The 69617-nt window shown below is 37.6% G+C and overlaps 10 protein-coding genes, 1 long non-coding RNA gene and 2 pseudogenes across 13 annotated transcripts; 8 read left to right on the plus strand and 5 right to left on the minus strand.

Moving 5' to 3' along the window:
* Nucleotides 1–5481: 5481 nt before the first annotated feature.
* On the plus strand, nt 5482–7891 carry LOC125216448 (annotated as a pseudogene).
* A 2427-nt stretch (nt 7892–10318) lies between these two features.
* On the plus strand, nt 10319–14350 carry LOC125213985 (aspartic proteinase 36-like). The gene is made up of 10 exons (XM_048114814.1): nt 10319–10854; nt 11574–11703; nt 11885–12132; nt 12292–12516; nt 12681–12843; nt 12985–13058; nt 13353–13443; nt 13527–13602; nt 13695–13766; nt 13875–14350. The coding sequence occupies exons 1-10, from the start codon at nt 10631–10633 to the stop codon at nt 14021–14023; spliced, it is 1452 nt and encodes a 483-aa protein (XP_047970771.1). The 5' UTR covers nt 10319–10630; the 3' UTR covers nt 14024–14350.
* On the minus strand, nt 14304–15692 carry LOC125213986. The gene is made up of 5 exons (XM_048114815.1): nt 15441–15692; nt 15150–15361; nt 15000–15080; nt 14574–14924; nt 14304–14474 (listed from the first exon to the last, which is right to left on the minus strand). Exons 1-5 carry the CDS (start codon nt 15577–15579, stop codon nt 14373–14375), a joined length of 885 nt encoding a protein of 294 aa, XP_047970772.1. The 5' UTR covers nt 15580–15692; the 3' UTR covers nt 14304–14372.
* Nucleotides 15693–16028: 336 nt separating this feature from the next.
* LOC125212448 lies at nt 16029–17406 on the plus strand. Of its 2 annotated transcripts, none has more exons than XR_007174672.1 (3): nt 16029–16493; nt 16570–16712; nt 17012–17406. It is a non-coding gene; the product is annotated as an uncharacterized LOC125212448 (long non-coding RNA). The 2 variants fall into 2 exon arrangements; XR_007174673.1 differs by having other exon boundaries at nt 16032–16391.
* Nucleotides 17407–17493: 87 nt separating this feature from the next.
* LOC125212447 (dirigent protein 24-like) lies at nt 17494–18703 on the plus strand. Its single transcript, XM_048112619.1, has one exon. It carries the CDS (start codon nt 17538–17540, stop codon nt 18570–18572), a length of 1035 nt encoding a protein of 344 aa, XP_047968576.1. The 5' UTR covers nt 17494–17537; the 3' UTR covers nt 18573–18703.
* A 16873-nt stretch (nt 18704–35576) lies between these two features.
* On the plus strand, nt 35577–38148 carry LOC125212217 (riboflavin biosynthesis protein PYRR, chloroplastic). Its single transcript, XM_048112319.1, has 8 exons — nt 35577–35717; nt 35861–35960; nt 36058–36183; nt 36259–36572; nt 36886–37005; nt 37086–37331; nt 37405–37530; nt 37692–38148. Exons 1-8 carry the CDS (start codon nt 35577–35579, stop codon nt 37956–37958), a joined length of 1440 nt encoding a protein of 479 aa, XP_047968276.1. The 3' UTR covers nt 37959–38148.
* A 1513-nt stretch (nt 38149–39661) lies between these two features.
* Nucleotides 39662–43504, plus strand: LOC125215352 (probable protein phosphatase 2C 33). 2 transcript variants are annotated; one of them, XM_048116747.1, is made up of 6 exons: nt 39705–39721; nt 40250–40773; nt 41126–41512; nt 41586–41703; nt 42423–42646; nt 42726–43504. In XM_048116747.1, exons 2-6 carry the CDS (start codon nt 40534–40536, stop codon nt 43176–43178), a joined length of 1422 nt encoding a protein of 473 aa, XP_047972704.1. In that variant the 5' UTR covers nt 39705–39721; nt 40250–40533; the 3' UTR covers nt 43179–43504. The 2 variants fall into 2 exon arrangements, with proteins under 2 accessions (XP_047972703.1, XP_047972704.1); XM_048116746.1 differs by having other exon boundaries at nt 39662–40773.
* A 317-nt stretch (nt 43505–43821) lies between these two features.
* LOC125215353 (eIF5-mimic protein 1-like) lies at nt 43822–47251 on the minus strand. Its single transcript, XM_048116748.1, has 8 exons — nt 47115–47251; nt 46709–46732; nt 46319–46424; nt 46100–46168; nt 45057–45550; nt 44600–44861; nt 44189–44397; nt 43822–44077 (listed from the first exon to the last, which is right to left on the minus strand). The coding sequence occupies exons 1-8, from the start codon at nt 47117–47119 to the stop codon at nt 44011–44013; spliced, it is 1236 nt and encodes a 411-aa protein (XP_047972705.1). The 5' UTR covers nt 47120–47251; the 3' UTR covers nt 43822–44010.
* A 2132-nt stretch (nt 47252–49383) lies between these two features.
* On the minus strand, nt 49384–50759 carry LOC125216083 (peroxidase 5-like). The gene is made up of 2 exons (XM_048117703.1): nt 50521–50759; nt 49384–50284 (listed from the first exon to the last, which is right to left on the minus strand). Exons 1-2 carry the CDS (start codon nt 50737–50739, stop codon nt 49544–49546), a joined length of 960 nt encoding a protein of 319 aa, XP_047973660.1. The 5' UTR covers nt 50740–50759; the 3' UTR covers nt 49384–49543.
* Nucleotides 50760–51870: 1111 nt separating this feature from the next.
* On the minus strand, nt 51871–56372 carry LOC125212633 (coatomer subunit beta-1-like). The gene is made up of 5 exons (XM_048112846.1): nt 54315–56372; nt 53574–54083; nt 53057–53142; nt 52309–52515; nt 51871–52066 (listed from the first exon to the last, which is right to left on the minus strand). Exons 1-4 carry the CDS (start codon nt 56361–56363, stop codon nt 52311–52313), a joined length of 2850 nt encoding a protein of 949 aa, XP_047968803.1. The 5' UTR covers nt 56364–56372; the 3' UTR covers nt 51871–52066; nt 52309–52310.
* A 274-nt stretch (nt 56373–56646) lies between these two features.
* Nucleotides 56647–57515, plus strand: LOC125210283 (annotated as a pseudogene).
* Nucleotides 57516–61480: 3965 nt separating this feature from the next.
* Nucleotides 61481–62632, plus strand: LOC125213639 (seipin-1). The gene is made up of 2 exons (XM_048114291.1): nt 61481–62254; nt 62327–62632. The coding sequence occupies exons 1-2, from the start codon at nt 61509–61511 to the stop codon at nt 62514–62516; spliced, it is 936 nt and encodes a 311-aa protein (XP_047970248.1). The 5' UTR covers nt 61481–61508; the 3' UTR covers nt 62517–62632.
* Nucleotides 62633–64289: 1657 nt separating this feature from the next.
* Nucleotides 64290–64896, minus strand: LOC125213640 (protein METHYLENE BLUE SENSITIVITY 1-like). The gene has a single exon (XM_048114292.1). The coding sequence runs from the start codon at nt 64833–64835 to the stop codon at nt 64518–64520; it is 318 nt and encodes a 105-aa protein (XP_047970249.1). The 5' UTR covers nt 64836–64896; the 3' UTR covers nt 64290–64517.
* Between the last annotated feature and the right edge of the window lie 4721 nt (nt 64897–69617).

The raw sequence follows: 69617 nt of genomic DNA on the forward strand, positions 1-69617 counted from the left end.
GGATATCTCTTTCTGCACCCAAGTTCGAGTCTCCTAAGTGCATTTCATAATTTTATGTTCTCATCTCTGATTTATTCACTTTTTTTACCTTTTATTATTCCTAATGCATTAAAATATTAACTGCCTTTAATTTTTCTTATGTAAAATTTTTATTTTTCTACTAATATATTTAATTTCCTTATCTTTTCATTATTCTCAAGCTTAATTCCTTTTAATTTTTTGTATTTTTAAATATATATTTTTGTAATACATTTAGTTTTTATTAAATGTATTTACCGTCCATTTTAATATATTTGAATTATTTTAATCATTTTTCAAATATTTTGTAAAGTATTTTAATCTTCTTGTAATAAATTTTATATTTTATTTTTTGTATTTCTATAAATATCTTTTTATTTTTTTATAATTATTGAAAATTTGCTTAAATAAGCTAAAAGATGTTTTGTCATTAAAAATAAATCGCACTTTTCAAAAGCTTAAATAAATTATCCCTAATATATAAATATAAGAATATTCACTTTTGACAATGGAAGTCATCCAAATAAAAGATAATTAACCGATTCTGAATTTCGAAGATGTAATTATTTATCGTACCCCCAAACCAAAAATCCTGGATACACCACTGTTTACAAATATGGACCACCAAGTATATGTCCCATCTATCAAATAGTAGCCCCTACTGTACTGCATGCCGTTGGCCACGCAGCTAATTTCCGGACCCTCACCCTGGCACTAGTTATTGAATAGAGGCGATGACTGCAGAACGTTGATGTCGTTGTTCCTCCCTACAACACCGAAATACGCATGCCAGATCTACAACCAGTAGCCAGCAATGGCTTCCAGGATCATAGACGGTGTTTGCTTTTGAACCCAGTTATATTTTTCAAAAAAATGCGTCACTTAGAGTAGAACGCAGGGAGTTCTAATAAGTTTCGCAAATCAATAGTACTCCTTTCGTCCCACTCTAAGTGGAGCATTTCTATTCCGGCACGCGATTTTATGCAGTGTTGTTTTGTGAGTTAAGTAGAGAGAATAAAGTAAGAGAGAGGAAAAAAGTAGAGTAATGTTTCTATTTTTAAAAATGTGTCATTTAGAGTGGAACGTCCTAAAAAGGAAAATGGTTCACTTAGAGTGAGACGGAGGAAGTAATAAGTTGAATTTTTTAAAGTTGGAACTAATATAGTTTATGAAATTTTGGGAAAATTAAAGAGATTGTGATTATTTGATTTAAATTACTTCCTTTGCCCCTGTACGTAGGGTGATATTATTTATTTTTAGGATGTCTTTAACTTTTTTCTCTTTTTTTGGCAATGACTAACTCACTTATTTGTTTTATTTTATTATGTCTTTCTTAAAATATAAAAAACACAAAAAAAATAATAATTATAATGTTCGGGTTGGGTCGGGTACTCGCAACATCGGGTGTGGGTTACCCGACTCGGGTATCGGGATTACCCGATATGTAGCGGGATGGGTATCGGGACTGGGTTTATGGGCTAAATCGGGTGTGGGTACCCGACGAGTCTGACTCATGCTAAATTTGCAATAAATGTGTCACCCACAAGTGTATGGGGTATGTAGCACGTGACAAGTGGAAATTATCGATCATCGAAGACTAAATGCCGGCTTGAGTACTACGATGCAACTTTGAACACTATCTAGACTAATAGAAGAGGTTTTTGGTTTTTCTTAACTAAGATCAAAGAACAAGTAAGCAAATAAGAGCAAATTAGGAAACTAAAGCAAATAAGGGTAGTTTTCACTCAAATTGGGAAGATAGGGATATGGATCCGTTGGTATGGATCACGGGTGTTCACCTAGGGATCATGCTCATCTATTGGATCTCATGTGTGGCTAGGAAGGTCGGGTTAATTGGTTAGACCCCCTCTCGGGTGCATCTAACGCGTTGATCGGCCTCTAATGTCGGAGTCTCCTCCCTACACTTCAAGACCGACTCCTAAAACCTACGGACTCAAGCCCTCTCTCTAGCTATGCATCTCTCGATAACATAAAACGCACGGAGTTGTTGATTATTTGACAATCTAACCAAGCATCTCTCAATGACAATGATTAGAAAAAGACATCCAATTGTTAGCTAAGCAATTAGACAATGAAAAAGCACAATAACCAACAAAACCACCACAAAAGGGATAGATAAGCATAAATCAAGGTTTAACCCATGGGTTCCATACAAACTTCTCCAATATCCCTAATAAAGACTTAGCTACTCATAATGGAAGCTAAAACAAAAGTAAATACAAGAACATCAAAAGAAAACATGGTAGAAATAGAAAATAGAACTCCCTAAGGTGGACTTGATGTTGGGGAGAATCTTTCTTCTTCAATCTCTTGAAGATGGAAGCCTCCTTGCCTTCAATCCTCTTGAATCTCTCGATTTCTCTCTCTATTTTGCAGTGGGGGAAGTTAGGGTTCGAAAATGAGTAAGAACCCTTTTATACTCGGAGTGAAAATCAGGATTAAGTGAGCACGCATACAAAACACCCGGTCGGGTGATTTGTAAGTGGCGAAACACCCGACCGGGTTTTCTTCCCGAAGCCCGACTTCTGCAAAACACCCGACCGGGTTTTCCGAGAAATGGAAAACACCCGGTCGGGTTTTCCTTCTGGAGTCCGCATAGCTTCTGCAAAACACCCGACCGGGTTTTCCGAGAAATGGGAAACACCCGGTCGGGTATTTCTTCTGGGAACTCCTCAAAATTCAGCTTCGGCTCGTTTCAACCTGTTTTCATCACAAAACTACGACAAACCCATTAACTCACCTAATTAGTGTATGTGTGGTGAAAAACCTGTATTTAACATCTTAAACTATCAAAAGCACTCTTTAATCACCCATAAAACAAGCCTAAACTATGAGTTTGTCAGAGTCGGGTGCAGATACCCACGAGTACTCGTTTCGACACCACTACTAGTGTGTGATCTACTTTGTGCCACATGAGAAATATTTATGTGACTCGTTCTAGCAAAGTATGAACTATGTTAGGGTGTTGTAATTGGAACTTGTATAAACCATAACTATGAAAGCACATCCGTAGAATTCCCTAATCTCATCTGTTTTATCTGCAATTGTTTATTTACTTTCTTTAATTTTCAAGTTTTATAGTTCTTAAAATCAAAAACTAATTGTATCTCCAAATAGTGGAAGAAGCTTAGTAAGAAATAGCCAGTTTGTGATCGTTTTTCCGGTGTTTGATATCCGGTACTAACCATTAGTTATACTAAATCTACTCTGTATACTTGCATATTTATTTAGTGTTAATAAAAAGTGCATCAATTAACTCTCCAATTGCCAAAGCATCAAATACACCTCCACCAAACACATGTTTTGAACCTTCCTCCAAAGATGCATCCGGGTTGAGCTTGATAGTGTCCATCAAAGGCGGTCTCCAACTCCCTTCCCCATAGTAGACAAGTGATTGGCTCTCATTCCCACACCATCCATAAATCGAGTCTCTCCTACCCCTTTTACCAAGGTAATGAATTAAGCTCTAACCCCTTCTAGACTCACCCTAACACCTTTAAAGATAAATCCATATCAGTCAAACTCAATGAACTATCAAGAAATCATCATCCCCTCATACTGCAACATGCCTTCCCAGGTTTGCATAGCATCAGGATAATTTTACAACATGTGCAAACTACTATCTGAACCACCACCATACATGTTGCAAATGCTCCTTCATGGCACTGCTCTTTGTTAACTTTTGCTCATTCCAATATCAATATAAGTTGATCTAAAATAAAAGGTGTCTGATGATGAGAGTCCCTAGTAAATCTACCTAATTATGAGTTACCTAATCTGAAAATCGTCTCTTTACCAATCACGATATTATGGCGCATGCACATAGCTAATCAGAGGTCTTCAAATTTGTTTTAAAACGCGATTTGCAATAGTATAAACACTATGGGACTAAGGGCACAACAATTAAGGATAAAAAAAAATTAGCCTATTTTTTACAACTTATTTTTCCTCCATCATATCAGTATTTTTAATTTGAACCAGAAGATCTGCAATAAAGCCATCCTCATTTCAAACCTAACTTATTTCACAATTTTTATTGTTTTCCACATTGTTTTCAATTATTTTTTGAATTAAAACAAATAAAGTTGTCAAATAAAAAAAATTACATAGATTGAAAACACTGAAAAACTACATAGATTAAAAAATAGATAAAAGTACATTGATCAAAGTAACTACTACTCGAAAAGAACACGTTCAAAATTCCAAATTTGTGCGAAGTAGTTGGTTCAAGTCGTGATGCATTTTGGCGTTATTCCACAGTTCTGCCTCTTCCCAAGGTTTCATCGTCTTCATCATCGACACAAAAGGTCATTGCCCTCGCATTGGGATCCACCAATATTCTTATTCATTTTTTAAGATTGTAGAAAAAGAATATTGAATGAGAGTAGAATAAATGGATGGTGGAATGAGGTGAGAAAGTATGGTATTTATAAAGAGATAAAAAAAAATAAAAATAAAAAAGGACAATACACATGCCACCATCATCGACCCTGCAATAGGGTCGCAAAATCAGGTTTTATTGTGCATGCTATAAAGACTTGGTATTGAATGTATCCCGAATGAGTTTTTGCTTTAAGTCAACGTACACGGTGATGTTGTGTCCTCAATTTTTTTAATTCTTTTCTTTCAATCGAGCTACGCAATTAATTTCATACTATTAATATGCAAAATGAGACATTCCTAGTTAAACAATATTAAATCTAAAACATAATGGTAAAGTATAAAAGAGTGAAATTCAAAAGTAGGTCCTTGAAAAATAAGGTATGAATGCATCTAAAATATATGTAGAGGTGCATCGTAAGATCCAATTTCACATGGTAAAGAGTGAAAAAATTGTAACCATGTATGCATTTCTTGTGGAACAAGTTGTTTGCTTCGCACAACGAGCTTGAATACATTTGATATCTCATCTTCTGAAGAATCATCATATTTTGCTCTAAAATTAGTATCTGCCTTGGACACTAAAAACAACAATGAATCACGAAGTATTGATCCATAAAAGTCGATATTATTATTCACTATCGTCAGGTTTCAAGCCAGTCCTACTCAGATTGCAGAGATATAATTTTATCGGACTAAAATTTCTAACCTAAACCTCAAAATTTAGCAAGTTATTCTAAGTAAGTCCACATATTATATAAGCCCCTAACATCCTTAAATTTTAACACATTTAAGAATAAACAAGTTTTCATGTAGTGTCTCATAAAAAAAATGACGACTTCTATACACGCATTCGGCATTTCTAACTAGTCCGAAAGAAAGATCTTCTCCACACCACCATAAGATTAAAAAAACCAGAACTTTACAGACCATCACATAAAAATGAAATCTTTTAAGATATGAAGAGAATGATTTCAACACTTATATAAATAATTGAGAGGTTTTTTATTCCTTAGCCAGCCATCCCGTTTGTCTCGTTTTCTCTTTTTTTATTTTTCTCAAGCCCGCCATTCACATGGAGTATTATTGTTATTCCCACTCCCCAACTCTTGTCTTCTCCCGATATGGCGATTCGTTCATATACGCTGCCTCTCTTAATATGTTTACAGCACCTTCAGTTTTTGAAGTAGGAATTGTTTTCGGTTGCAATGGATTGCGGGAAAATGTGGTTGCTTTTGTTGATTTTGGCAGAGTTGATGTGTTGTGCGATCGGGCATTTTGTGTTTGAAGTTCATCACAAGTTTGACGGCGAGGGAGAGGCGGTGTTGGGAGCTATGAGAGGCCACGATTTGCAGCGCCATGGCAGAAGCCTCGCCGCCATTGATTTTCAGCTAGGCGGCCATTATTCCCCCACTTTACATGCGTATGTCTCACACTCATTTGTTTTTTTTTTTTGAAGGTTGGGATTTGTATTTCGAATTTGAATATGTTGGGAATAACTGACCTAATTGTTAAGACAATTGACTGCACGTTAGTTTGCTATTGTCCACTTTGCGTCAATCCCGCATGAATTTGTTTTTGGATCACTCCCTAATAAGGCTCTAAGGCCACTTGTTAGGACTGTCGATTGCACATTGCTTGATATTGTCCGCTTCTAGTCAAACCGGATTTATTTTTGGGTCACTCCCAAAAGGCCTCAAACTAATTAGGGGTGGATAGCACTTATATACTAATCCGATGTGGGATGGGTCTGCAATCCAACACTAATGCCTGACTCCAAATAAATGATGTTTCTTTTCCTGTGAGAATATTCCTTTAACTGGTTTTGTGCTGTAAGTGATTTTGTTTCTGTTACTAAATCAACTGTTTTCCCCACATTTTTTATGTTGAAATGCCACTCTAGGGTAAAGGAATTCATAGAAGCTCGGATGAGTTTGATTTGTCTTGTTGTGTTGAGAAAATGGTGGATGATTGTGGCTTGGGTATTCAAGCATACACTCCAAGGCAAAAATGTATGACTTGCAGCATCCATTTGTAGTGTTAAATTGATTCTCACATGTTTGATGTTTGGTTGAATTCGTCTCAACCTGTTTACTCCTTGTAGAGTCGCAATCTGCGTTCTTCTGATCAAAGAAAACTACTAGTTTTTTTGTTTGAGTGTAATGACACTTATCGATTGCTTTATATGTAATGACAAGCTTTAGTATCCAAGAATGCGAATTTCAATACTTATTTGGCTCTACCAAATTGCTATCGTGTTAGTTTTGCACCAAAATTGCCATGATTGCAGCACTGTATTTGTAAATCTTGATATCGATTTGTATACAATGATTCAGGCTCTATTTCACCAATATTACTATTGGGACTCCTCCGGTTGACTATCATGTCCAGGTTGATACAGGAAGTAATACTTTATGGGTGAATTGCCACGACTGTGAAAGTTGTCCCAAGAAAAGTAATCCAGGTAGAATTCAAGCAGTATGACTTGGCGGCCTCCTCCACTGGGAAGAATGTCACTTGCGATGAGGACTTTTGTCGTGCTGCATCGAGCAGCTCAAATAAAAATTGTCTAGCTGGATCCGGAAGGCAATGTGAATATTCCGTTGCTTATGCAGATGGCGACAAAACTGAGGGATACTTTGTCAGAGATAATTTTGAATTCAACCAAGTCACTGGAAACCTTCAAACGTCAACAACAAATGGCTCCATAGCATTTGGGTAGTTCTTCATCTTTGATCTTATTATGCCTCTGTCGAGTTCTCATTCCACTGTTTGAACTTTTTTTCGTCATCTTCGTAGGTGCTCAATGTCTGAAGACCCCACTAAGGAAGTTGATGGATTACTTGGTCTTGGACGAGCAAATGAAACCATTCTTGCACAACTTGCTTCCTCTGGAAAGGTGAAAAGGGTCTTTTCACATTGCTTAGACGGAAACCGGGGAGGTGGAATTTTTGCTATTGGAGAAGTAATGGATCCAAAAGTCAATAGAACACCTTTGGTCCCAGATGAGTATGTGATTTGTTTGTTTCTTCGCAATATTTAATCTTGGACAAAACTGGAGTGACATTTGTTTTACTAAATTTTTTGACGTTTTTGGACTATCTTAGGTCACATTACAGTGTGAATTTGAAGTCATTGGAGGTAGGTGGCCAACTCTTAAACCTTTCGACAAACTCCCCTGCAATGAGATCGAGTAGAAGGACTATAATCGATAGTGGCTCATCATTGGCCTATCTTCCATCTGAGGTTTATCAACAGGTTTTAGAAAAGGTATGCTAACATATGCCTTCATCCTCAGTATGAAATTTGAATAGCATTATTTTCTTGATTCTTGCCTCTCTTTCTCCGCGATTCCCTGATTATTTGTCTATATTTATATCTGTAACTAGATGATGGCAAAGCATCCAGGTCTGCAGACATATATAGAGCAAGGGTTCACATGTTTTCCGTACAATGGAATGTAAGTTTCGTGACTGTTGAAGAACCAATTATATTATTTACACGTTATTTGGATATAACCCTTGTGTATATGAACACAAACCAATTTGATGATTTCTAAAAAATTGGCAATTTATCACCTAAATAATTTTAGATATTTATCAAATTGTGTTGACCCTTCAACCAAAAAAGTGTTCAGACCGTTGGGGGCAAAGACTAATGACTTTGTGATTTGACTCCAACTTTGGTCATTATTAATGAGTTTTATTTCAACAATTTATCCTTCCAATATGAAAATCAAAACGGCACCGCGGATTATCATTTATTATTGCCGCGGTTTTAATTTTAGTTCATAAATATTAACATTTCTTGGAGTCATCACATTAGTAAATATTATCCCCATCCACAAAAATAATCTCATATAGTATATATTTTGGTCTATCTACAAAAATTAATGTCATATTTCCTCCGCTTCAATTTAGTTTTCCGTTTAACTTAATTGAGACATTTCTTTTTAATACAAAGAATAAAAATAAAAATAAGAAAAAATAAAAATAATTATAGATGAAGACAAAATTAAATAAGAAAGAATAAAGTAAAAAGATAAAAGAGTAAAATATAAGATAAATAAAATAAGAATAATTAAATATTTTATTTTTTACAAGAAAAATTATTCAGCGAGTTTAGATATCCTGAAAAAGATTATGACTCAACTAAGTTGGGATAGAGAATATCAAAAATGGAAAGTTGCTACTCCGTCCCACTCAAGATGTCCACACTTAGTTACATGGTTTTAGGAAGAGTTGTTAGTTGGAGTAAGTAGAGAGAAAAAATAGTTGAATATTTTAATGAAGAAATAAGTTTATATCCAAATATGGAAAGTGAACATTTTAAGTGAGACAAACCAAAAAGAAAATGTGGACATCTTAAATGAGACGCGGGGATTATAAATTTATTACTCTACTTGTTTACTAAATTCGCATCAAAAATTGAGAGGTCTACTAATATAATTATTTTTGGTATACGGACTATTTTTGTTAAAGAAGAGAGTATATAAGCGTACTCCATTTAATAATTATAGATGTCATTTGATTGCTACGATTCATTGTTATATGATGGCAAAACACATTCTTAGGTCCTTATATTTTAATCAAAATGTTCATTAGGTCCTTGTACAATTTTTTTGTTTTAATAAGTCCTTATACCTTTCTCATAAATTTCATCACATTCTCGTACAATTTTTTCATTTTAGTAGGTCCTTATACTTTGATTATAACTTTTATTAGGTTCGTATACAATATTTTTTTTAAGATATTCTTTTACTTTTATCTTAGATAATAATTTATATTTAATTACATTTAATGAACCTTTTAATTTTATTATTTAACTTATCTTATTATTATAAATATTCAGGGTATCTTTCAATATAAATATAAATAATCAATTGAAAATTCAAATAGTTATTCTAAAAAAAACTTCGATTTTAATCTTCAATCATCACGGTTAATCTTTTTATTATTCTCTACAACTTATTGAGATTATTGGATAACAAGATGATATTATCTTTATCGACTATGCTAAGTTAAATAATGGAATATTAAAAAGTTCATTAAGTTTAATTAAATTTAGATTATTATCCAAGATAAATATAAAAAAGTCTCTAAAATAAAAGATTGTACACAGATCTAATGAAAGTTATGAAAGTATAAGGACCTACTAAAACGAAAAATTGTACGATGACCTGATAAAAATATTGTGAAAAGTATAAGGACCTTTTAAAACAAAAAAATTGTACAAGGACCTAGTGAACATTTTGACTGAAAAATAAGGACCTAAGGATGTATTTTGCCTTATATGATTGAAAGAAGATATGTTGCACGCCATATTGTAAGCTATTGGAGGGCGACAACTAACGTGGTTTTCTTTTTCTTTTAATATTTTCCCCACTTTATCTTCTTTATATTCTGAATCAGCCTAAGTCTGATCTTTCATCGACTACTATACAAATTCGAGTCATGCTTGCATCTCCCTACAAAATCCGTCGTCATATTTTGAACCAGATTCTGAACCTGTCTAGAATTATCATATGATTATCCATCTAGAATTAAGTCACTTGTCTAAAATTATCTATTCATATAGAATTAAGTCGTGAGATTCAATCTCATGAATTAAACATAATACTGTATATTTAATCATATGATATAATCATATTTAATCATGAGAGCCTATAGTTTTAGAAGAAGAAAATAAATTAATACACCCCCTCCCAATTAAGATTATAGAGTACTAATTTGTCCCAAATAAGATAGAATTGTCACATTTCTATATTTTGAAAATAATAAAATAATTTATCGCTGGAATTTTGAAGGCGTGTGGCGTGGTCTGACAAAAGCAAGAATGTGAGTCAGAAATAAAATTCATAAATGCAGATTAAGACACACAAATTCTTGACCTCACTTTCTTCGAAACTTCATTTAGAGAGAGAAACTGAGTTTATATTGTTCAAATTGAACCCAATCCATGTAAGAAGAAAAAATAAAACCTCTCTTTTTTTAATCTCAACATCCGTAGCTTTGAGGTTGAGTCCAACGATTTCAACCGACCTATTTTTGTTGAATTTTACTAAATCAAAGCTCATCAATTTTGTCAACTTTCACATTTCTTTTACCGCCAAATTTCGTCTTCTTCCCAGATTCCGATTCATAATTCATTCACACCATTACAGATCGACTTTGTTTGTTTACAATTTTCAATTCTTTCAAGTAATTTGGCGATGGATTCCGGGAAAAGGTGCTTGCTTTTGTTCTGGGCTTTGCTGATTTTGGCAGAGGTGATTACCGGCAATCTGGTGTTTCAAGTTCACCACAAATACGGCGGCCGCGGCGAGGGGACGGCGGCGCTGGGGGCGCTCAGAGCCCACGACTCGCGGCGCCACGGCAGAATGCTTTCCGCCGTTGATTTTCAGCTCGGCGGCGATGGTTCGCCCACTAGCGCTGCGTACGTTTTCACCCTCATCACTGATTTTGATCTGTGTTTGTTGAAATTCTTGATTTGATGAGTTATATACTCAATTTGAAATTCAATTATTGCTGAACCTTATGAGTGGTGATTGATAAGGCGTTCTTGTTTCTTTATCAGATCATTCCTTTTGCCTTTTTGTTTGGCTGTCGGTTACTGTTTTTTGTCCATTTATTGATTTTGATTTTGATGCATTAACTTGTTTTGTGTTGATATACTGTTGAAAGATGCAATCTTGGAGAATGAAGCCTACTGTTTATCTTCTTTAAGGCAAAAATATGACTTCCATCCATATGCATCTTTAACCTGGAGAAATGGTATTGATATAAACATTTTATAGATGGAAATAGTTTTACACCGTCTTAAGGGGTAATAGAACCAGGGAATGAGATTGAGAGAGTAATCATTTCCATTGATGGGCATATGAAATCAATACTAGACTCCTCAATGCCAGCATCGGTTCTGTGGCGAATATAGGTTACAAACCATGCAGTAAATTGAGCATTAATTGTATATAGCGGTGGGAACACTCTTTTGCTTTTGTTAATCTGTATGTAACGCCACAAGTTGTCGCGGTCATATGAATCCGCAATGTTAATGATTTTTTTTTGTTTCGGGCGCTAAATGCTTTGTTTGCAAACTTGTAGTGGAAAGCTCTGTGTTTGTGAATCTCAATGTTTATTTGATTCACTGAACAGGCTATATTACACCAAAATTACTATCGGGTCTCCTCCAGTTGACTATCATGTCCAAGTAGATACAGGAAGTGATATTTTATGGGTGAATTGTCACAATTGCGACAGGTGTCCCACTAAAAGTGATCTACATGTATGTTTGGCCCTTTCTTCTTTCTTTCTTCTTTTCATTTTTCTTGATGCTTCTCTAATGAAATCGGAAGATTGTGTCGATACTGTTTTGAGTGTTTTCCCTGTCCAACATTCAGCTCTTTTAACTGCAAGTTCCGTCTACTCTAGAAAGGCTGCTATATGTTTGTTTTTCAATCCTCCAGATAGAATTAAAGCAGTATGACTTGGCGGCTTCCTCCAGTGGAAAGGTGGTCACTTGTGATCAAGATTTCTGTGATGCTGCATTCAGTAGCCCAAATGCAAATTGCCAGACTGGTATGAACTGCGAATATTCTGTTACTTATGGAGATGGGAGCAGAACTGAGGGATACTTTGTCAGGGACAATTTTAGATTTGACCAAGTGACTGGAAATCTTCAAACCTCGTCAATGAATGGATCCATTGCATTTGGGTGAGAATTCATGTTTGATCTATGAGTCTATCTCATGTATCTATGGAGAAATTATATTCTTTGCTATCTGCTGAACTTTCAATAAGACTTGCTTGAGCTTTCTTATAATCTTCCCACGTCTTCTGTATCTTATGCTTTCTGATCTTACATCTGAGATAGGTGCTCAGCCAAACAAGCTGGAGAATTAGGTTCATCTTCTGAGGCCGTTGATGGAATAGTTGGTTTTGGACAAGCAAATACATCCATTCTTTCACAACTTGCCTCATCCAAAAAGGTGAGGAAGATCTTTTCGCATTGCTTAGATGGTAGCAAGGGAGGTGGAATCTTTGCTATTGGAGAAGTAGTTCAACCCAATGTCAGCAGAACACCACTTGTTCCAAATGAGTATGTGATGTTAACTTGGTTGTTTGTTTGTTTCTTTTCCCCTGTCTTTTCTTGGTCAAAGTTTGAGTTATTTTGCGATAGAATGCCGTGGTATTTCATTTGCATTTTGAGTAAAATAATGTTACCATAGTTTGTCTGAAACATGTCACATTTTGTAAATGTAGGCCACATTACAATGTGAATCTGAAATCAGTCGAGGTAGGTGGTCAATTCTTGAACCTCCCGACAGACTTGTTTGATACGGGATCAAGTAGGGGGACTATAATTGACAGTGGTACAACATTGGCGTATCTTCCATCTGAGGTTTATCAGCAGCTTTTGGACCGGGTATGCAAAGATGAAATTTGTTATTTAACATTGGTTTCTCGATAGTTTCATCTCAGCCTACATTTTTTACTATTTTGCTTCTTGCCTCGCTTTGTCCTCCCACATCCCTAATTGTCTATCTATCTATTCGTCTCAAGCCAGATGATGGCGCAACATCCAGATCTGCAAATTCACATAGTTGAGCAACAGTTCAAATGTTTTGTCTTCGGTGGGAAGTAAGTTACATGGCTGAGATAATTTTCTATGTTGGTTCATGTGTGTGCACAGACCTATCACTTTCAATAGCACACACAGTTATGTGCAATACTAGGTCTTTGATGCTTTGCTTATAGTATGTTGAGTTAAATCGGTATCATGGTACTTCTCTGATCAAAAGTACTTCAGGTAGTGATGATTTGGTCAGGACTAACTGTTTCATTTTTCCCGTTCATATATGCCTTAACATTTATTCACTGTCTTTATCTAACCAAAAATAAAAAATAATGGATGATTTCATGTATTTGCTGCAGTGTGAATGATGGATTTCCAGTTGTAAACTTCCATTTTGAGAACTCTCTTGTTTTGCCAGTGCATCCCAGCAATTATCTCTTCAAAATTGGTGTGAGTAATTTCGTTTGATCCCAAAATGTTTTTGTTTTCAGTAAGGCTGATAACTCCATGATCTTGCAACTGGAATTTTGCAGGAGACCGAATATTGTATAGGTTGGCAAAATAGCGGGATGCAGACAAAGGATGGAAGGGAAATAACTTTGTTGGGAGGTAGATTTCGCTGCTTTTTTTTAATGCAACTCGTCTCATGAAAGATGTTGATGCAATCTTCTTCTTGTTCTTGTTTTTATTTTTTAATGCAGATATAGTATTATCCGACAAGCTCGTTTTGTACGATCTTGAAAATCAGACCATTGGATGGACACAATATAACTGTGAGTATACTTTATATAACTTGTGCGTTTTGCTATCATTGATTTTTCCGAATTTCCCCTTATAAAAGTTCAATCTTATGAGGTTGTATTCTCTAATGTGAATGACAGGTTCGTCAAGCATCAAAGTAAGAGATGAGGCTACCGGGAATATTTATGTTGTTGGGGCACATGATATCTCTTCTGCTTACAATGTGTCGAAGGCGAATTTTATAGCAATCCTTTTGTTTCTATCTGTGCTGTGTAAACTGATAGAGTAAGTGAGTTATACACAAGCAGCAGCAGCAGCAGCTTCACAGGTAATGCTGCTCTTGTACAATAGTAATTGTTGATGCTGGTGCTGCATTCTTGAACTAATTATAGAAAAAGGTTTGGCTCGATTTCGAGTGTTGAAAGCTCTCTCCATTACTTCCCTTTAGTGCTTCATCTCCTCCTAAAACGATTAGCTTCTTCTTGCAACTGCAATATTGCTGAAGATTCACTGACATTATATCTACACGTACGAGCTTTGTTGTGTCATCGCGTGCACTGTGTAACAGATATTTAAATCATTGGTATTGAAATTATACACACAGATTTGATTTTTAGTTTGTAAATTTCATGAATGCTTTACAATGTTGTCTTTAAGAACTGTACAACTAAATAGAGAACAGCCAGAAACAGAGCAACTTGGATTACATCTCTCTGGAAGCTGTCGTCACGTTGGAAAAACTGAATCAAATGAAATGAAAGTGGATATTTTTTGTGAGAAATGAGAATACTTGAAACAAATCAATGAAATCCATGTAAATAACATTGTATTTATTGTACCTTGGTTGGATCTCCAGTAGGGTCTGGATACATTTCGATGTTCTTGTTCTCCTTAGCAAATCGTTTCGACACGTCCTTAATGGAGTCGGAAACATCTTTTCCGGCTTCAACTGTGGCAAAGAGCCGCCGCGAGGCCCAGAAATAGGCCTGGGTGATGGGGGGCGACTGGGATGGGTCCCACGTCTCTTCGTGCTCTATTACTTGCCCACTGATCTGGTTCATTGTAAACTTGGACTCCACTTTGAGGATCAAGTCTCCTCCGAAGGCGAAAATCGGAGACTTGGGCTTCCCTCTCAGAGTCCACTGGATGTTCAGCAGACTTGTTGATAACATCACCATCTGCTGCACACTCTGCAGAAACATGCCATTTTAAACTAATCATGTTTTAACATAATTAGGAATTCTTGAACTTGTCTGAATCCTTACCACAGTGGGATTCTGTAGTGCTTCAGTCGCCCATATTTGTCTCTTGTACTTGTCTCGGCCACTGAAGCTCCTAACTGGATCCTGCAACCATTTCAACGTTCGTAAATCGATCTTTATCACCTGAAGTAACGATCCATTTATAGAAATTACCTTGTACTTGACAGAGACGGCATAACTTCCAAGTGCGCGATTGCCTTCTCGAAGCTCAAGAATGTCGCGTACGAGCTGTCTGGCTGTGGATTCGACTAAAGGGCTGCTTATGCACTCGAACTCGTCGCAGAGCTCACCAAAGTCCATGCCATCTACAATCTTGTCAGCCTCTGATCTAACATCAGGAGATGCTTCTGTCCTCTCATTTGCAACTGCAACATAAGTTCAAAATTTCTTACACTGATCATGGTAATTAACGAAAAAGCTTCTACATAAACGTAAGTACTATACCTCGGAGGGATACATCGGTGTGGTGAAGACGGCGAAATGAAGCAGCTTGAGGCTTGTTCAGACGATGCTTGGAGATGGTGGAAGAGGAGGAGGAGGAGGATGCGGGATTGGGAGGGAAGGTCGTGACACAAGTACTCATGATTTATCGATGTGTCGAAGATGAATTCTCCCCATACTGCAAGAATTTGGATTATTGATGATGGGGTGTGGTGGTAGATGTTGTTGTCCCCTTTAGTTTTGTTTCTCCCACAAAATCTAGGTGTGTTTGGATAAGATGCTCTGTGGTTTAAATGAATTTGGTAGTTCATCACTATTTGTGGCCACATTATACCCCACTTGGTCTCTTTATCAAGAAACTAATTCGGTTAATGTCATATAATCTCGTTTCTTATTACTCCACCCGTCCCTAAAAAGTATGAACAATTAGAGGCAGTTCAATTATGTCATTTTCATGGTTAAAAAACCTGCCTACTTTCAAATTATATATATTGACTTTAAAAGTTGGAGAGAGAGCGAGAGAGAAAGAAGCTTGTTGAACTGGACTTTGTCTTGATGCATTCATGTGATCTCCTTTTATCAGCATATGCTGACTATTTGCAACAGATGAAAACGAACTTCCCTCAGCCGTAGCAGCAGGTGGCACATCGATTCCTTCTTCTCGAATATTCTTGTCTGGGATATGCAAATGAGTGAAACATTCATTACAAATCAAATCTTATAGAGGTGTCTTTTTCAGATGAAATGCTGTAAGGGGATAATAAAAAATGCTTTTTAAGTTGAGTATCAATGATATAAACTAGTGGGCTCTAGTTAGTGACTGATATCATCTTCATGTTTTCCCCATTTTCATGCTTTTCACAAAACACCTTCTTAGTCTTCTCTCTCTATCTCACACACACACGGTGAGAGGACAAAGCCACCATGGACAGGCACAAATTAGCCCTTTTTCGGGTAAGTATGTTAGTGTGCATTTTTCTGCAGTTGCACCGCAACTCTCTCTTGTAAGGAGTCTTCCCGGATTCAAGGAACCTTCCCTTCAAAACATTACTCAGGGTATTGTTGTTTTGGTATAACTTCTCTGACTAGATCTCACTCATTTGATTTTGACATATAACTTTATTATGTGAAGGTATGTGACACTATAGGGGAGCCCTCCGAAGAACCTCTTCTACTACTTTGTAGTGTCGGAGACAAGTCATGCGCGTGATCCTGTTCTGTGGCTAAATGGAGGACCAGGTTGCTCGAGCTTTGATGGCTTTGTCTACAAACATGGTACGACCTTGTCTAAACTTCACATCCTATAGATTGCTAGAACGAACGATGTTGATTATACTTCTGCTGTACTTTTGACAAACGATTTCTGTTAGTCATGTTGCTACAGAAATCTTTTCATGAACAAAACCTTTCAACTTTGAAGCATCAAAATCAGGAGGCTTGCCTGTTTTGCATCTGAATCCGAATAGCTGGTCTAAGACTGAGATTTTCTGTGAAAAATCGAGTCTTTTCCCCTGAATTTTCGAGTTAGAAAGTAGGCAGGAATACTGACATGGATAACGGTTGTGTGGGCTAAGGTTGCAAGTGTCATCTATTTGGACTCACCGGTTGGTGTTGGATTCTCATATCATGTTAACGGAGAGCTAGGGAGGCCTCATGCTGTGAGAAAGAGGATTTTCGGACGTGCTGGGCCTTTTCGTGAACCAGTTGCAGATGGAGTCATCCCTCTGTGGCCTCAAGTTTACATTGTGTTGTGTGTGAAGTTGCCGATATGTACAAGAGTGTGCTAATAACTTCACTTTCCTCACTCTCATTTCAACATTTTTTCTTGGATCAAAGGCAAATAATTAAATGATTTGTTTAGAAACAAATTCAGTGGTAAACACTGATCAAAGTTGAATATAAAAATGAGCCTCTTCAACTAAACCATTCCTTTCCAACCAAAGAGTTTAGGTTTTTCTAATTGTTCAATCAAAGGGACCAACTCCATCTCATCAGCTCCACTCTCTCATTTCCTACTACTATAATCTAAACTATAAATACCAACAAATCAATCTCGCATTCTCATCAAATACAAAACATCTCAACTCAATTTTCTTCCAAATGGCTAACCATGTTACTCTCACATCCTTCCTTTGCTTGCTCCTACTTGCCACCCTGGCTACCTCATCAAGAATTCTTGACCAAGTAACCCCACCATTCCCCGTCCCATCCGACCCGATACCGCCGCCAGAGACGGTGGCTCCGGCCACAACCGCCCTCCCGAGCGGCCAAATCCCGGCCGCCACCGCCACCAATGAAGTACCACCCGAGGCCGCCCCGGTAGAAGAAGAACCCGTCGCCCCCGCCCCATCCGACATCCCCGAGGCCACCCCAACCGCCCCACTGGGTGGAGCGGCCGACACTAATCCCAATGCTGCCGCGGGGGCCACAACTGCGGCCCCTGCGGGCACATTCTCCTTCTTCATGCACGACATCCTAGGCGGGTCCCACCCGTCCGGGAGGGCGGTGGCCGGCATCGTCGCCAACTCGGACGCCAACAACCTCCCGTTCTCGAAGCCGAGCAACCCCATCTTCCCGATCAACGGGGGCGTCCCGCTGAACACCATCAACGGCGTGATCAACAACAACAACTACCCATTCCTAGTCGGCCTCAACGGCGCCCCCTCGAGCACCCTCGTCCAGAGCAACGGCAACAACGCCGTCGCCACCGGCGGCAGCAGCCAGCAAGCCTTCGTGACGGCGGGGCAGCTGCCGCAGGGGCTGACCCTCAACCAGCTGACGTTCGGGTCGGTCACGGTCGTCGACAACGAGATCACCGAGGGGCACGAGCTCGGGTCCGGGGTGCTCGGGCGGGTGCAGGGGATATACATCACGAGCTCCTCCGACGGCAGCAGCCACACGGTGGCGCTCACGGCCGCGTTCCACGGCCACGAGCACGAAATCGACGACAACATCAGCTTCTTCGGAGTCCACCGGACGGCGACGCCGCTGTCGCACATCGCCATAGTCGGTGGGACCGGCAAATACGAGAATGCGAAAGGGTATGCGACCATTGAAACGATGCCGCATGTTGATCAACACACCACTGATGGGATTGAAACCGTTACGCATTTCACGGTTTACATTACTCCATAGGAATATTGTTTCGATCGATTATGAGTTCTAATCTTCTTCAATTTCTGTTTATTTCTGGATTCTCAGTTTAATCATTGTGTGTTTGTATAATTGTATTTGATTTTATGACTTCTCAAACTCAGTTGGTATCACTTTCAGGCTTTTGTTATAATCATTGAGTACGCGATTAGGAGTTCCAATTGAGTTTGTCATGTTGGACATTATTTTATCATCATATATTCAAGATTAGATAATTGAATATAAATAAAGCAAGATCTCCGAACAACATGTATTTCACGTAAACCATAAACATAATAGGATCGAGACATACCTTGGCGATCCATAGCGGAAGCGATTGAGGAAGGAGGAGACGATTTCCTTGAACCTTTTTCCGGCGTAGTGGCGCAACTCCAAGGATTTGTTTCTCTCTCTTTCCCTCGTTTATGTGTTCTCTTAATGTGTGTGATTTGATGGGATCACCACACTTGTATTTATAGGCAGAGAGAGGACAAACCCTAAGTATCAAACCCTAAAAGCCCTTTCCATCAAAGAGGCCCAAAATAATTAGTAAATACATTTCTTATTGACCAAGAATATAATCTTCAGTCTATTAATATTACTAATTGATCACAATCAATTCTAATCAAATCTTAATAATATATACGCATGATTCTTTACTTGATGGCCAAGGGAATGGATATTCATTCCATAAAAAGATTATATAATCAATCTTTTCCATTCATTGGCAATCAATTGACATATATATATATATATGAATATATATTCTCTTTGGAGCAATATAACATGATTATTTGATTAATTGATATGTGACAATAATTAATTGATAGTCAATTAATTAGGGTAAAATGTGTCTTATACCAAATATATGTATTATACTAAAAATCCAATTCTATTTAGGATTCTATCACATGTCACATATGTGAGACATAAAACTTACATTCTCCCACTTGGCGAACATGTGGGACACAAAGTTTTCGATTCTCCCACTTGTCACACTTGACAGAGCCACAGTAAAATAGACATAATAAACATAAGGCGCGCATAATATTGGACTTTATAAATACTTTCATCATTGGTAAACATAAGTATTATATTAGAGAGACTACTAATGCGGGTCATGGCGGGCGTATATCATTCAATCGACATAGTTCCTTCCATGTACCACATCACTAATATCCACCCTAATATAATCTATAAGTGACACCGCGTCCGTAATTGTCTTATTTCAAGACCTCCTGCATTAATACTAAAAACGTACATATGCATATCAAATAATAAGTATATGCAGGAAAAGTAGAAACAACTTTATTGAATTCAAAATATCTATAACTTAAGTGTCTGAACCAACATGGAAACATAAAGATTAGACGTTTCCATACCCAAGACCCATTCTGTTAACTTATTCCATAAATGTCTTAGGCGGTAACACCTTAGTCAATGGATCAGCAACCATAAGCTGTGTGCTTATATATTATATAGATATTCTTTGTTCCCAAACTTCATCTTTCACGACAAGAAACTTTAATTCCATGTGTTTAGCTCCTTAAATACTTGTCATACTTACAGAAAGATACGATTGCACTATCATCACAATATAATTTCAACGGCTTGGATATTGAGGAGACAATGCCAAGGCCTGAAATAAAATTTTGCAATCATTAATGCTTCAAAGCAAACCATAAATTTAGCTTTAATGGAAATCCAATAATTTCTAGTTGATCAGATTTCCGTAATGTGAGCATAAAATCTTTTGTTCACTTTAAGTATCTCATTATTATCTTTGCAGTTCTCCAATGTTCAACACCAGGGTTACTTTGGTAACGGCCTAGCATTCCAACTGCAAAGTTGATGTCTGGTCTAGTACAGACTTGAGCATACATCAAACTTCCCACAATAGATGCATAAGGAATATTTTCCATATCCTTACGTTCCAATTCAGTTTTTGGACATTGATCCAAACTGAATTTGTCACCATTATGAATTTGAACAACACTTGGAGAACAAGCACTCATGCCATATCTCTCTAAAAGATTCGATCTATGTAGCTTTTATGAGACAATCCAAGAGTCCACGTGATTGATCACAAGATATTTCTATCATATGACATAGGATGTCTCACACATATCTTTTATGTTGAAATTTTTAGAGAGATAATTTTAGTGCATGTAGTAATCCAATGTCACTATTAGCAAGCAATATATCATCAACATACAAAACCAAAAATATGAACTTGCTCCCACTAACCTTGAGGTATATACACCGATCAACAGTGTTTTCTTTAAAACCAAAAGCAGTAATAGTGTCATGGAATTTAAAATACCATTGTCGAGAAGCTTGTTTCAGTCCATAAATTGATGTCTTAAGTTTGCAGACTAAAAATTTTCATTCCATTTCTTAATGAAGTCTTCAGGTTGTTTCATGTAGACTTCTTCTTACAAATCGCCATTTAGAAAAGCAGTTTTTCACATCCATTTGATGTAGTTCCAAGTCGAAATGGGCTACAAGTGCCAAAATGATTCTAAGTGAGTCCTTCTTTGATACTTGAGAGAAAGTCTCTTTATAATCAATGCTATCTTTTATGAGTATAACCTTTGGCAACAAGTCTGGCTTTAAATCGTTCGATTAAACCATTTATGTCGAATTTGGTCTTGAAGACCCATTTACACCCAATATACTTTTGTCTATCAGGTAATTCGACAAGGTCCCAGACTCTATTATAATCCATAGATTTTAACTCTTTCATCATGCATCAATCCATTTATTAGAATTATTACACTTAATGACTAGTGAATATGAAACTGGATCATTACGTATTCATATATCACATTCGGATTCTTGGAGATATGCCACATAGTCATCAGAAATGACCACATTCGTTCTCATTAAGAAAACATTAATGACACTTCTAGAGATGCTTCTTCCACACCTATGTTCAATGAACTTGGCATCATCATTAGTCATTCAAATGTTCAATATTGTTAGGCTATTCAACAATATTTGGCACACTTAATTCTTAAGGAAATGAGGGAAGAGGAAAATCTACCCTTATTTCACTAATGACCGCATTATGAGTGTTAAAACTCCCACTGATCTCACCATTCTCAAAGAATCATATATTTTCAGTTTCCATAATTCTCATGTTATCATTAGGATAATAAAACCTTTACCCTTTGGATTTATCTAGTAACCTATAAAGTAACCACTAACTTCTAAAATTCAATTTCTTTTCTTGCGAAGAGTATACTCTAGTTTCTGCTGAATAGCCCCAAATATGAAGGTGCTGCAAACTGGGTTTTCTACCTGTCCAAAGTTCATAAGAGAGTCTTTGGTACAACCTTACTAGAAACCCGGTTTAATACATAAATAGCGGTTCTAAGAGCATAAATTCACACAACAATATGGGTAAGGTAGAATTATCATACTTTTAATCATTTCCATGAGAATTCAGTTTCGTCTCTTAGCAACATCATTCTGCTGAGGCGTACTTGGCATAGTATATTAAGCATAAATACCACGCTTTTCTAAGAATTTGGCAAAAAGTCCAAGTAATTGACTTATTTTAGTGGTACGACCATAACATTCACCACCTCTATCAGATCGAATAATTTTCACATTTCTATTTAATTGCCTTTCAACCTCAGTCATAAAATGTTCAACTGTGCCTGAGATTTTTCTTGCAATAAATAAATCCATAATGCGAAAAAATCGTCAATAAAGGTGATAAAACGTTTTTATCCACTAGAAGTCGAGACATCAAAAGGTCCGCAAATATCTGTATGTATAATTTTAAGGAGCTCATTGCTTCTTGTGGCATTTTTAGTACTGTGTTTAGTTTGTTTACATTTAATACAATCCACACAAACGGTAATGCTTGTAAAGTCTAAATTCGAATGAATATTATCCTTTATAAGCCTCTTAATTCTTTCACTAGAAATATGATCCAGTTCCTTTATGCCATAAGAATGATAAATTCGAATGAATATTATCCTTTAGACGCTCCTTCGGTTGCAATATGAGCATGAGATGCACCCATTCCATACTTCTTCATCTTATGCTCCTCCTAGACCAATACGTTTCCCAATTCTTTAAGAGTCCACTAAATTATGCAAATATTCTTTTGCAAGACTTTATCTACAACGAATATTCTAATGAACTGGAATGGATATTCATTCCATAAAAAGATTATATAATCAATCTTTTCCATTCATTGGCAATCAATTGACATATATATATATATGAATATATATTCTCTTTGGAGCAATATAACATGATTATTTGATTAATTGATATGTGACAATAATTAATTGATAGTCAATTAATTAGGGTAAAATGTGTCTTATACCAAATATATGCATTATACTAAAAATTCAATTCTATTTAGGATTCTATCACATGTCACATATGTGAGACATAAAACTTACATGTCATCACGAATTTAAGAAATTTAAAAGAGATTGAATAGCTCACTGTTTATACTCTTTATAATAGTAAAAGAGAACCAAGACTCCTACTCCTAACCGAAAGAGTAAAAAGGTTGCTCAGCTCACACAAAGGGCTAAACTGAGAACACTCTTGAGCATCTTCACAATCATTTTAATGTTCACCCAAATGAACACTTTGATCAAGTTATTAAATAAAATTTGGCAGGATATTTAATCCGTATTATACATTTAATTTTAAAATAATAGTACAATAAAAAGAATTAAATTTTAATTATAGTTAAAAAAATTGAATTATAAGAATTTTGTTATCATTGATTAAACTATTATACTTATTATACTCCTAGTACACAATAAAATTGGCAAAGAAAAAACTATTTTGTTAATCCCATATTATTCGTGATAGGGATAATTGCTACCATATTTATGAAGTTGGATAAATTCTGATGAATGACATATATTTTTCAAAATTTAAATGATAATGTGAATTTTCATTTTTTTTAATTGTCCACCAATGAGTTTGTGCCCACACATGTATTATTTCTGGTGAGTTTTTCATGACATTTTAGAAATAAATAATAGATTAGCTACTAAGTAGAAAATTCTAAAGACCTATTTAGAAACTATCTAGCCACTATTATTCTAAAGACCCATTCCTTTAGAAACAATCTAGTCATTATTAAATTAAATCTAGAAGTTGTGGACTACGATCTAAGTTATAGAGAATTTTAGAAATTTATGGCGACTTTTCCCACCATATATAAATAGAGTAAGAGTGGGTATATTAGGCTGAGATATCTCTTGTATCTGATTTAAGATTATTTGAACGTCTAATTGTTTCAGTTTCTCTTTAATATTATGAGAACAATTCCTAACATCATTCAACGTACCCCCAACAACTTTATAACCACCACAAAGCTCCTTTATTAAGTTGAAAGTTGAAGTAGGACCAATGTTAGCTTTGGTGCAATCTTCAACAAACTTGTCATGAACATCATTCATACTGCGATTTTCTTTCATAAATTGCTTATGATTTTTGTTAACCATAGCATGATTGTGTCCCTCAATGAATTGACGCACAAGATAATATTTAACACCACAATCATTATAAAACTTGAAACTGATCCTTGCTCCACATCCACACCTTTTTGTGCCACGTATGCGTTTCTTCTTTGAAGTTACATCATCATCATCTAACACATTCTCCCTTCTTCGGATATACTTATATCGACACACCCCCACTAGATCTATTTCCAAATCTTCAACAATTAAAACAAGTCTCTTGAGCATACTTTTCATAAAAGGAAATTCCCTTCTCAGTGAAATTTTTTTTTGACCTTCATAAGGCCTCAACCAATGGCGGATCCAGAAGAAACTGATAATCGTGGAGTAGAAATAAATGAGATAAATAATATCACTGTTCTACTGTAATAGAGTCATATTCTTTCGACGCGAATATTAAGAAAAAATTACTTTATTATAGTTATTTATTCTAAAACGACAAATAACTCAACTATTTGGAACGTTAGGAAATATGTATTTAAATAATTATTTTTAATAATAAATTATTAAAATTTAAATAGCACTATGTTATGTTGTACATTATAATTGGGTTCAATTAGTATTCAAAATCTGAAAACTAACTTAAATATAATTTTATTATTAAAATTATCATATGATAGTTTGGATATATTTAATAAAATTACCAAAAGTCAAAATATATTTAACTAAGAATCCTTATGATATACTATAGCACTTTAATATAGTCTCATTAAGATAAGCAAAGTAATGAAATCAATAAACAATATATTAATTATTATGTTTATTTAAAATATGATAAAAATGAATTTACGGATTAGAGAAAAAATATACTTATTGATTAGTACTCGTACTACAAAGTTGAAAAAAGAAATTGATAAAAATTTCCTTATAGAAAAAGTAAAAATATCATATTAATGTGGAAACTTATGCTAAAGTTTTCGTATTCAATATTACGAAAAATTAATTTAATATTGAAACTTACATTAAAATACAAGGTAAAAATGAATTGGGCTTTAACTCATTTCTAATAAAGAAGGCCCAATCAATATAAAACTAATATAGGAAACAGAACCCTTCTTCTCTAAGCCGCCATAACTGATGTTGACGACGGGGTGGAGATGTAGAGACTGTGGGGTCGGCGGCTGATTGAAGGCGTTTTCAGGCGATTCACCGGAGCCGGCGGTGGGTCGGCTGACCCCACCTAGATCTGCCATTGGCCTCAACTCAGCATTGCAAATTGGAATAACAGATCCTACAACATAATGAGAAAATATATCAACAAGCTGAAATAGATAATGTCAACTAACATATCTTAACTGGCAACATAGAGGGTTTCCAAAATGCAGAATCAAAATCTCAACACTACATCTTAAAATATGCACCAGCATATCAACTAGCATACTGTCAACTAGCATATCTTAACTGACAACTGATAGAGGCTGCTCGAGAGATATCTTGGAGTGCGTGTGTGCGAGGTGCAGATCAAACAGGTCAAGAGGATTCACTCAACCACTAGGTCTAGGAACTCCCTAAACTTATCTGATTGTGTCGTTGGGGTACTCTCAAATCCTATCAAAACCTTAACCCATCTACTATTGGCTAGTACAGGGTAGTAAGATGGATAAGGTAGGTAAGTGTTCAGAGGACTTGGAAGGGGTCGGTTGCTGCCACGCAACTCATGGGTTAAGACTTGACTAACTAGTAGACTTGGAGAAATTGAAAATGACTATCCTATCTGCTTGGCCTAGGTAACAGAAAGAGAACGTACGCATGCATGGTAACAGTACTTAAGGTTTAACTAAAGAAATTTAAAACAAAACTACTTGACCAGGTAAATGGGTTTCCTGAAACGGCTAAACAACGCGTAAACATGCAGTGGGGACCATTTTCCCGAATTAACTAGTAAGACAGAAAAGCTGCAAAAAGAAAAGCAACGCAGGCGACAGATCCTACTACTAACTAACTTCTACCTTCATCTTCTCTAAGAATCGAATTAACGGACTTGAAAACAGAGCATCAAACATACGAAAACAGATCAATCAGAGATCCAGCTTCAAACATAATGATCAAACACGAAATGACTAGATCTAAACTACTAGGCCAAGCAAAATAAGCAGAAAACAGTAACATCCATAACCATGCAAAATTCAGAACATCATGACTCAAGTCCACAACTCCGTTCAACAATTCTACTCAGATCAACAAAGAAACAACTCCAATACGTCAAACTCATACTCCTCAACTCCGATTCAACTAATTCAACGACAATTCAACTCCGATCAACCCAATCTCCACTCCAAATCAAACATCAATTGTGAAAAGCATCCAAAACAGTAAATACCAACAATCAAACATCAGAAGCGGCTAAACAGAAAACATAAATTTCCACACCTACGATATTCAAAGTTCAACACGGAAACAATAAACGCCGATCTTCTAAAATGGTGAAGTCTCGGCTGAAAATGACGGAAAACAACAGAAAACAGTAAATTGTATCTTCGCCCTTCACAAGGACGGTGTTACACTGCATAAATCAAATTAGGCGACCACAAACTCCCAGAATTTACCCCATATGTATCTAAGTGCGCAGAGAATTGATGTGTGTGAAGTGACGAGCTAAGAGAGAAAAGTGAGCGTGTGATGCTTCGTGATGATCCTCTTTCTTCATGTTGTCTCTATTTATAGTTGAGGCTCGAACTTCTAGGGTAGTCTCTCTGCTGAATTGGCGATTTTCCCTCCTAGAAAGTCCTTCAAAAAGATACTCTTCTGCTCACAGCTTCTCCCTCGATCTCCTAGGTCGGGTTGCAAACTGGCTTCTCCACTCCACTTTTCATTCGGTTTCCTCTGCCTAGTAGATTTTTCCATTCGTCTCCTTGACCTGGACCTGGTAGATTTTCTACGCACCTGAACTTAAAACATGTATTAGTTCACCGAATTCATAGAATTTAACCCCATAACCGATGCATGAAATTGGTCTTATCAACAACATATCAACTAGCATAGTGTCAACACAGCAGCAAATAAACTATGATCCAAATATGTCAACTAGCATATCTTAACTTACAACATGATGGATTTTCAAAATCCAGAATAAAAATCTCAAAGCTATATCTCAAAATATGCAGCACCAACACACCAGCACTAACATCTCACATATCCTATCAAGGACTCTCAACCCTATCCATAACCCCTTCCTCCACCCACAACCACCACAGCAGGGGGTTTTCTGCCGGGGGTGCATTTTGGATACGACTATTTTGTATGTCAACAAAATGTCAACAAACAGTATAGCTACATGAATATTTACTAGTAACATACAACATGTCAACAGATTTGCATTTATGTCAATAGAACATCAATTCAAATATCAACATAGAGTATTGATGAGCCTCCAGATGGAAGGAGAGTAGTCATCTGCAAGTGGATCTTTAAGAAGAAGATTGAGGCAACTGATGATGAAAAGGTCAGGTTCAAAGCTAGACTTATAGCAAGGGGTTTTACACTGGAGCATGGTGTTGACTATGATGAACTGTTTTCTCCAGTAGTTAAACACACTTCTATTCGAATTCTATTGGCTATAGTTGCAAGGAAGGACTGGGAACTTGAGCTGTTGGATGTAAAAACAGCCTTCTTGCATGGTGACTGGAAAGAAACTATTTAAATGTCACTGCCAAAGGGTTTTGTAAAATCTGGAGATGAAGGCACATGTGTTTACTGAGAAAAAGCATATATGGCTTGAAACAAGCCAGCAGGCAGTGGCACATGAAATTCAACACTCACATGATTAAGTGTGGTTTCATGATGTCAAAATATGATCAATGTGTTTACATAAAGAGGCTAGGTGGAGCTGTTGTGGCTTATCTACTCTTATATGTAGATGACATGCTATTAGCAGGAGCATGTCTAGAAGAAATACAAGAAGTGAAAAGGGATCTTAGAGAAGCATTTGACATGAAAGATCTGGGGTCTGCAAAGAGAATTCTAGGCATGAATATAATCAGAGAGAGAATGAGCAACATGATCTGGTTAACTCAGTTTGATTATGTATCAAGGCTGATCAATAAATTCAAGATGAGTAATGTGAAGGAGGTTTCAGTACCTATGGGGCAGCATTACAAATTAACATCAGAACAGGCTCCAAAATCTGATGATGAAGTGAGGGAGATGCAGAAAATTTCATATGCCAACATTATTGGCAGTGCTATGTATGCAATGATTAGCACACGGCCTGACATAGCACAAGCCATATCTGTGACCAGCAGGTACATGTCCAACTATGGAAAGGAGCATTGGTCTGCCTTGAAATGGTTGATGAGATATTTGAAAGGTTCTACAGATGTTGGGATCTTGTTTGATGGAGGCATTGAACATAAAGGAAGGTGATGCTTTGATGGGCTGGAGTGATTCTGATTTTGCAGGGAATCTGGACACTAGAAGATCCCAGTCAGGCTATCTATTCACCCTTTATGGCTCTGTGATAAGTTGGAAGAGCAGCCTTCAAGGAGTAGTTGCTCTATCAACTACTTAGGCAGAGTTTATGTCTCTAACTTCTGCTGTGAAAGAAAGTAGTTGGCTCAAGGGAATTCTGGAGGATTTTGGCATAAGTCAGGATGTTGTGAGCATTGGTTGTGACAACAACATGCGCTATGCTTAGCCAAACACCAAGTTTATCATGAAAGAAGCAAGCACATTGATGTGCGGCTACACTTCATTTGGGAGAAGATTGAAGAAAGAAAGATAAAGGTTTTCAAGGTTGATACTGCTGAACCTAGAGCAAAGTTGGAGCTGTGTATGAGGTTGGTGAGTCTGAGCAAGGGAAGTAATTTTAGCAGTTGAGCCATCAAGGTGGAGTTTGTAGATGTTGATGGATCAACTGCCTCGGAGCTAAAAGGGAGCAAAGGGCACTCATCAAGTGAAGTTTGTACAGCAGCCGTTTGATCGCTTTAGATTAATCATCTTTAATCTGAGCCGTTCATTTCTAGTTTTGACCGTTGTATTAAAAAATGTTGTTGTATAAGTTTGTTTAGAGTTAGTTGAGTGGTTAGAGCTCAAGTTTGTAATCTCCAAAATCCTCTCGCGAAAGAGTTTTTTCCCGTTTTTCTCAAATCAACCTTCAATTCTCGCGTGTGTTCTAACAACCCTATTATACATTAAAAGAAAACATTTTATCTTTACGAGTGTGACGAACTACAATCCACTTGAGTCGAGTGGATTCTAGGGTGAATGCAATTCGAGTCGGGTGGAACACCTCTGGGTTGATTCTTGGCTGGTCACTCGGACCGAGTGGTTTTTGGGTAGAGGACCCTTAGTCGAGTGAATCTCTTTGGACTGGAACCATTTCTTTACAGTGTCACTCGAATCGAGTGGGTATTCAACCCGTAAACACCCGTAGTTCAGAAACTGAAATTCCAGCCATAGAGATCAAATTTCGACATGTCGAATTCTATCTCCATCGTATATAAGTTAAAGAGTACGTAATTTTATGAATATTCCATCCAGTCTGTATAGTGAAACGACGCCCTCTCTCTCCATCTCTCTTCTGTCACCCAACGCGCAATTTTCACACTCTTCACTGAAATAAAGTACAAATCCGACGGCCGCCATCAACCTTCGTCAACCGCCCAGGAGCCCCCATTCCGCCGCCCTCCGTACCGACAACAACAGTGGAGATCAAAGTTTCCTTCCAACAAATTTGATCGACAACTAGGGAACACCCCAGCCTAGCCGAATTTCATTGTTCAGCTATACCGCGAGCATCAGCGGGCCGTCAAACGGGCCAACGCCGAGGCCGTAGTTCAGAAACTGAAATTCTAGCTGCAGAGATTGAATTTCGTCATGTCAAATTCTATCTCCGCCGTAGGTAAGTTAAATAGTACGTAAGTTTATATATTATTCTCTTTAGTTCGTATAGTGTAACAACGTCCTCTCTCTCTCTCTCTCTTTTTGTGACCTAACACGCAATTTTCACACTGTTCACCCTAAAATCATGTACAAATCCAACGGCCGCCATCAGCCTTCGTTAACCGCCTAGGAGCCCCCATTCCGCCGCCCTCCGTACCAGCAACAGCAGTGGAGAGATCACAGTTCCCTTCCAACAAATATGATCGTCCACCGGGGAATGCCCCAGCCCGACCCAATTTTATTGTTCAGCTACACCCCGAGCATCAGCGGGCCGAAGTCGTAGTTCAGAAATTGAAATTCCAGCTGCAGAGATCGAATTTCGTCATGTCGAATTTCATCTCCTTCGTATATAAGTTAAATAGTACGTAATTTTACATATTATTCCCTCTAGTCCGTGTAGTGATACAACGTCCTCTCTCTTTTTGTCACCCAACACACAATTTTCACGCTATTCACCCCAAAATCATGTACAAATCCAACGGCTACCATCAGCCTTCATCAACCGCCCAGGAGCCCTCCTTCCTCCGCCCTTCGTACCAGCAACAGTAGTGGAGATCACAGTTCCCTTCCAAAAAATATGACCGTCCATCAGGGAACTCCCTAGCCCGGCCCAATTTCATTATTTCGCTACGCCCCGAGTATCAGCGGGCTGTCAAATTCTAGCCGCATAGATCGAATTTAGTCATGTCGAATTCCATCTTCGCCATATATAAGTTAAATACTTCCTCTGTCCCAACTAAATTGATACAAAACTTTTGGACACGGAGACTAAGAAATTGTGTTGAATGGATAAAATGAAAGTAAAATAAAATAGGAAAGAGAAAAAAGTAGGAGAGATAAAGAGAGAGTAAAGTAGATGATGAAATAAATTAATAGTGATTGGATGTTTTGTTTTATGTGTAAAAGGGAAATGACTCAATTTGTTGGGACGTCCCGAAAAGGAATACGACTCAACTTAGTTGGGACGGAGGCAGTAGTACATAATTTTACATATTATTCTCTCCAGTCCGCATAGTGAAACAACATCCTCTTTCTCCCTCTCTGTTTCTCTCTTTCTGTCACCCAACACGCAATTGTCACACTGTTCACCACAAAATCATGTACAAATCCAACGGCTACCATCAGCCTTCATCAATCGCCCAGGAGCCCTCCTTCTGCCGCCCTTTGTACCAGCAACAGTAGTGGAGATCACAGTTCCCTTCTAAAAAATATGATCGACCACCGGGGAACTCTCTAGCCCGGCCTAATTTCATTATTCAGCTACACCCCGAGCATTAGCCGGCCGTCAAATGAGCCGACACCAAGGCCGTAGTTCAGAAACTAAAATTCCAGCCACAGAGATCGAATTTCGTCATTTCGAATTCTATCTCTGTCGTATATAAGTTATATATTATTCCCTCTAATCCGTATAGTGAAACAACATCCTCTCTCTCTCTCTCTCTTTCTGTCTTCACAACACACAATTTTCACATTCATCACCCCAAAATCACGTACAAATCCAACGACCGCCATCAACCTTCGTCAACCACCCAGGAGCCCTCCTTCCGCCGTCCTCCGTACTAGCAACAGCAGTGGATCACATCCACCAAATATGATCGCCCACCGGGGAACGCCCCAGCCCGGCCCAATTTCATCATTCAGCTATGCCCCGAGCATCAGCGGGCCGTCAAACGAGTCGAGGTCGAGGCCGTAGTTTAGAAACTGAAATTCCAGCCGCAGAGATTGAATTTCGTCATGTCGAATTTTATCTCAGCCTTACTCGATTACGATCAAAGGTGCGAGACTATGTACACGATGATTTACTTGTTGGGGATGAAATTGGATGAAAAAGGGGTTTGGCTTTGTGCCACGCCTTTTTTCGAACATATGGGTTCCGTCGGATAGGCTGGAATTGAACGATCGGCTGTAGGTGTTGTTTCTTGAGAAATTTAAGGGATTGAAGGAGGGTGTGTTGGTGGAGAAGTGGATGAAGAAATTGGCTACGGGCCATCGAGAGTATATCCCATTTGCCTAATAGTAGCCCGTATATTACTGTCTATTGTTGGCTACGAAGTTGATTTCCAGACCCTCAACCCGGCACTGCTCATTGAAGAGAGAAGACAATTGCAGAACATTGATTTCGTTGTTATACCTTGCAACACCGAAATACGCATGTCAGATCCACAGCCGATAGTCGCAATAGCTTCCAGGATCATCGTCATGTGTTTATGTTTGAACCTGGTAGTGAACTACCCTTTCCAAGCCACCGGGCAGTTTCTCTATTCCTAGTGCATGCAATCTATGTTGCCACTCATCCCTAGAAAATTGTGCGTCCTCCCGCGCATAGCTAGCAGTATCTGGTAGTCGGTGGCGGTCAACTTTCGAAGATATTTGATAAGGCTCGTTTCATGCATTGGTTTAGGGTTAAAATTCTGTGCATTTGGGGCGCTAATGTGCGTTTATGAGTTCGAGTGCGTAGTAAATCTGCTGGGCCTAGGAGTTGTTGTTACCTGACTGGCAGATGCAAAAGAGATGAAATTGAAGCAAAAATCAGAAGTCGTCGTTCGGGAGAATCAGAAGTTGGCGACAGGAGCAGAATGGAGCGAGAGCAGATTATTTTAAAGAGTCTTACTCAAGGGCAAGAGCGTCAAATCACCATAGAGATACCCTAGGGATCAGAGCCTCACATATATAAGGAGCTCAACCTTGAAGAACAAGACAACCACTTCTACACTTTCCTAGCTCTAGCTTTCGTTCCATGCTTTAGTTCCACACTTCAAATTTCTCATTTCGTCTGCTGCGCACTTGGACATGGAGGATTCTGGCCACCGTGGTTCTCATCGTTATCGTTGTTATTTTGCTGTGTAACACCGCCTTGTGAAGGCGAAGAAACAATCTTTACTTGCTTTCGTTTAGTACTTGTTGGTTTTTAAGTTTCGTAACCTTAGTTTCTGACTTTGATCCACTGGATTCAGACCTATTTCTCTTTATTATGGAAGTTTATGTTGGTTTCTGTTGGATATAGCTGAGTTGATCTTTATTTCTTGCTTTTTGGCTTTCGGTCTTGTTTATTGTTGGATGTTTGGAGCTGAAATCTGTTGGTTTGTTGTTGGAGGTTGGGGATTTGCGTATGGAGATGTCTGGATTTGTTGAAACGTGGTGTATTTGAGTCGGAGTTTCGCATATTTGGCGTTTGTTGTTTACGTTGTGCATGATTATGGCTGTTTACTTTCTGTTTCTGCATCCTTTAGGTCCAATAGCGTAGATCTGTTAGTTTAGGTTTTAATTTCTCGTTTTAAGTCTAGATCTAAAGTTTGCTCTGTTTTCATGGTGTTTAATACTCTGTTTTATCTGCTATTCTCGTTTGATTCCCGAAGAAGATGAAGTTGTTGGTAGTTAGAACCGGATCTGATTTATGTTAGCACTTTTCAAAGCATGTACTTTACTTTTCTGCATTGTCCCCTAGACCCTGTCAGTACGATCTGCTTTGTCTTTTTACTTTTCTGCATGCTTTTCCAGACCCTGGTAGTTGAAGGAAATTTGTCTTTACTTTTCGCTTTATGCTTGTCTGTCCAAATTAGGAAAGTCTGTCTAGTTAAGTTTACTCCAATTGTTTTAGAACTTAAAAATATCTCAGTTTCTCTAAGTCATGTATGTTTCGTACGTTCTCAGTTCTTAGACCCAGTAGGTAGACTAAAGTTCTTCTTATCTCTCAGACCCAGTAGTTTTAAGTTCTCGACCCACAAAATTGCGTGGCAGCAGCCAACCCCTTTTCCCAAAACATCCTCAAATGCAGTTTCGTAACACCTTTGTCCTCGTGGGATCGATCCTTTACTTCCCTGTGTTAAGTTGTAGTATAGTGGGTTGAGGTTTTTGAAGGAATAGAGTGCACCCAACGACCCCTTTTTGATAGTTTCATGATCTTCTAGCCTCTGAAGTCTAGTCGAATCCTCTGGACCTGTTAGATCGAGTGACATATAGCAACGCACCGCACGTCTACTCTAGTCCTGTCAATATTCATCACCGAAGATGGCCCTGATGCCCCTACAAAACTCTCTCAAAACCTGTAGGCTAGTCAGCTCACCCATATGAAGGTATCCGTTGAATATGTCAGCTGGTCAGCCATAGGCCAGCTGCCTAATTGTAGTAGTGCACTTCTGCAACATCGATAATCCGATTATGCCGCTGGCATCATATCGGAGGGTGAAGCACCTGTACCGTGAAGCCAATGACAACGATATATAGAGGAAGAGCCGTCCAGACATTCTGAAACACCGACGGAAAAACTCTGGGGTAAAACGAGGGTTTTCGGCAAAGTAGTCATCTATCATCCGTTGGTTAGCCCCGGCATGGTCTCATCGGGTAGTCCGCCGATGCTGGATCTGACGAGGGACCGCTGCTGCCACGCTCGCCGCCTGCTCCACCTCCCCCTGTACTTCCCGCGCCATCTCTTCATGTTGATACTTGTCGTCATCTATTTTCTGGGAGTGGATTTGAGAAAAATTTGAGATTAGGGATTGGAATGGAATAGAAAAAATGAATTGGAAATATGTTTTATTTATAGAAATAAATTAAGAAAAAAAAACAGAAATATGCGGCCGATGCGACACACTTATAGGGTGCCGCTCCGCCTCGTCCTCCGTCGCGTATCCGGCTATTCCTCCACCGCTGCAGCGGTTCGCGCCTTGCAATAGGCGCTGCAGCGGCCACCACGGCTCACCCATTGTAGACACTCTTAAGCTTATTCTTTGTAAACCAAAATAATGGGGACAATTATTTGGGTTAGTATAGTATTTTCTTTTATTTTATTAAGAAATTGGAGAGATAAGGGGGAAATAATGAAAAGTGAAAAAAGTAGTATGCATAAATATAAAAGTGCATGTTGTGAAATAACGAATTTCATAGTATGCTTGACCTATAAAGGATGTCTATATATATATGTATAAAAAGAGAAAATAAAAAGAAGAGAAAAAAAGGAAGGTTGTATGAAAAAAGAAAGAAAATCAAAGGACTGGTAAGAAAGTGAGTTGAAGTCAGACAAATTGTTAAAAATGTCTTGGGTTTGAAAGAAAAGTGAAGTTTATTTTACTCTATCCGATTGTTGTTTTCAGTCACTTTTTAGGCAAATACTCCTCACCTACCAAAGAGCTCACATTACAACAAAAAATAAAGACCTTTCAAAATTTTGATGTTTAGTCACAACTAGTAGATGGGAGATTTGACTTTGAGCAAGCCTATGGTAAACTTTACATGATGTATGATTTTAGTGCTTATATTCATCACCTTATACACTTTGGGAGTGAGACATAAACACACTTCTCATCTTTCGAAGGTTGCCAACTTGTGAGTGAATGATTCCAAAGTGATATACGAGTTAATAATGAAAAAACACTAATTAGTCTTGCTTAATTTGAGAGCATTATTTCATGCTTAATCTATCTTTCTTGCGTCTATTTAAGTTTAGGGCAGTAGATGCGCTCGGATTTTGCATTATTTTAAGGGCTTTATTTGGTCCAATTTGAGTGTAAGAGTTGCATTACATGTCCGTTATTTATACATTTTGTTTATTTTGTTATTTTGACGTGTTTTGTGAGAAATGTGCAAAATCCACATTGATTTCTATCTAAAAGCTCCCTATTGCGAAATGAAGGCAGGGATTACTAGAGTTGTCATTGGAATCAGACATCCTCTGCAGCATCTTCGGGGCAAGGCTATTCGTGCTTTTCGAAGTGAAGGACTGCTGGTTGATGTTCTTGGCGAGGATCTCCAATGTAAAGCTATGGAGGTAACATAATCAATGTATGCACTTTGTATGATCTCTTGCAGAAAGATAACTTTGTGTTTACATGACTATGAGAAACTTCTTGATTTATCATCTTTCTCGTAGAATTTTCCGTTACCCACTTTCGTTTTGACTCTGTCGTGTAGGAAAGTTTGAAGTCATGTCTTCTTGTCAATGCCCCTTTACTATATAGAGCTGCTAGTCAAGTTCCATTCTCTGTTCTCAAATACGCAATGACCCTCGATGGTCAGTACACGGTAGTTGTTTTTCGCTTTTCGATTCATAATCTGGTTAACTAGTTTTATACCATTGAGAAAATAGTGATGTGGTATTGATGCTATAGGAAAAATTGCTGCAAGTAGTGGACATGCATCATGGATAAGCTGCAAAAAGTCAAGAGCCCGAGTTTTTGAACTACGGGGAAGGAGTGACGCTGTTATCGTAGGAGGAAACACTGTACGCCGAGATAGTATGATTCACAAATGGATGTTATTTTTCCATATACACTAGTCTTATTCTATTCTAATTGGATGTTGAAATGTAGATCCTCTACTCACAGCACGACATGGAGGCGGGCATTTACCTCAACGGATTGTAATGTCGAAATCTCTTGATCTTCCCGAGGTGGCAAACTTGTGGGATGTTAGTGAGGTTTCCACCATGGTTATGACACAAAGAGGAGCAAAGAGAAGCTTCCAGAAATTCCTCGCGTCAAAAGGCATTGAAGTGGTGGAGTTTGAAATTTTGAACCCCAAAGTTGTTATGGATTACTTGTATGATCGTGGATGTCTTTCAGTTTTGTGGGAGTGTGGAGGTACATTAGCCGCATCTGCTATTTCTTCTGGTATCATACACAAGGTATGTCTGTGTAGATCGTATATGCAACCATTATTATTCTGATTTTCTACTTCACTGTGCATTGTGTTGAGTAGATGTCCATTGTCCGTTTATGCTTATTCATCTCTTGCTCTTGTTGGATTTGGTCACAATAGTGTTTCTACTCCTTGATTTGTTTGCTTTTTTGTGGAACCTTAGCTTTTTTTTGTTGCCATGGCTGATTGATATTTATAACATACAAAACATCTAGTTTACGTTATTAGAATGTCTTAAAATCTAGTGTAATACATTTTTCTCTTCTCATTGTGAATCTGTACATCCTATGTTGTTTCAGGTGCATGCATTTGTTGCCCCTAAAATTATTGGCGGGAAAAATGCGCCATCTCCTGTAGGGGAGCTTGGGATGGTGGAGATGTCTCAAGCTTTGGAATTAATTGATGTGAACTATGAGCAGGTTATAAATAATGCTGCTATAGTAATTTTCGTAGTTTATTCAAAATCGAAATATATGACACTTATAGCATCGAATCGCAGGTTGGTCCTGATATGCTTGTGAGTGGATTTCTTCAGCCGGTTCCTGACTTGACACCAGTGATTCCATCAATTGACGAAACTTATGCAATTGATCCTACCGTCTCTCCATATGAGTCAAGCATCATTTTCTTTTACAAGACATGGGATCCTTATGGTGCATTTTCTAACTTCTCCATGCATCCAATTCGAATGCCTGACGAAACTGGGGAGTATTACAACTGGCCAAGTGTGGAGCACTATTACCAGGTTCTTTCATGCTCTGCCGCTCTAGATTTCGTTCAAGTATTTCTTTCACCCTTACTTTCTTCATCTTGTGTAGGCTAATAAGTTTGTGGGTTTAGAAGACCCTGTTGCGAAAACGTGTTTGGAGGAGATAAAGACTGCAAGAAGTCCCGAGGAAGCAGCTCGTATAGGAAGGCGAACACAAAGGCAGCGCCCGGATTTGGTATCTCTTCTGGATTACTTTTACTCAACTTAGTTTGAATCCCCTTTTTTCTAGATGAGCAAGTGCCTTGAACTTCAAATATGCTTTTCTAATTCGTATTTTTTTTTTCGTTTAGTGGAACGTGGAGCTATTTTTGAAATTGTTGTTCTGGTGACGAGCAGGTTAGGGCCGATTGGGAGAGTGTGAAGATTGATGTAATGTATAAAGCGTTGAAGTGTAAGTTCACGACATATCCTTACTTGAGGTCCATGCTGCTCTCAAGCGCTGGGTCTGTTCTCGTTGAAGCTTCACCGCACGATCTGTTCTGGGGGGGCGGACGGGACGGGGAAGGGCTGAACTATCTCGGGAGGCTGCTGATGCAGCTGAGATCCGAGCTGCTAGCTATGAATTCTGCAGACAACAAGAAAGAGGAAAATCAAGTTCAATGAAAACTGTCACTATTGTAGAAAATAGTATAGTTTCCCATTATTAAGATAGCAATGTGTAGATTTTATTTCTGAATGAAACTACCAAACCAAACCAGCCTAATATAGGGTAAAAATAGGAAACCTATTTATGTAGAATTAAATGGTGATGAATAAATATTTGATGAATGTGATGGGGATATTATTAGAAAAAGATAAAGACACATAGGCATGAGATGGCCCATTAATGGTAAGGGAACACCACAACCTGACATCACATGGAGGCTTAAATTTTACCTACAAATAAGAATAAGAGTGAAAGCCAATTTGCTGATTTGCCAATTATATGCTACGTTTATTAAAGTTTATATCCTAGTACATGTATATCATATGTCTTCACAATTTTGTTCAAGTTAGAAATAAAATAGAAAAATAAAAAAGAAAAACATGATATCAAAGTAGTCGGCCATGAGAGCGTGAATCGCGTGGTGTTTTTTATTGGATAATATAACGTCTACTACAAATATTAATATCTATAGTGTGAACATGACAGGTGAACCATTGCTAGCTACAAAAACAATTAGTTTGTGTATTAAATTAGATGAAATAAAATAATCCATGTTTAGATTCGAGCATCACATAGTCACATGCGATTTAGTGATTTACAGTGTGTATATTTTTCTTTGATGTTGACTTTCTGAACAAAAAGAAGGTCCTATAATAACCGTGAAAAGTAAAAAGTTGAAGAAAAAAAATATTGTCCACATATGGTGATTTCATGGAACCTAAAGATATAGTTGGCCGAGCCAAGCCACAAAACGTGGCCAAGCCATGAAATCGTGATCGGGCCACCAACACTCATGTTTTACACTATAATGGACATGTCCAAGCCACCAAATAATTTATTTTTTGTATATTTTAATTAAAAATGGATATATTTATAGAATTTGTGTAGGAATGAGGTAAAAAAATGTGTATACTTATAGAATTAAAAAAAAAAATCAGAAAATATGGAGAGCCGCGGCCCGTGGCCGCTGCAATGGGAGAGCCACGGCTCCCGCCCAAGAGCCGCGGCCGGGCCACGATCGTGGCGCCGCGGCTCTCCCGTGGCCCGGCCGCGGCTCCCCTATAATGGATGCTCTAACTCCCACGCGTTTATTTTATTATCTTCATAAAATTATTGTCAACTAAAAGTAAGAAAAGTATATACTCAAACCGTTTCCTAATAATAAAATTTTTTAAAATGACATGAGTTTTAATACAAAATTGGTAAATGAGAAAGATAGAAAGAAAAAATGTATTAATAGAAAATAAGTTTCATTTGAAAGAATTTTGTAAAATAAAAATTTTCAATTTTTAGAAAACGGAGTAAATGAAAAGAACTTTTATTATTAAGAAATGGAAGTGAGTTTAATTAAGATTTCAAAAGATTGCCAAAAAAAAGGAATATAGGGCTTGAGGTGACATAAATGAGTTGAAATCAATTGATACTATATTATATGCATATGAAGAAATTTAGTTAAAAAAACAAACGTGAATAAAAATGACAGTTACCGTTCATCATGATAATTGCTGCTCTTATTTTAATCATAACAAATTATTTAATGATTAATGGGAAAACACTGTTACCTAATTAGAGATTTGTATCATTTATTTATAAAATATTCCAATAAATACAAGTATATACAGATAAATTGTGTATATAGGAGTGTTTTCTACAGACGGTAATGGTTTGAAAATTCCCACACTCACCGTCACCGCGAGCCCCATCTCTCTCATCTCTCTGTGTGAGCGTGAGCTACAATAATCTTGATACTTAAACTCGCTGCGTGCCTATTTGTGCGATCCCTGTTTCTTCACCACCTCAGTTTGTTATCACGTCTCCTTCTCAAATTAAATTTCTCTCATTCTTTTTCCGTGTCAAAGGCCTCGCCTTTTGTTTCCTTATGTCGATTTGAACCAAGTTTTCTGGATAAAAAACGCGATTGATGCGATCCTGACAAACTTAGTTTCACCAATTTTGATCCTTTCTTCATATTGTTTGCTTAATTTGATTTAGGTTTTTTTGTCAAGTGTGTATCCTTTGTGAACTGTGGAAAAGGGCTTAGTTTTCTTAGATCTGCTCTTTTTCTCGGTGGCGTGCCCTTTTTGCTCATTGTTGTCACTACTATATAAAGGCATCTGTGCTGTGTGCTTTCTTGTTTCCGATTTTATTGTATCTAGAAAATTAGAGGGCCCCTGTTGAGGATAAGGGTAGTCGAAAGCTCGTTTTTTTAATATATTGGGATGCTTATTCTTATTTCACTTGTTTGAAGAGAAGAGAAGAGAAGAGTGGATTTTCAAGTTAACTTTTGGATAGGATATCTCTTTGCTGGATTCAGAAGAGCTGTTGATATCCCGTTTTAGGAAATTCAACTAATTTTTATTGCTGGGGATTCCATACATTGTTGGAAAAGTGGATTCTAGGGAGTCTGAGAGGATTGGAAAATCTTCCAAGGGTTTCTTGTCGGAATTCGTGACGGATCCAATTACAGAAAATAGGGGGTGTGACTGTGTTGCTGGTCTGGAGTGCTTTCTAAATGTAATTAGGGCCCTGAGAATGGGTTCCTGCTTTTCTGGAGAGAGCGGGAGCCCACAGTCCGGTTCTCCAGTGGGGCTTACAAAGAGGAGGAACTCAAAGCGGAGGTTTGGGTCTCGAAGTTCCTCCTTTGACTATAGGAGGGAAGAGCTGTATAGGACCCCGGGCCGGATGTTCTTGAATGGTTCAAGTGACATTGCTTGTATTTTTAGCCAGCAGGGCAGGAAAGGGACCAATCAGGATGCCATGATTGTTTGGGAGGTTAGCTCCTTCTCTCTTCTTCCTGATGTAGTGATTTATCTAATTCAATAATCTAAAGGCAGAACTGTTTTATATGAATACAACTACTATGCATACTAGATGCATGATATCTGTAATTTTTATCTGTTCATAACATATTATTATTTGTGTCATAATATTTCTGAAAATAACCTTCATTTGTTGTCTTCAATTGTAAAATATGCACAATACAAATTTGATGCATCATCCAGCATTGTGTTCAGCTGAAAAGTTGGGCAGGTGATGCTAAACTTCCAGTAACCATAGGGCTAAACTAGTTTCCTTGCACGAACATAAGATCTTTTATTGATTCTTTACCCAATTGAATATTCAGAACTTTGGTCCGAGAGCAGACACAGTGTTCTGTGGGGTATTTGACGGCCATGGTCCTTATGGTCATTTGGTTGCAAAGAGAGTTAGAGACTCTCTACCTCAGAAGCTGAATGCACACTGGGAGGTCAATATAAAGGGTGATGATGTTCTAAGGGAAGTCAGTTTAAATACAAGTAGTATGTGCTCAGAAGATACTTCCTTCTTGTCTGCTGAAGAGGAAAGTAGAACCTCCATTGACATCGAAGAAACTGGAAAGCAGCCAGAGATCTTCCAGACATTAAAGGAGTGTTTCCTCAAGGCCTATAAGGTTATGGACAGGGAGTTGAGAATGCATACAAATATCGATTGCTTCTGCAGTGGAACAACAGCTGTAACCCTCGTGAAACAGGTAAATTTAGTAAGTTATAAATCATGATTTGTGATATTCCTGATATATTTGAACATTTCTTGATCTTCTACAGGGCCAAGATCTTGTGATTGGAAATGTTGGGGACTCTAGAGCCATATTGGCTACTAGAGATGCAAATAACTCACTTGCTGCAGTCCAGTTGACTGTGGATCTCAAACCTAATCTTCCAGGTACAGCTCTGCTCTTGCATACATAGCAGAAAGAACATGCATTATTAAAGTTTTATATTTTTACATATTGTTCCATGTCTGCTCACCTTGTTGCCATTTTTGGTCATGAGCTAGTTTCCTGGTGATTTTCTTAAATCTTCTTCGCATATTTATAATGTCCTGGTGATATTGGACATATATAACTTTGCTACTTGTTGGGTTATCTGCATTTGGTGTTGATAATCATGCTAGTGGTGAATGTAATCAAATACTCCCTCCGTCGGTAATATGTGACCCACTTTGACTCGGAACAAGTTTTAAGAAATGTGAAGAAAGTATCTTCCAAGCACATACTATCCGTATTATGTAATTGTTTATGACTGTTTTAACTGTTGTTCTAAGATTTGAGATATTATGTTTTTATTGTTTTCCAAATTATTGAATTTTATATTTCATATTTTTTAAATATTTTTATGTATTTATCGACTGCCATATCCCACCATGTGTGCCATAACCCTTGTGGCAGTTTTTTTGGTCGACCGCGCATGACATTGCTAGTGGTTGGGCACTACTTAAGTAGGTTTTGGAAGTTGTTAGTGTGAGACGAGTACTTTTGTCTCAAATTATGCTTTGCACATGCTTTCTTCATTCAAGTCTACCTTACCTTGCTCTGAAGGAAACTCTTCATTTTTGTTTCTGTTATAATCCACTTTCTTAATCAACGTACACTTATCTTGCAGCTGAAGCAGCTAGGATTCGTAAATGTAGAGGACGTGTTTTCGCTCTTCAGGATGAACCCGAAGTGCCAAGGGTGTGGCTACCAAACAACAACTCTCCTGGCCTTGCTATGGCACGTGCATTTGGTGATTTCTGTCTCAAGGACTTCGGTCTTATTTCTGTTCCTGAGGTTTCTTATAGGCGCATTACTGATAAGGATGAGTTCATTGTGCTCGCCACAGATGGGGTATGTGCCTTCCTTTGTTACTATTTCTGGTTTTTGTCAAACTCTTGCATAATATAGAAAATTTATAAACACGTGGCAGATTTGGGATGTACTCTCAAACAAGGAAGTGGTTGAAATAGTGAATTCCTGCTCCACACGTTCAACTGCTGCTCGAACCCTAGTGGAGACAGCAGTACGGTCTTGGAAATCCAAGTATCCGACTTCTAAAATAGACGATTGTGCTGTTGTTTGCCTTTTCCTCGACTCAAACGATTACTCTGCTTCATGTAAAGAGAACATCCCCACAGCTGAAGAGGAAGATTGTCCTAGTCCAACTGGGCTGAACCGGTCTGGCACAGTCATACACGTGATGGATGAAAATGGAGAAGACTCGGAAGCTAATGAGGACGAGGCAGATGAGGAACATGCAGTTGAGCACGATTGGTCTGCTCTGGAAGGAGTGTCGCGTGTGAACACACTCATAACGTTGCCAAGGTTCGTACCAGGGGAAGATGACATCAAAGCTGCAGAGTCTCGGAAGGGTAGGAAATAAATGATGTGGGGTTTGCATTTACTATACTCGTGGCTCTGATATTTCATTCTAAAAACAGTTTTTGATTCTTTTTGCGGGAAAGGGGGGTTGTTTTCGTTAGATGGTAGTGACGTTTGCGTTTGGTGGTGGATGGGACGTCAGCCCAGCTTATATTAGAGCGGTCTGGGAGTCATCCTCGGGCTTTGATTGCCGTGGATGGGAATGGGATAGTATCCATCTTCCCTACATATTTGTTTCAATTCTTTTTCCAGTGTTTTGTTTGGTCACTCGAGAAAATGTGACATGTATCACCGTATGCTCATAAGAATCTGGCATTTTCTTTGCTCTGTTCTGTGTTTAAAGGCAATACTGTAGTTTATTGATTGAAGAATACATACTTCAAGATTCTATAATGCAATTCAAAGAGCAAATATCAGAAAGATGAGTGAAAGAGAGAGACTGATTTATATTCTTCAAATTTATGATTTGGCTCATTACTAATGTATTACTCCTATTTGACATACAAAAGGTTTTTGACTAGTAATTGTCAAATTTGTTTAGACTACAAACCAAGTGATGTATTGATTTAGCTTTCAATAGGTCATAAACTAAGTTTTCAACGTTGTACTATCTTCCTTGAACTAAACAATAGCAAGTTCAAAAATAAAAAAGTAACAACATGCGATTAGATTATAACGAGTCTTCGAATACAGAAACAATACGAACAACTGCCACCAATATCAAATCTCACATTAACAGCTCTCTTTAGCCAGAACATAATACTAGCGTTCAAGGTAGCCAATAACCATAAAACATAAATACGACCAGCTAACATACAGATAGGTCCGCCAAGTTACTCTTCTTCCTCAGCTTCCTCTAGCCACTTCACAAATGGCTCCAACGACTTCACAAATGTTTGCCTATAACACACCAAGAAAAAACAATAATGAATTGAGGAAGTCCACATTTCAAGCAAAATGCAGTAGTGTCATGGAGTTGGTTCCTTTCAAAACAATAAAAACACAGCCAACCTGCCCTTAGGGTTGGTTCCTTTGCGGAACCAGTGAAGAATGGTATCTTCTGCAAGAACATCCTGATCATAAAGCGATCTTATTATTTCAGGAAACAGCTTCATCAGTTTAGCATCTTCGTAGCACTGGACCTGAACTTTGTAGACAAGTTCAAGCTCAAGCTTTCCCGTGGTACAGAAGGCGTTCAGCAGCGCAGCCCATGTTTTCACCTGAAAACACAAGAATAAATCCTTATAGTAAGTGATTTTGCTGAGCAGTCAACCAGACGAAGTTTACATGCCTATAAAACAAGTAGTCATAGGGATTAAAAGAGCCTTTTGTGTAATTTGGCTCTGTAATATGACCAAGTGTTGAATGTTACCACACTAAAATTGAAATGTACAAGGATTTTACAGAAAACATTATGCATACCTGACGTAGAGCAGAATTAGCATTTTGCTGCTGGTTTTTCCCAGACCATTGCACTGCATCCATGAGGACATCCCAGAGAATCCGCACAACCTCAATGTCTGGAAATTTAGCATCTTTCACATGTTGTTTAACTGTTTCTATGACTTCAGCTACATCAGCTGCTTCACTTATCTGGTTTGTTATCGCAGTTTTCATTTCCTTAAGCTTCACCTCAAAAAGTTTCTTCTCGTTGTACTCTACCAATAATAGAAGCCCTTCCTTGCTGAGATATGAAGAAATCAAAGATATATTAGAATTATTTTAAGGTAGCTGAAAATATCAAAACAATGTCCAAGAAAATTGTGTTCGATGGTATCATAGATTGACTTGTGCATTTGTTGATGTTAATTCAGTACATATGGCCACAGTTCAGTAAAACCTTGCTTTTGTTAAGGAAGGGAAGAAGGAGGTGACTTACGTAAAATGTTCAGAGAGAGCTTCAGGTGTCCGCTTTGCAGATGGGAAAAAGTCCATAAGGCTGTCCTCAATCTTAGCCCGCTTCAGAATTGCAATGAGGTCATCAAGGCTATTGTCAACAAGATATTCCTTGAAGAAATCAGTGATGAATGAGAGAACTAGCCCTTTTTCAATGAGGTTATCCTTGAGCAATGGCTGGAAGACAGTCTCAGGGGGGAGACCAGATAACTTCTGGGAAAAAGCAAGTGCAGTGAAAATAGCGAGCTTCTTCCTCTCATCCTGCTCGAACAGTTCCAGAGATTGCAAGAACTTTTGCATGACATTTTCAAGACTCTTTATGAGGAAAGGCCTTCTCCTCAAAAGCTTTTGAATATATATCACTGATGGCAAAATCACTTCACGACTAGATTCACAGTCAAATATAGAGTATGGATGACGCTCCCCCTCATCGAGCTTTATAGTGCCAGGTTGTGTACGGGTGCCCCTGAATACAACCTATATTCACAAAATTTAGTGCACCCTTAAAACCAATAAACCAAAGAAATTGCAACCTTGTCAATCAATCAAATTAGCAATCAATTTTTTTAGAAAATTCAAAATAACCTCAGATTCAACAAGTTTGTAGTAAATGGTTAATGAAATTCAGCTAGTAGGGAATGTGCAGGTGAATGAGTGAAAAACACAAAACAATCTTATGTATTTAAAAAAAATTGAGCACTTACATACTACATCTGAAGGATGAATATAAAAATTGAAAACAGTTCCTTAAGCAAAGAGAAGTTATGGCCAAATGATTTTAAAAACTGCATAATGTATATGATATTCCAGAAAATGACTAATCAACCACAGAAATTGGGTGTATCTACTATGTGGCCATAAGTTCTGAAAATTGAATTACTATTTGTTAACAAGCATGACAAAATAATTTGCATAACATTCACTGACACATTCTATTCAGAGGAAAAGGTGCATCATTATTCAATCCCTAAACCCTTAAAATTAGAAAAACAACATATGAAGAAGACAAAAGCTTAAGAAACCAACCTCAAAAAAGGTGTCGCCGTATCTTGAGAAATTAAGGTCTGAAGATTCAATGCACTTTGCAATAAGTTCCTGCATCCACAGCAGACGTTTCCATTGATTAACACTTAATACGGCATGTGTCCAAACTGCTCAAATTAGGAGAATTGGTGTACATGCATAACAGAAAAGGCGATCAAGGATCAGCTGTAATAGAATAAACGACAGTGAAGATATATATACCAGATCACCAGCATTATCCAAATAAATCTGGACCACTGCATCCGAGAATGCTGCAGGGTCCAGTGGCGCAGCAATATTCCGTTTGCGGGTCTTAATCCGCGTGCCACTGTAATAAATAATTCCACACCACCACTCATCAAAACATAATATGCAGGGAAAGTTGTTCAGTAATGAGCTCGGCTAAGAAAAAGATATAGTTTTGTGGAAAAATGACTGTTAAAAGTCATTACAAAGTTAGAAAAAAGGCACAAAAAGCAAAGATTATCAGCTGTTTAAATGCTCAGAGGCAGAGACTTTGCCAGTATCCTTAAATATTTTGGAAAAAAGAAAAAACTGAAAAATGAAAAGAATCTGCTTAACACGCAATAAACTGGATGTTCAAAGACTTACCCGAGAGTGGGTTTCTCCTTCGAGCTGTAAGTCAAAAAAAAAGAGAAAAAGTTAGTAAGTTTGGCATAATAGAATTGAAATTACGATGCGAAATAGAAAGATCTAACCATCAGATCCTTAATTAGCTCTACGGTAAAGCTACTTAGAATTTTAAATATATAAAAATAAAAAAAATTTAAAGATCATAGGGAAACCCTACTGCTAAATAAATCCCCTAAGCCTAAATCGAAATATAAAAACTCCACAAAATTGAAGAACAGTCTACCTCAAAACCCAATCGAACATAACAAACCCTAGCTACAACTAAAAATATTACCGATTACAAATCCAAAAAATGGCAGATCTGGAAAAAACGCACACAACCACAAGAAGGTGATAAAATTAGGATCTTTGACGGAATCATTACCTCATAAACCGATCTGAAGAGAATCAAATAGAGGGCAGAGTCTGAAGAGACTCTCGCGAAGAAAAGAGAGATAGGAGGAGATAGATGCAAATCCCAAACGTTGAATGGGGAAGCGAAGAGGGCAAGATGAAAATAAATATATATACTGGAAAAGAAAACGAGAAATGGTGGGGAAAGAAAGAAAAGTACAACATGTGAAGCACACGGCACAAGTGATTGAGCTTGATTCACTTTAGCTCACAGTGGTCTCGTGGGCTCCACATGGAAAAAGATTAAAAGAGCTCTTTTTTATAAAGTAGAGGAGATTAAGTCATTAATAAGTTACTAATAATTAAACATATAACTCCAAAGATATGTATGAGTTGGGTGATATTTTTCTATGAATCCAATTTAAGAAATAGTAGTAGAAAATAAAGACACGTCTGAGTTATATTTATGATTATCTATGAATTCTAGCCCATGAAGTTGTACTCAGTAGTTTTGTTGGTTAATAAGATTAGTTAAAATCTTAAAACACTTGAAAAGTTCTAAGTTTAAGATGTAGAATCAACAGTCGATCGATCTCCAGCATATGCTTTGGTGTTTTGTAATTCTTGATTGGAGTATATAGAAAATGGCATTGACTCCTACCGTAAGTATCTTATATACAGAGCTCAAAGAAATTTATTTCAATTGTTTAAGGTGGATCGATTTAGCTAAAGAAGTTAAATGAGTCAGGACCGGCCAAGCTTAGACTCGGGTTGGATCTCAATCTGACCAGATAGTTGAGTCGAATCACCCTAGATTGCGCTTTTCTAAAAAATCTGACCCAACCCAGGTCGATCTCATTAAATAAAGTGCCATGTTTGGTCTTAAATAACACCATCATCAAGCTAATTTCGATTCTGAATAGCACAACTTTCGACAAATAAAGCTTCAATCCGTAGCCTCACGGGCTTTTGTTTCCATAGACGACAGCACAAATATCCCATAACCATTGCCATCAATTTGCCCCCTGCATTAAAAATCTAGCTTCGCCACTGCCACTGGCTGTAGACGCATGGCACATGGTACATGCGCGTGCATAAACACGGATGAATTTCATGATTTGGCAAATGACAATGTTATCTTGGTGGTCATTGTGATATATTGTGAAATAATGTAGATCAATCCAAGTGTGAATTTCATATTGGGCAGATAGTTTTGAATTGACGAGCAAGATTGCAAAAAACGTCGATCAAATACAAACATGCATATTATATATACATCATTATTAATCGTGTGGGAGACCTTGATATTGTCTCGTTAACATGTTATCAGATCATTAATGCTTTGTTAGAAAAGTCACATTTCTCATACATAGCTCGGCGTGTTCAAAATATTATAAGTACAATTTATCATGCATCATTGGAAATGATATTCGCTTAACATATTTTCTAATCAATCTCTCATTCAGTCTCCCTTCTAAAGAAAAAGAAAAAGTCACTAAAATATAAAATCCCTCCATTTCACTCTAAGTGATACGTTTTCATTTTTAAGATGTCTCATTCTAAATGATACTCCCTCCGTTCACCATTAAATGTCTCATTTTTCCTTTTTCGTCCGTCCGCCATTAAATATCTTATTTCTTTTTTACTCTATTTGATAAGTGGACCTTACATTCCACTAACTTATTCCACTCATATTTTATTATAAAACCAATATATAAAAGTATGATTCACATTCCATAACTTTTCTATCCACTTTCCTATATAAAGTCAAACAATTTCTTAAAACTCGTGCCAGTCAAATAAATCACGGACGGAGGGAGTACATTTCTAAATAAAGAAACATTTCCTTTTCTTTTTTTTTTCTATTTGTTTTACTTTTTATTCTCTCCATTTTCATAAAACACTACATAAAATCTTGCGTCGAATTAGAAATGATTCACTTAGAGTGGGACGAAGAGAGTAAGTATAGTGTTGAGGAAAGTGATTATCCAAAGGAAAAGAAAATGGATCTACGTACTTAATTTCCAAATAGTAGAATGTAATTATACTTCATCAATCCCCTAAAAATATAAACTATTTTCTTTTTTATCCATCCCCTAAAAATAGAAACTTTCTTTAATTTTCTTTCAGTATAATAAGGTGGGACTCATTTTTCACTAGCACACTTTTCTTTCTATTTCTCTTACTTTATAAATTTTGCATTAAAACTCGAACTGTTTCAAAAATTCCTATTTTCAGGGGGACGGAAGATGTACTCATATTTTGATACCCATATTTTGATGCGTGACAAAAGGCATGAATATATGAATAAAGCATAACATTATAAGTAACACATGCAAAATACATCAATTTTAATCAGCAGATGTTCCACTGATCTTACATGAAAACTCACAAACAACAAATGAAAAGAATTTCCCAAAAATGAAAAAGACCAAACACAAAAAAAATGAAAACAATCAATCAGTTGACAAAACGGCATTTCTTCCTGATCTCACCCTTCTTCCCGGTGAGAACCTCAATCTCTCCCATCTTCACCATCGCCGCCGCAAACTTCTTCCCCCACGCTCTATTATTCCTCGCATTCTCCGCCACCAGCCTCGCCGTCAAGGGGCTGGTCTGCAGCACCTGATCCGTCGTCAAAACCCCCCTATTCGCCCTCAATCCCACGTAGAACTTGTTGTCCAAACAATCCGGCGTGATCGAATCGAGGTTGACGGTGCGATCGACGGTGGAGTTTGCCGGGCACTTCCTCTTCAACAGAGCCGCGAATTTGGGGTCGAGCGTGGGGTCGGTGGTCGGGTAGAGGCGGCTGGTGAAGGAGCTGCAGTGGGAGATTCCGACGGAGTGGGCGCCGGAGAGGGTCACCATCTCGTCGAGGGAGAGGCCCTTCGCGGCGAAGTTGTCGCGGAGGGAGGTGGCGTTGAAGAAGGGGGGAGGGAGGCTGAGGAGGGGCTCGGTCACGGAGGAGATGCGGCCGTCGCGGCGGCCGGAGGGGACGGGGTAGCGAATTTTGCCTAGCTTGGCGGCGCTGTCGCGGGCGGCGAAGGCGAGGACGTCGGCGCACGAGACGGTGCGAGGGCAGCGGCGCTCGAGCTCGGCCTTGGCGGCATCGATTATTTCAAAGCCTCGGAGACTTCCCTTGTTTGGGATGCTTTCCTTCTCCGAGGCGGGCCCGTCCAACAACACTGATGCGTCGCATCCCTGTGTTGTTGGCAAATGAAAGAAAAAAATAAATATAACAAAATCCCAGTGTAACCAATTGGTTTTAATTAAGATGTAATCAAATGCAAACTATATATATTATATAAATTGATATTGTGTTGACATTTTCTATTGACGTTATTTGTTGTTATAGGAAGATGCAGTTTGCATTTCTGTCACATGCAATTATTTATAATAAGAAAATATAAATAAGGAAAAATGTTTATGCCATTTACCCTGACGAAGCAGTCGTGGAAATGGAGGCGGATTAGGCCAGCAGCGAGGCCGGGGTTGCGGGAGGCGAACTTGTTGACGTGTTTCTGGACAATGGCTTCGGCGGGTGGGCAAGAGTATTTGTAGAAGCCCACTTTGAGTGGCGATGATGAGGAAACGGTTGAGACAAAGATGAGGAAGCAAGTGAGCATCATCATCATCATGGTTGAGGAACAACCCATTCTTGATGATTGTATCTTGGATTGAGTAGAGGTGGTGGTGATGGTGATGGTGGTGGTGGTGAGTTTATATAGCTAGCACAAGGGGAAGAATCAATCAAGTGATCAATTTAGTGTTGGGGTTCAAGATACGAACGTGTGTGCAACTAATCAACTTGCATTTCTTATATATGCTTTTCGAGATAAGGGGATTAGTAGATGTCATCTCCTATGTGTATGTAGCCAGTTTTCTAATTATATACTATGTAATTAGGATGGAGACCGGAGTAATGTTTACTCCTCATTAAGATTGTATCTCAAACTTAAATATATAGTGTGTTTGGTTCATGAGATTGAATTCCACAAATTAATCCTGGATGAATAATCATGTGATAATTAGTTATAGCCAACCTCCTCCAACTAAAATAATTTCTCTACTTAATCCTAGATATGACAACTTAATCCTAGATCATATGTTGGTACTATTTTATATAGAAAACTGAACACCATCTACCTATGCTAGGAGTCTCAGTTGAGTTCGTCACGAGTTCTAAAAAATATAAAGGAGAATGGATAAATTGAATAAATGGAATATGATTATTAAAATGAGTTAGTGAAATGTAGAGAGTATGTGTTTTCAATGGTCATTTCAATATGAAAATGTACATGAGATTGGTTGAATATCATGAATGGGGTGGGGTGCATCTTTCTTTTTCGAGAAGTGGTGAGCATTACCATTTCATTTCCAAGATGCAAAAAAGGCAAGTGGGAATAATAACCGGTTTTAAATTTAATTATCACTTCTTCTTTGTCTTTGATATTCTTCTCCCTATATAATTAAAAGGAGTTGCCAACATCAAGTCAAATGCTCAGCTTTTATCGTTGGCAAAAGAAAAGGAGACTAAATCCAAAATTTGACTTGTCTTTTGTTTGATTAATAAAGTATTTAAAAGGGCATGGGAAGCAACACTATTTATGTAAATATTCAAAAAAATGAACAAGATGTTGAGCCCAACATACAACAATTTCATATTTATTTAAATGGTAGAAGTACTATATGTAATCAACAGTCGGAGATGGGAAGCAATACAAACACGACTTTAAGATTCTCAATGTATTTTTGCAGACCGAAAATATATAGAACACTAAAGCTGGTTAAAATGTAAAAGTGCACAACATATTACCAAAATCATTTCCCAATCTGCTCTACAAAAAGAATATAACTGAAATACACTTCAATCGTGTGGCATCCCCACATATAAACTGCAAAGGTAAACATATACTCTCTCTATCCTCTCAAGGTGGTTTTTCACAGGAGCATCGCTGAGTCGGAAATACTTCAGCACAAAACCTGAACATCGTATCACAAAAATCAAACAAAACAATCAATAAACATAGAAACACGACAATGCTACAAGGAAGCCAGTTAAAAACCATTCTTTATGAAGATTTTCATAGCTGGATATTTATAAGGTGTGTAGCTGGAAATGGGTGTAGCAACAACATAATCTTTACCGCTCTGTCCGTGTCTGGATCAGCTTAACATATGCTGCATAACAAAGTTTTGCCTAAGAAAAAGTCAATAGTATTTACCATTAGCTTCCTCCCTTCTGCTTGAGAGTGATCTTGTCACCCAAGCTGAGCGCAATTCCCTGAGTCTTGCTCCTTATCCTAATATATCCGTTCAGCTTCTCATCTGCCTGCTTCTCGACACTGACATTTACCAAAGCATCCTCCCCAAATACACTCTTCGCATACAAATTAGCAGCCAGGAATCCACAGTCACCTTCTAAAGCAGAACTGCAGATAACCATGCAAACACAATATAAGTACTCCGTATTATATTTTCACGATACTAAATAGAGTAAAAAGTCATTGATGAGTGAAGACAGGATTATCTGAACAGAGCATTCATGTATTATTTTCTACTGGTCTTGCTTCGAAATTTAAGCAATAAAACAAAGACTGATCGTTCAATAAAATTAGCTGAAATTCATTATTCATCTTTGTTGGGCATGAAGTTGTATTGGGCATGTGTTTCCTGTATCAGATGAAAGGACTACATTGTCTGGAGAATATAATCGTGATCCCACAATTCAATAAAGCCAACCTAATTCGTCAGCACCTCTCTAAGATAAAAGCTATCATCAAACAATAAAAAAGATCATGCACATGTTTGACGCGGAGTTGCTTGTTCAGCAGAGATGATTTGATATCAGACACAGATTAGTTGAATTGCCCTCCTAGCAGTGCTAGGCTATTCAAAAACCATAAACACCACAGAAGCTTTTCCCGGTATTGTAGCAGCAGAGAATAGACTAGAGCTCATAAAATTACTTACGACGGAGTTAAGCATCTCATGTTGGTTGACTTGATAATATGATCAAGGAATTCTTTTTCATTTGCAATTGTTGTGTTTACAGCAACCTGCAAAAACAAGAGAATGAAATTGGAAAGGGAAACAGCATCGAACCAAAGAAAGTTGTATCACAACAAAAAAAGGATGACTACAAAAAGAAAAGGGAACAAAGATAGACAAAGTCGGGCAACGAGTTTTATGGAATCAATAATAAAAAAATGAAAATATAAAATTGGTGAAGTCCAGAAATTATTTCAACGACCACAAGTCAGTTTCATTAAAAGTGAACGAAAGAATGTATATGCAGTGTAAGTCTGAAGGACCGATAAACCGGTCCGAGTTCATTAAACATGTGCAGGCTCATATAAGCTATCACTGCATTAGGAACCAGAGTAAGTGGCTAAACATAAAGCAAATATTCCATCAAAATCAGTAAATCACACAAATTGAAACCCAATTAGGAAGATGATTATCCCTGATTGCAGAGTGTCAACAGTACCTTGTTTTCCCATTCAAATTCTGACCACATGGTCCTAAAAGCAGTATCGCTACAAACAGCAGGAGATATGTAGTCCATGATATCAATATGGATATCATTGAGGACAACAACAGTTCGCTCGAGCACATTTGATGTCTCATAGACAATATTTCCGAATATGACTCCAGTTTCAGTAGAGGAAACCTTAATGTTTGCTTTTATTTGCTTGCTTGATTCAGGAGCCAAAGTATAATTCTGTGGACGCTCAACAAGTTTGAGATCTCCCATTGTTGCTAGCTCTAAACACAAGTTCTGAAGGGTCTCTTTTGTTCTATTGATAATTGTGACATCCAGGACAATATCATAATGATGAACTGTCACATAAGCTTCAGCATAAACTGGATCACTAAATCCTGTGAGTTGAATGATACGATTCAGCTTATTTGCATCATCTGCATCCTTCACAAATTCCCCAGTAGCACGTTTTAAATCATCTTGGACCTCATCCTCTAGCTCCAGCTGGCTCATCCCCTGGAATTTCGACAATAATGATACACATAAAACGTTTATCTAAAATTCACCACAAAACGAATCACCATATTGCAGCAATGTGTTAGAGTGTTACTGTCCAGTGCCAGCATATTTTCATGATAATGAAATACATTAGATGTATACTAAAAAGCTTTCAGAAACTTGAGAACCAGTATAAAGACAATTATGACAGATAGAATGGGTTTTTTCTAAAATGATGCAGCTACTTACCTTTCTGCTCTTCAAATGGTAGAAATCAATAAGGTCATCAGGCTGTGAATGAGTAACCTGAGCCTTAGCTTTACTTTCTTCAGTTTCACGAAGCTGTTTATCAGAGAGCATTTTGACAAAACTCTCACGGCAAGTCGTCAGCCAAATCTTCCTTGCAGCATCCCCTGTGTTACACAACAATCTTATACAAAGAAGAATCCTGTCATATGAATCATTATCAATTGGGTGCGGAAGAACCGAAGATTGCCCGAGCTGTAGCATAGAGACCATAATCAACAAAGCATTGCTTGAAGCTTTATTCACTTCAACCTTCGATGGTTGAACCTCCTCCAATCTTAGACAGAGTTTTGCTAGGGTGCAGGCAATAACTGCCCCAAGGAAAAAGTCACCAGTCAAAAGAAGAGATCTCAAGTTTCCAGTGGTCAAAGATCCCTGAACAACAGCTGGAGCAGAGAAAGCAGTCTCAGAGGCAGCACTTTGAGTTGCATAAGTACCATCAGCAAGGATAGCCGGTCTTCTGGATGAAACGGTGATTGAGGAAGCCTGCTGGGGTGGTTTCTTTGAAGAATCAGCATCTTCCTCATTTTCAGAGACTGAAAAAAAAGGTAAATCCCCAAGACACTGCTTAATAGTTGAAATAGCACTCTCAACCTCAGAAAGAGATAAGGAATACTCTCCAATAATCCAAAGAGCACAGGAGCAGACTCTAGCTGCTCTAATTTGATAAAAGGTATCCAGAAGTCTGGTGACAATAGAAACCCTTAACTTAGGGTTGGTTTCAATTATCTCTCTAACAAAAATGACAACATCCATTGCAGAGGCAATATTGTTGTCTCCCAAGAAATCCATCAACAAATGGACCACTGTGCTTGCCACTTCAGGGAACTTTATAGCACAAGAATGGATTGCTTGAATGAGCATTTGCCGATACTCCCCGTTCTTCTCAAGCTCCCCACTTTGAGTTTTCATGACTTCCTTCTTCAGAGTAAGAACCACCTCAGTGACATTGCGAGGGGTAATCAGTTCCAGAACAATATCAAGTGTTTTTCTTCGGATATCGAGATTTGGGCTAGACAGTGCCCTAAGGACATCCATTATCAAGTCAACCATAAGCTCATGGTGGGAAGACTTGAGCTCATTCAAGCGATCAAGCAGAATGAGCTTAACATTATTATCACTCTGTGAAAGAAGAAGCTGGCAATATGTGTTGGCTGCAGCTTTAATAGCAGTTGGAGCAGAAGACAAAGAGACAAGGGTTCCAGCACACTCATAGACAACGGCAGCTGAAGGAGCATTCAATAGAGATATAATGATCTTAATATATTTTCCCTTTTCAGCCTTATTGGTCCTACAAACTTTCCGGATCAGCTCCAAGACAACCATCTGCATTAACTCACCCCAATCTGATACTCTGTCAACATTGGCCAGTAGGTAGTTAATAGCACGATCCTGTGCACAGTTAAAAAGCATCAGAAATGCATTCCTCTTAGTTGATTGATCCTGCTCTGTCGAGAGAAACTTCTCAATTGTCTCTGGTGCATCAACCAATAACTGCTCACCGTTTGGGAGTTTGTAGATTGACGATATAGCAGAAATGGCATTTCTCCTGACATAAGGGTGTTTATGCTCCAAGTTTGCGAGGATGGAGGGTATCAACGGTTCGATGATATCCACTTCATTGAGCCGGCAAAGGAACCTCAGGGTGACACCCCGGATATATTCATTGGGATGGATAAGATTGTTCCTAAGATTCTGGCAGATTAAGATCATTTCTGGTAACACACGTCCATTTCCATCAGTCTTATCAATAATTTCCAAATAAAGCAGGAGCAGTTTCTGAACAGTGTGGTCTTCCGAGGGCAGCACATATCTCACGATAGTGATAAAAAGCTGAGGCAGGGTTTCACCATTTAGCAAAAGCATGATTGCATTTTTCATGCCATCAATCTTAGCTGGAACATCATTCCCTTCAAGTGCTTCCTTGATCTCATTCGCAAGGGCCGGGGTGCCCTTGTCAAAATGTACGAGCAGAGAGCATGTCTTCTCCATTCGGCACTGGCTATCTGGTATAATCAAGCTCAATTATTCAACAAATGTTAATAATAATATAGTGTGAGAAAATAAGACAATTGAATGTTAATGGAGTGTCAAAAAAAAATTGAATGTTCTTGATATAGTATAATTTTGAGTAAAGGCCAAATGTGGTCCCTAACATATGACCGTTTTATCAATTTGGTCTTTAACATTATCTTTTTGATTATTTGGTCCCTCACGAATAAACTCGGATCCGAATCGGTCATCACTTAACAGAACCGTCTAAAACTAATGGTCAATGACATCTAATCAGGTCTTGACCAAAATTACCTATTTTAATTAATATTTTTAATTATATCGAAAAAATAAAAAAAAATAGATCTGGCGACTCCTCCCCCGCTCTCGCGAGATCGACTTCGAGAATCCGCCGCCGTGGGAGGATTCTCAGGGGAATCAGTCGCCGCCGAATTACAAGGTCAAGTTCATGTGCAGCTACGGCAGGAAGATCCACCCGCGTCCTCACGATAACCAGCTCTCGTACATCGGAGGCGAGACGAAGATCCTCACCGTGGATTGCAGCATCAAATTCGGCTCTCTGCTCCCCAAGCTCACCGCGCTCTGCGATTGCAAGAGCATCTCGTTCAAGTACCAGCTCCCGGGGAAGATCTCGACGCATTGATTTCCGTCACGAACGACGACGATCTGGAGCACATGATGCACGAGTATGAGCAGTTGTACCGGATTTCGCCGAAGCCGACGCACCTGAGGATTTTCATTTTTCCGATGTTGAATCAGAACTTGAGCTCGTCGACTAGGAGCTTCGGCTCCGATGATGTTAAATCGGAGAAGGAGAGGTTCGTGGAGGCTTTGAATTCTGCGCCGATTGTCACTGCGCAGCCGCCGCTTGGTAACGCCGATTTCCTGTTTGGATTTGAGAAAGCAAATGCAATGGCGCCGCAACCTCCGATTCAGCAACAGATGATGGGGAGAGCTCCGGAGATGGAGGATCCGGTGTTCCTTCAAGCACAGGATGAGCGGTCAATTGCGATGGATCCGATCCAGAAGCAGATTCAGGATCTGCAGCGGCTGACGCTGGAGGAGCAGCAGCAAGGAGTCTACCGAAGAAATAGCGACGATAATCTCTCCGGCGTCTACCATTTTAATTAATGTTTTTATTTTAAATAACGTTGATAGTGTAAAATAAACGGTTCTGTTAAGTGAGGACCGATTCGGGTCCGAGTTTATTTGTGAGGGACCAAATAATTAGAAAGATAATGCTAAGGACCAAATTGATAAAACGGTCATATGTTAGGGACCACATTTGGCCTTTACTCTATAATTTTTAACTATGTAACTTGTGGGGGAGTGATCAATTGCTAACTTATCATTTAATTGCTAACTACAACTAATTTAAGGCCATAGGATTTTAGAAAACGTGTGGTCTACAATTTGTCACGTGTAATTTTCGTTTTTATTAATTAAATCGAAAAAGATAAAAAAAAACTCCAAATTAGGGTTTTGGATGAAAATGTCAATATAGTGTTCCGAAAATATCAATACAATGCTTTGAGAATGTCAACACAATGCTTTAAGAATGTTAACCCATTGTTTATATTGACATTCTACATGTATTATAGTGACATATTTTATATAGTATGTTGACATTTCAGCTTTTACGAAAAAATTAAAACTTTTAAAAAAAATTCAAATTTTGACGTTGGAACATATGCATGTATGATATCGTTGGAATCCTTATGAAATTATCTTTAATTTGATATATGTTATATGAATTTAAAGTTTTGGGATATCTTTTAAAAGTTAGTTATAACTAAACATATAGTTAATTGATATTAATACCCCTATTGATATTTTTTGGAATTAATCCTATGGTCTTATTGACGTTTTTCGTTGATCGTATTGACATTTAGGGATTAATGATCTAAGCCCTTCATTTAAATATCTAACGACTATTATTTAATTGTATTTAGCAATTAAGTTATGAGTTAGTAATATAACACTCCTCGTAACTTGTGATAGGTACAATGCATATATATAGGCTGTCTAATTTAAAGGTAACATTATTTTTTTTTGGAATTTGATGGTTACAATAAATAAATATAGATTGTACTTATTTTTCTCCTTTGAAGTTGATGGTTACACTACATAAATCATGTCATATATTAGTACTTTTTATGGTACAATGGCATATATTTGAACGGATCAAGTTTAGAATATGGATGAAGTCTTAATGATTATATTACTTGACTATATGACATTTGTAGTATTAATAAATCTTTAAATATCATAAATAAGGCATAGAGTGGAACGAAGGAAAAAGGAATTGATAGAGGCAAATAAGTCTCACATTTCATATGCACGTGTTGAACTATATGATATATTTTTGTGGTGCGCGCTATCGAATTGGCCGCACCCTCTAAGTTTAATGTCGTTTATGCTCAAAGGTATGACATGGGTGTGCTTGTCTAGGTTGAGATCGGCAATTGAAAATGAAAAGTGTGGTGGTGTGTACATAAAACAAAGTTTTGGACTTTTGGTGATTTTGACCTAAGCTTTAAAAAACTTACTCCGTCCCTGAAAAATTGTCACCTATTTCATTTTTCGTCCGTCCCTAAAAATTTATCACCTTTTATTTTAATCATTTTTGGTAGTGGACCCCATATTCTACTAACTCATTCTCACTTACATTTTATTATATAACTAATATATAAAAGTAGGAACCATATACCACCAACTTTTTCAACCCACTTTCTATTACATTTCTTAAAACCCGTACCGGATCAAATGGTGATAAATTATTGGGGATGGAGGGAATACTTTATTTCTCTCACATCTTCAAAATGTTGAACACATATATAGACTATAAAACTTTCTACTCCTATCTTATATGTTCTATTTATTTAGATATTTTTCTATAGATATTTTAGATATTCTTACTACATGATTCTAGATATAAAATAAAGGCCATTTTTGGTTGCCAGGATTCTGTCCGGGAAAGTAATCTGATTCCTTAAATTTTAAATTTTTGTGTTTGTTTCGGTTTTTAATCAAACTGAGAAAGTAATCAGAATCCGAGAACAAGGAAAGTTAGTACTCCCTCCGTCCCGGAGTATTAGACTCACTTCTTTTGGGCACATGATTTAAGGAATTGATATTTAAATAGTTGAAGTGGAGAGAGTAAAGTATGAGAGAGGGAAAAAGTAGGGTAGAGAAGAGAGAAAAAAATAGGTGGAGAATAAAATAAGATAGATGCTTTTTGCTAAAAAAGGAAATTAGTCTAATATGTTGGGACATCCCAAAAGGGAAACTCGGTCTAATACCTTGGGACAAAGGGAGTACAATTTTCCAAGATTCTGAATCCTAACTTTTCTTAGGTATTCTTTTCCTCAGTATTAGGATTCTTACATATTTAAGCAATATAGTATAGTTTTTTATTATTATTAAATAAAATATTTTTAAAAATATTTTATAATTATAAATCAGTCTTAATTTCTCTATAATAAATAACTATAATTAAAATTATCATAATTATAACTATATTTTATAATAATTCATAATAGTAATTAATAATTTATTTATAATTATATAAAATAAATTATATAATAAATAATAATTATTATATTTTATAAGTTAATAATAATCAATAAAGTCATAGTGCAATTTTAATTTATAAAATTTATTCAATTATAATATTTGTAAATATTATAATTATAGTATAATAATTATTATATTTATTATTATAATAAATGAGTATAATACTCCATGTAACTATAATTATAATTATATTAGCATATATTACGATGGATAATCCAAATTTAAAATCCATCGTAATAATAAATATAATAATATAATTATTATTATTTATAATTAAAAATTTATTAAAATTTTTACAATATTATTCTTTTTTACAAATAAAAAATTAATAAGTATATTTTTAGTTTGATGTTTAAATTAAATATAAATTTAAAATCTTGACATTATCCAAACACAGGAAAGTAAAGTTACTAGGAATCATATTCCCGGGATTCATTTTCCCAGGAATCATTTTCCTTGCCAACTTTACTTTCCCGTCAACCAAACATGGCCAAAGTGTTTCCATATGACATGCTATCATTAGAATAACATTTCCAATAAATATTATTGGTTCATATTCTCTTTTAGATATAATTATATTTTGAGTAATATATTTATAATAAAATTTACATACTTCTCATTTTGATAATTTGAGTATAACTCCAACAATTCAGTACATTAGGCCGTATTCGATTTAACATATTAATAGTGAAATACTATATATGATCAACTTCATATAGATTTTATAACTAAATTAATATTCCCTCCGTCCCACAAAAGATGACACACTTTCCTTTTTAGTTTGTCCCACAAAAGATGTCACATTTCCCTTTTTGGAAAAAGTTCTCTCTCACATGAATATAAAAATTATATTTTCTCTCTCCATTTAACACACAAAACAAAACCTCCTAAAATCCCGTGCCATTTTCAAAGTATGCCAACTTCTCTGGGACGGAGGGAGTATTAGATTTTATGTTGTTTTTTAATTGCCAAAATCCAAAATAATTTTTATAAGGGATTTGGTTAATAAAATTATTAACAAGATAAGTAAGTAGTTTAACTTTATTTATTTTAAACATTATGAATCAATTTTAACTAATTGATTAACCCGTTAGATAAATACATTATAAAATAATTATTTGATCTAATCAAAGTATTAATAAAAACTTATTAAATTATTGCAAAACATTAAATATTCAGGCAATACACTTTCGTCAAATCTCATTAAACAAGAACAATAAATAATTAATCACCAGAGCTCTAGCATATCGTATTTAATCAATTAGCAACAAACTCCCATTATTGTCTCTATTGAAAATTCGCCCCAAAGATCCTCTCAAAAAACTAGACTTTAATTTTCTCTATTGAAAATTAAATATGGGTTAAGATATGATTTGTTTATGTTGAATGGAGGTGAGATGATTAATATGAAAAGATAAAGATTAGTTAAAGAGGCGAAGAGTCGGTTGAGTACAGGTGTCGGATCAGTAATGTGCATGGTGTTGAGTTGGTCTCACCCTTCCCCTTCATTACACCTGTTCTTGTCTTGCTCACTGCAACTCTGCATTCATGGACACCTACAAGCTTCCCACCCCCTTCCTTTTTTGCACTAAGCTCCTCTCCTACTGCACCCCGCCCTTCTTCCGGCGTATGGGCGGCGGCGGCGGTGGTACACCCCTCCTAGGGAGGGTTGCCATGGGCGTGGCCGCGGCCGCCTACGTTTTGATGGTGCTGATCGCGGCCATGGTTGCGGCCGCGGTCATAGGCTTCGGGCTGGTCAATTCGTGGGCGGAGCAGCCGGTTTACGTTAAGGAGAGCGTGCAGTTTGATTACAGCGACGCTCATCCCACCGCCCTCTTGACCTTCACCAACGGCCCAGCCGTGCCGCCCGGCCACACCGTCTTCGTCACCTTGTCCCTCCTGATGCCCGACTCCGATTACAACCGAGACGTCGGCATATTTCAGCTGAGCGCCGAGCTGATCTCGGCGCAAGGAGGCGTGATCGCGAGGTCGAGCCATCCGAGCATGCTCCGTTTCTGGAGCTGGCCGATCAGGTACGCCCGCACGTTTCTGATGGGCGTCCCGCTGGTGTTCGGGGTGACGAGCGAGACGCAGAGGGTGACCTTCCCGGCCCTGAGGCACAAGGAGGCGGCGTATCCTCGGACAGAGGACATCCGCCTCACCTTGTTCCCGAGGGCGGGGACTACGGCCCTCCCGCAGTTCTATGACGCGGAGGTCGTGGTGCGGTCGCGGCCTCCTTGGCTCAAGGAGGTCGTGTATCGCTGGAGGCTGACCTTGTCGGTTTGGATGAGCTTGTACGTTTTTGTGATGCTCGTCATGTTCCTCGTCTTGTTTTTGAAACCTTTGATTTTCCCGGCCACTCGCAGTGGGGGGAAGCGTTACGAAGAGGTGGAGCCTCGAGAGGCGGCGGCGGTGGAGGAGAGGCAAGTAGTGTCTGAGTCTCTAGAGAGATGGCAGACGAGGAGAAGTAAAAGGAAGGCTGCCCTTCTTCAAGCATCTAGCATCACCTGCAGCCTCCAAGAAGGCTCTGGTGATTCTGAATCTGTTTGCTCCTAATTTTTACTTCACACCACACTCACATACTAGTGTTATAGAATGAATGGTTAGTCTTTGATTTACTGTGTAACAAATTTTCTGCTTTCTTTTTCAAATGACCAAATTAAATCTCTGCATCACAAATTCCTAATCTGTACAAACTTCCAAAAATGGAAAAGATACAGAAAGCCTCCATCTTAGAAAATTTTCCTCTTTGTCTCAATACAAATTTATGGAGATAGATGTAAAATAAGATAAACATGAGCAACACAAAATATGACTCAATCGAATAGGTAGTCTAGGTCCCCATCCAAATCAAAGAGACAATTTTACTATACAAGCAATTAGGATAAGAAAGGCAACAACAATTTTTCTAATTCTCTTAGAAATGTAGGTGGAGGTTATAACAAGTGCCATCTTACAATCAAATGAAAAGCGGATTACCATGGTCTTTTTTCTATTGCTTCAAACCCATCTTCAATAATCATCTCCAGACCTTCATTCTTCACCAACATACACATTCCCCTTCAAGCACACAACTAGGCCTCGAGGCTCCATAATTCTCCACCTTTTCCTATACAAACTAGAACTAAATAGTAGTACCAAATTCATACAACCACCCCACAGTATACATACCACCCTTAACTGCGCCCACAAGCAAAGATTCATATTAGGTACAAAAATGAAGCACAGGTCCCATGTGGACAATCTTTCAAGAACTGATATGTGCAGTTCAAATGGAAATCAAGAAACTTCACAGCATAGCAATTATCAACACACAACTCTGCATTAAACTGAAACATGCTACTGTTGGAGCTCTCAATCATCCCTATATTTGGAACCCGATCACTGTCTTCTATATTTTGTTACAACACATCCAGAGAATTCAACACCCAAGAAGCCCTATTTCCTTTAGGCAGGCAGGAGAGGGAAGTCCTGCTCCTGCATCACCCCTGAAACTATAATTACTTGACACTGAATAACTAGCTGATGACGATTACAAGATATTCCTGGTAACATTAGTTGCACTCAGCTATTACCACATAAATTACTATCTAGGAGTATTATGTAAGATCTACACTCTACAGAGCTTAGCAGGGCTGAGCTACAGGATGCTAAATGGAGGATGTAAACAAAGGAACCAATTCTCCTTGAGGTATCTCGTATGTGTTTGTACTTTGTAGATGCATAAGAGACAACTAAACAAACTATTACATGTAAATTAAACAGCTGATAGCAAATAACACTAAAGAATCTAGGAAACTGACCAGCCATGGACTGAGGAGGGACTGAACTCATGCAAGATTTTTTATGAAAGTTATCACCGGATGTAGTTTAGCAATACCACAAAAGCACTAATATGGAAAGTGACAGCCAATAATCACACCAAATTAAATGCTCCAAGATAATAATCCGACTCAACTGATTCAACATTAACATCTAAGGAACTCCAACCACCACTCTTAGTGAGACATTATGATATGTTTCAACAATACACTACTCACATGAACAGGCGGCACACTCTTCAAATGGAATTTGCCAATAATAAAGATCAATATCTAATTAGTAGTCAATACATCATGCAACCACAAATATTGATATAAGCAACCTACCATTGGAGTAAAATTTTGGTAGAATTATCTCATTCTTATCTATCTTCATAAATGAAACTCAAATTCTAAAAAGCCATTGTTTAACTTCAGTGCAACATAACCGCTGCGCTCTACATTAGGTAAAACTTCGTTGCATCGATAAATATTGGCATAATCAGAGGCAAATTAAGAGTAATATCGATTAGCAGAAAAAACACACAAGAAGAAGGATGGATTTATAAATCCAGCTAAGGCAGCTGCAAGTATGAATACACAAGTCAGAAACAAGCATGATAATAGAGCAATAGACAATTATTGGATAACCACGGACAATAGGCAGCTGCAGCAGCTCCTTCTCCTTTCTCTCTCTCGCTCTCCTGTTGGATTGCAAAAAGAGAGTAGAATCAGGGGGAAAGGGAAATAGAAAAGTTCACTTCTTCAAGCTGCCGCGGACGCCAGGCTTAGGCTTGGAGGAGGTCTCGGCAACGACGGTGGAGTGGAGATTATTGAGCTTGGAATCGTCGAAGGGGATCTTGGGATGGCGAGCATCGTGGTGGATCTGCATAGACTTGATGTCGGGGGCAGTGACCTTGCAGAGGGGGCACTCGAGCTTGGCGTGGCCGCCTTTCTCTTTGCCGGTGCGATCGGCGAGGCCGGCCTTGCCGCCGCCGCGGTTGGTGGTGGCGGCGTCGAGTTTGGCGGCAAGTTCCTTGGCGGTGTGCTTCTTGGGCTTGGCTTTTCCGGTCATGGCGAGCAGATTTTGATTTGGGGGCGAAACGGAATTCAACAATTCAAAGGAACTTAGCCCTACCTACTGTATATACTCTCATGTCCTATTTATAATTCATTTTACAACCATTTATGTTTAATAAAGTTTGATAATGCATGTCATTTATCACTACCCAATTTAAATTGATTACTACTTAGTTAATGAGTACCGATTGAATTATGGAAAATTTTGTTTAGTTTACATAATTCTTCATGTATACTTTTTACATTATTATGTGAAATTAAGAATGAAAATATGAAAAAATTATGCATTAAAATTGTAATTAAATTTATCTAGGATATTGTGATTTATTCTATAGAATTAATTTTACCTACTTATAGCTACGTGTGGTAACATTTTGATTTATGTATTGAACTAGTTTTATACATAAAATATTAATGTATTTTTCAATATTTATTATGTTTGGTATTTCATATATTTGTGTATGTATACATACTGCCTTCATTTTAAAAAATATTGAAACTTTTGAAACGACACGTATTTTAATAAAGTTAGTAAAGTGAAAAATATACTCCCTCCAACTTATTCTACTTACATTTTATTATAAAACTAATGTATATAAGTGAGACTCATATTCTACTAACTTATTCAATTCATTTTCCTTTACATTACTTAAAAACTCGTGCTATAACCAAATAAGACTCCTATCGCGGGAGGGAGTGAGTATATTTTATTTATACACAATACTTGTTTGAAAAAATGAATTCATTCTTAGTTTTTTCTTGTAAAATACAAAATCAGTAAACTAATATTCAATAGAACATCAAGCACTTCAAAGGAATAGAATAAAACTTTCGATACGCTCTTCCAAAGATATCAAGACCAAATTACTTTATTAAATTGTGATATCAATAACATATGAAAAAACAATGTTTCAAAAGCGGATCTCCAAGACAAAAAATTGTTTATCAAATTATCTTTGAGAAAACTGATTTTCTCCCTCGAATCAATTATCAAATTGCTGCATTTTATAAACTCTTGTTCCATCTCTTGAAATTGTTTACACTCCTTGGACATGTGTGGATATGCACTTGGAAAATAAATGCTAATATGTGGCATGTATACATCCTTCCGCCATCGCCACAAAATATATCTTTTGCTGACATGATCTTTTTTTTGAATACCAATACCTTCAATATATGACAACGCAAATTACCTTTGCTCTCGATTCTCTTGCAATTGCACTCAAAATAGCCCCCATCAGGCCGATGCTCAACAATGAAATGTAGCTCGTTGGGAGATGGATACTTGCTCGATGTACGTGTCTCAGTAATATCATATCTATCCATAGCACTACTATCAGACTCCAACAAAATGATATTGCAATTCCAAATCTTCTTCACTTGTTTCTGAAGTAGCTCCATAATATTATTAGTGTACACCTTAGCAAATTGTGATTCCCACTTAAACTTCGACACACAAGTGATAGGCCTGACTTCGTTGAATATTCTGCTTGAAGCTCTTTCCGAATTTTATCGATGATACAAATCCCATATTGCTCAACAAAGATTTTCAAAGTACTCCTCGAATTGAAGTAATTATCGAAGAATGCATGCATTGACTCACTTCTTTGAGTCGACATCATGCCAACCCAAAAGATATGCTTTGAGTATATTGGCACCCAACTTTGCCTTATTTCATACAAGTTTTTGATCCAATTGTTTTTTTCAAGTTATACTTAACTTGAAAATGGAGCCAATTCTTTTCAAATTTCGGAACACTAAAGCTGCCATGTATCACTTGATTGAAATCCAAACAAGCCATTTCAAAATTAGCGATACCTTTGAATTTCTTGGAGCTCTTCGAAACAATATGCCACAAACAAAAGCGGTGGATATTGTTAGGCAATACTTCTCTCAATGCAATCGTAATGCTTTCATCTTGATCACTCAAAATTGCCGTCGGTTGGACACCTCCCACTGCATCCAACCGATTCGTAAAAAACCATTTGAATGATTAACCCCCACTACAGTTCCAAAAGGCATATTGTGTTGATTGACGAGATAAGTCATATCAAAGCTCACGACGTCATGGAAATATTGGTATGCAGCCCGACTCCGCGGATGAATCCACATGGCATGGCGAAGTCTAGAGTCATTGCCAATTTCGATCAGATAAAAGAAGTCTCTATCATTTTGCTACAGCCTCTTAAACATCTGTTGAATGGCATTAGCATCTCCATTTCCTAGTCTTAACCTCCGCATCTTGTCAACATGATTTCTGCAATCTCTCGCCGAAGCTCCTAAATTAGATGGTATGCCGGCATGAACTTCCAACGTTCTTACACGCTTACACAACCTTGATCTTGCACGGTCATATGCCTCTAAAAGGACCTTCAAATTAGTTGATAGGTGCCTATGTTTCGACATAAATTCAGAAAGTTGTGGATCTAGATGGTGGTTATGCTCATAGCAAAATGTTGAAATCTTCCAATTGTCGTTGTCCCATTTTATCGCATTCAAACGAGCAGGACAATTGATTTCATATTCCTCTACTTCATGTTGTAGGCCTGTTTGTGTAGATCTGAGACTTGGAATGGATCGGCTCCGTTTCTCTACATGATGGCCAGACCATCCATAGGTCTCGGGCCGTCGCGTATTGTGATACTTCATTTATGAGACTAGCTTCGATGTTGTTGATAATCCAGTTGCCATTTTGGATAATTGGAGTCAGTGGTTGGAGGAGGGTCTATAACTCCATTTATGTGAGATAATAGACCCTTCCTTCCTATGGCTCGTTCCATTAGCGTTTTCCACATGGGATAGTTATCCCCATTGAGTTTACTTTGGACATGCACCTCTCCCAATGATTCTGGTTGGTTTGAGGGAGGAGGTGGTGGTTGTTCCTGATTCTTGGGTGGTGTATTGATTTGCCTGAGGAACTCGGCAAGCTAGGCAGCAAACTCCCCTGGGAAATTCATTATCGGTTGGTTTGTGTTTGTAGTTTCCGAGTCAGATTCTGACATGGCTATTTTTTATTTTTGCTGGTAAAAAAAAGGTCGGGGAAGGTATTCTAGGGACATTGATGAGTTTTTTATGAGTCCCTCACCCTCACAACCTCCTGCTCTGATACCATCTTAAAGATGGTAATCGAGAGAGGCATTGTGTAAAAGATAATTCATGGTGGCTTAAGCTTTGTAGAGAAGAGAGAAGATTGTATTATTGTGTTGTATTTGAAGGGGTTACAGATACTCCCTTTTATAGGGATATTACTACTCTAGGAAATACCTCCATCACTCTGTCAGTACTTGGTATTAGCCGTTTGGTTCCATCTTTTGACATTCTCATCCAACCTTTTTTGTTAAAGGGTAAGTAACCTAATTGTTTTATTTGGTTCGTAAGAGAAATGCTAACGACATTAGTCTTGATTAAGATCCAATGTTACAAAATAGATAGATCAAACCTTGCCATTGAAATTTAATGTCGCAACGTAAATAGAACAATTAGTGAATTATTGCCATCTAGTAACTATTTTATTTGTAACGAAAATATTAATGACATTAGTCTTGATTGTTGCAAAAAAAAGTTGAGCCTTTATGAACCATCTCTCTCCAAAAATTTGGAAGCCATGTGTAGGAGCCTCAAAGAAGCCTACACAAACTTGAAGAAAGAAGTGAACAAGTTGTTCCGCCGGCTGTCATCGGTTGGTAACGACCAACCAATTGGTGGCTTGCTATTGGACAACCCCCCTTTGTTGAAGTTGTATGATATATTTATGGAGATGAAGTGGGATACTCACAAAAGGATCAAGAAGGAACTTCCAGCCTATTCCCTGTGCTGTTAACCCAAGATAGCTCAAAGGATGTTTAATTAGGTATACTACTAGTATGTTCTAAGCATTTCGTTTATTTTGTTTTCTGTCGAATTTATTTCCTTCTAATGCAGTATGTTTTACAATGTTCTAAGTAGTTTATTTTCTTCTTTGGACTTATTTTGTTTTCTGCATTATGATTTCAATATCATATTCTTAGTATTTGTCTTATTTAATGTAATTGGTGATCTTCATTATGTATTTTTTGCAATGTGAAAGTCTCCATTTGTTTGCACAATAATTTTGAGCTAAAATTGATGGAAATATCATTCCTCAACTCCAATAAATCAAAGATAAAAGTTTAAAAACTTGGTGGACGTTGAGTTAACCCCAACAACTAATTAAGACTTTAATCGAACACTTGGTGTGTAGCATCATTCTAAGTACTAAAATAATTGGCTATTTGTTTTTATATATTTTAAGTTAATTTCTGTTTATTTTCGCTCTATTCGTGTATTTAACTTGTTTCATCCTACGACCGACAACTTTATAACTTCAATTCCTGTTCTTTTATCTATCATTTTATTTTTCTTTAATTCTCATGTTCTTATTGTGGTGGGGACTTTATTTTATCACTCTCATCCAATTTACTTCTTTCTCGACACAATTCTTCATTCTCAGTGTTTTTTATCAATGCTTCCCAAAAGTTAATGAATGCCAAATTATTCACTCAATTCATGTGACACATCAATGGATTTATGCAATTAATTTTCTTGTCAAATGAGTTTCTACTAATTTTTTGAAAATCAAAAATAATTTTTTCAGATATATTTTCACATCAATAATATGAATGAGAAGTTGTTTTCAATAAGAGCCCAAAGAGGGAAGATGACCAACTGATTTTGAAGGAGAGAAAATCGTAACAATGTGAATATGAAAATAGACGAGAGAGACTGCTTATAAAAACTTATACTCCTATAAAAGAGAAGA

The sequence above is a fragment of the Salvia hispanica genome, chromosome 3 (genome assembly GCF_023119035.1).
Source record: "Salvia hispanica cultivar TCC Black 2014 chromosome 3, UniMelb_Shisp_WGS_1.0, whole genome shotgun sequence".
Taxonomy (NCBI): domain Eukaryota; kingdom Viridiplantae; phylum Streptophyta; class Magnoliopsida; order Lamiales; family Lamiaceae; genus Salvia; species Salvia hispanica.

Coding starts and splice junctions, on each gene's coding strand:
- LOC125215353 (XM_048116748.1), bottom strand. Junction 44,862..45,056: donor GCTCTCTCTGAACATTTTAC/GTAAGTCACCTC, acceptor TTCATATCTCAG/CAAGGAAGGGCTTCTATTAT. Junction 44,078..44,188: donor GGAACCAACCCTAAGGGCAG/GTTGGCTGTGTT, acceptor GGTGTGTTATAG/GCAAACATTTGTGAAGTCGT.
- LOC125212447 (XM_048112619.1), top strand. CDS start 17,538: ATGGCTAACCATGTTACTCTCACATCCTTCCTTTGCTTGCTCCTACTT.
- LOC125213640 (XM_048114292.1), bottom strand. CDS start 64,835: ATGACCGGAAAAGCCAAGCCCAAGAAGCACACCGCCAAGGAACTTGCC.
- LOC125212217 (XM_048112319.1), top strand. CDS start 35,577: ATGAAGGCAGGGATTACTAGAGTTGTCATTGGAATCAGACATCCTCTG. Junction 37,332..37,404: donor GTGTGGAGCACTATTACCAG/GTTCTTTCATGC, acceptor CATCTTGTGTAG/GCTAATAAGTTTGTGGGTTT. Junction 37,531..37,691: donor AAAGGCAGCGCCCGGATTTG/GTATCTCTTCTG, acceptor GGTGACGAGCAG/GTTAGGGCCGATTGGGAGAG.
- LOC125213639 (XM_048114291.1), top strand. CDS start 61,509: ATGGACACCTACAAGCTTCCCACCCCCTTCCTTTTTTGCACTAAGCTC. Junction 62,255..62,326: donor TTGTCGGTTTGGATGAGCTT/GTACGTTTTTGT, acceptor GGCCACTCGCAG/TGGGGGGAAGCGTTACGAAG.
- LOC125213986 (XM_048114815.1), bottom strand. CDS start 15,579: ATGAGTACTTGTGTCACGACCTTCCCTCCCAATCCCGCATCCTCCTCC. Junction 15,081..15,149: donor CCGTCTCTGTCAAGTACAAG/GTAATTTCTATA, acceptor AAATGGTTGCAG/GATCCAGTTAGGAGCTTCAG. Junction 14,475..14,573: donor CTACTGGAGATCCAACCAAG/GTACAATAAATA, acceptor CATTTGATTCAG/TTTTTCCAACGTGACGACAG.
- LOC125213985 (XM_048114814.1), top strand. CDS start 10,631: ATGGATTCCGGGAAAAGGTGCTTGCTTTTGTTCTGGGCTTTGCTGATT. Junction 10,855..11,573: donor GGTTCGCCCACTAGCGCTGC/GTACGTTTTCAC, acceptor TTCACTGAACAG/GCTATATTACACCAAAATTA. Junction 12,133..12,291: donor AATGGATCCATTGCATTTGG/GTGAGAATTCAT, acceptor CATCTGAGATAG/GTGCTCAGCCAAACAAGCTG.
- LOC125216083 (XM_048117703.1), bottom strand. CDS start 50,739: ATGGGTTGTTCCTCAACCATGATGATGATGATGCTCACTTGCTTCCTC. Junction 50,285..50,520: donor TCCACGACTGCTTCGTCAGG/GTAAATGGCATA, acceptor CCAACAACACAG/GGATGCGACGCATCAGTGTT.
- LOC125212633 (XM_048112846.1), bottom strand. CDS start 56,363: ATGGAGAAGACATGCTCTCTGCTCGTACATTTTGACAAGGGCACCCCG. Junction 53,143..53,573: donor AATTTGAATGGGAAAACAAG/GTACTGTTGACA, acceptor TTGTTTTTGCAG/GTTGCTGTAAACACAACAAT. Junction 52,516..53,056: donor ATGAGATGCTTAACTCCGTC/GTAAGTAATTTT, acceptor GGTTATCTGCAG/TTCTGCTTTAGAAGGTGACT.
- LOC125215352 (XM_048116746.1), top strand. CDS start 40,534: ATGGGTTCCTGCTTTTCTGGAGAGAGCGGGAGCCCACAGTCCGGTTCT. Junction 41,704..42,422: donor TCTCAAACCTAATCTTCCAG/GTACAGCTCTGC, acceptor CTTATCTTGCAG/CTGAAGCAGCTAGGATTCGT. Junction 42,647..42,725: donor TTGTGCTCGCCACAGATGGG/GTATGTGCCTTC, acceptor AACACGTGGCAG/ATTTGGGATGTACTCTCAAA.